Source organism: Nycticebus coucang, chromosome 18 (genome assembly GCF_027406575.1).
Source record: "Nycticebus coucang isolate mNycCou1 chromosome 18, mNycCou1.pri, whole genome shotgun sequence".
NCBI classification, from domain to species: Eukaryota; Metazoa; Chordata; class Mammalia; order Primates; family Lorisidae; genus Nycticebus; species Nycticebus coucang.
The window spans coordinates 56,635,743-56,707,495 of NC_069797.1; the positions used below are offsets into that span (position 1 = coordinate 56,635,743).

At 41.2% G+C, this 71,753-nt stretch overlaps 2 protein-coding genes and 1 pseudogene across 2 annotated transcripts; all 3 read right to left on the reverse strand.

Moving 5' to 3' along the window:
• Positions 1–3,710: 3,710 nt before the first annotated feature.
• Positions 3,711–12,765, reverse strand: KRT20 (keratin 20). The gene is made up of 8 exons (XM_053569682.1): positions 12,334–12,765; positions 9,950–10,032; positions 8,478–8,634; positions 7,975–8,136; positions 7,686–7,811; positions 6,500–6,717; positions 5,751–5,788; positions 3,711–4,894 (listed from the first exon to the last, which is right to left on the reverse strand). The coding sequence occupies exons 1-8, from the start codon at positions 12,751–12,753 to the stop codon at positions 4,782–4,784; spliced, it is 1,317 nt and encodes a 438-aa protein (XP_053425657.1). The 5' UTR covers positions 12,754–12,765; the 3' UTR covers positions 3,711–4,781.
• A 13,076-nt stretch (positions 12,766–25,841) lies between these two features.
• LOC128571113 (S-adenosylmethionine decarboxylase proenzyme-like) lies at positions 25,842–27,106 on the reverse strand (annotated as a pseudogene).
• A 17,367-nt stretch (positions 27,107–44,473) lies between these two features.
• On the reverse strand, positions 44,474–58,567 carry KRT23 (keratin 23). Its single transcript, XM_053569683.1, has 8 exons — positions 57,942–58,567; positions 52,430–52,512; positions 51,621–51,777; positions 50,179–50,340; positions 49,972–50,094; positions 46,989–47,209; positions 46,166–46,197; positions 44,474–44,861 (listed from the first exon to the last, which is right to left on the reverse strand). The coding sequence occupies exons 1-8, from the start codon at positions 58,335–58,337 to the stop codon at positions 44,767–44,769; spliced, it is 1,269 nt and encodes a 422-aa protein (XP_053425658.1). The 5' UTR covers positions 58,338–58,567; the 3' UTR covers positions 44,474–44,766.
• Between the last annotated feature and the right edge of the window lie 13,186 nt (positions 58,568–71,753).

Genomic DNA, 71,753 nt, shown 5'->3' on the forward strand with positions numbered 1-71,753 from the left:
TGAAGTTATTGCACTTGAAAGAACTTAATTCTTAAGGTGTTTAAACGTGTCACTTAAAACTCATCTCATTTGAAAATGACTATGCCCTAATTTACTGGTATGCTTTGACAAAGATTTATTCTGAATTCATTTATAAATGGAGAGCAACTTCAGAAGTTGAAAAGAAAAATATTTCTTCTTCAGTGACTTTTTTTGAAATAAATTGAAAGCAAGTGAAAATAATTTTCTTTGACAGCTGTATAAATGTATAGGCAGATGGGAATGTAAAAAACAAAAACAAACCAAAACAATCTTGGGCTTATTTGCAAAGTGATTACATAAGTCAAAGCACAAAAGGAAAATGAGTAGGGTGAGGACAAACTCTTCAAAAGAAGTCCCTCTTCCATTTTTGTAGAGTTCAGGGAATATTCAAAATGGAGAAAATTCTTTCTGTGGTCTTTGTACATCTTTAGGCTTTCATTATGTAAAGCATGCACTCAGTTTTTTCCTGTCAGGTTGGTCAGCTTCTTGGTCTGCGACTGCAGGATTTCCCACCTGGGTTCTCTCCCTTAAATATGGCCCTGGGGTTTTCTGCCATTCCCTGATGGCTCAGAGCTAGCATCTTTTGCTTTGAACAAGATTTTAAGATCCCAAGAGTGAAATAATGTTGGGTTGCCTACATTTTATATATTGTACTTTTAAGATGTGGGTTAAATAAGGATCCCCACAGAGGCAAGAGTAAGGCTGACTTCTAGACTTCAGAGCTTGATGGTTCTCGAAAGCAGGGTGGGCGATTTGAGAGGTGATAAGTGGTTGGAAGATTAAATAATACCCTGGAAAGGGGAATCTTGGAAATGTGTCTAGGGGAGAGAAAAACAGAGATGTTTGGAGGGAAATTCAAAAATAGAAATCACTAACCAATGTTTTAGGATGGATTTTTTCCCCCTACAGACAGGGTCTCACTGTGGTGGTGTCACCACAGCTCACTGTAATCTTGAACTCCTAGGCTCAAGCTTTCCTCTTTCCTCAGCCTCCTGAGTAGCTGAGCCTTAAGTTGAAATTGTTATTGGCAGTGTAATCAGGTGCCTGAGACTGACCCCGAGTGAGTGAAGCTGAGAACAGAGGGTGTCCAGGGAAGCTCACTGGCTGTTTTTCCCTACATGTCTTTTTTGATGTTCTGTACTATTTGTTTGTGCAGAAATTGTCCCTAGAGCACAGACGTAGTAGTTCTGTCAATCTCAACCTCACCTTCTCTCTGGGTTTGATACATGTAGCTCCACTTCTGTACTGATTATTTCATGTGAAGCGATGAAATACATCAGTGATAATTCTAATGTATGATAAAGACATCTGTCTGTATCTTGAGGGGAATAGGGTAGCATGAGGGGAAGGGTCTGTAAGAAGGCGAGGAGGCCAGTCCAGGGATTGGAAAGTCTTTATGTAGCAGAGAGAGAGAAAAAACAGAGTGGAGTCTGACCAGGAGCCAGTCTGCTTTCACATGGTTTTAAGAGGCTTTTATTATCCCTTATTAATCGGGTTGGAATGTGGGAGGGGGTTGCTAGAGGGAGTCACGTCTTCTGCAGAGGGGCTGATTTTTGCACTAAGGGCGAATGGTTACTCCCTTGATTGGCGGCCAGCCAGGGTGGAAAGGCACTGTTACGTTGGTCCCCAGGAACACTGGCCTCGTAGCCTTTCAGGGGGCTGGGAGGGGTTTGCTGCGATGGTGCCGTTTGGTTTCTGACCTGCTTTCTCTCACCAGGTCTTTCTCAGGATGGCTCTACTTTTGCCAGGGTCATAAGGATTTCTTTCCCCCATCTCTGAGGACTCCAAGTCTTCTCAGGGTCTGCATATACCTGTCGGAATAGGGTCGTGCTGTTCGGCTTCTTAGCTCTTGTGAGACATGCAGGTAGATAGAAGATTAATGTTTCGCTTTCTCACAGCAACTAACCACTGGCAGAACGGGAAGGAGAACCCCACCATCTGGTTCTGCTTGTATGTACGGTTTCACCTACTTTCTTTAAAAAACTACTTGGAAGAAATTACAGACATGGGAGAAGAAAAACTCCATTTTTTTTGGATATGAAACTGAGTCAAGAATAATAACCCTACTGCTTTTAACAAACCACTGTCACATGACAATGGTCATGCCTGATCAGCTCCAAACCGTCAGCTCAGTCTCTGGTAGTTGAATGTCAATGTTTCAGACCGTTCTGGAATGTGTCTTGGTAGGGGAAAAAGCATTCACTTCTAAAAGTTCTTAACATCTTTAGAAGCAATTTACCAGCTGGCATGGCACTGAAAGGAAATTAAGAAAAAAAAAAAGTGTAAAACATCTCCTCTTCTTTGAAAAGCAAAAGAAATGGGTGAAAATATCTTTTCTGGCAAAAGTGGTGCCGAATTAAGTTGCGGGTGATATTAGCTAACAACCCTGGATGTCTGCCCCAATGGGCTGGTGTGTCTGACTAATGAAAATGACAATTAGAAAATAACGGACCACCAAGGGTAGGCAAATGCCTATTTCAAGTGTGAATCACATCCATACAAGGGCCATTAGGAACATGTTGAGAAACACAAAAATCAAGAACTGTAAACTCCACGTGGACGGAAACAAATGGAGCCCCCCCAGCAACACCGGGGAGCGGGGCAAGTTGAAACTTGCACGAGTGTCAGAAAGGGCGCTTTCCACTTCGTTTCTTGAAAGTGAAATGATGGGTCAAAACAGTCTGTCTTGAAACTTTGGTAGCAACCTATGCACCGTTTTGTTGTGTAATTAGTTGTATAAGAGGGTGTTAGTTTCGGGGCATCTAACCTGTGGCTGCGGGCTGCATGCTGCTTTCCTGAGGACTTTCTTTGTTTATCTCTGATGTTGGATATGGCAGAAAGTATGCACGCGCCTTTTTTTTTTTTTTCTGATCAGCTTTCCTTAGTGTTTGTTCATTCTTTAATATGTGACCCAAGACAACTCTTACTCTTCCAATATGCAGCAGAGAGAAAAAAAAGGTTGGACCCCTGTTTTAGACGAATAGCCCCAAGTTCAGTCTCACTCTACTACTTGGTAATTATATGGCTTTGGGAGAGTACTGATCTCATTACTTTATACATAATCTTCATTTATCCTCATCTGTAAAATGGGGATAATATAATAAGGTTTGAACCACATGAAATTGCTATTTTTGAAGGTCTGAAATTATTGTATGTTGGTAAGGTCACGTGGTTCAACCTAGTAGCTTCTACCTCATAGGATTATTGTAAAAATTAAATAAGAAATATGTCAGCTGCATGGAATATTTGCTTATAGTAGGCGCTCAATAAATGGTTGATACTGTAATTCTTAAGTGAATTGTGTAATTGTTTTCTACATAATAAGCAAACTCAAAATTCTGTAACTTCTGTGTTGAATTTTAAGTCCAACTATCTATTGTATCATTGTATTTACTAGAACACCATGATAGAGGGCAAATTTGTTTTTGCCATAAACATTTGCATGCAGTTCTTGTTCATGGAGATGCAAAAAAGGTGGGGATACAGTGTGTGTTTTTCCGTATCCAGCTTCTTTCACGTAGCATAATGATTCTGAGGTTCATTTATGTGACAGCACATCTCAGTACTTCATTTCTTGTTATTGTCAAAGAATATTCTATCGTATGAATATATTACATTTTGTTTATTCATCGTCAGTTGTTGAGGATTCAGGCTGTTTCTACTTTGGGGATTATTCTAAATAACACTGCTGTGAATATTTGTGTGCAAAAGAGCACATGGTAATGACTCAATTTGTATGAAATGTCTGGAACAGGCAAATCCATACAGAGGAAGTAGATTGGGGCTTGTCAGGGACTGAGGGGAGGGAGAATGGGAGTGACTGCTGATTGTTAGGAAGTTTCTTTTTGGGGTGGTGGAACATTCTAAAATCAGATAATGGTGAGGGTTGCACAACTTTGTAAACATATTGAAGACCTCTGAATTTGTACACACTGTAAGGGTGAATTGCAGGGTGTATGAATGCTCCCTCAATAAAGTTGTTATTAAAAACTGGTAAGTGACATTTCATCAGAGAAGTTTACCACATAAAGAACGTGATGGTTTATACCAATTATCATCAAAAGGAGACACATTCTGCCTTGAGAGGGGTTTCTCGAAGTTTCTTTTTAATCTACTCCCACTTCAAGCACAGTGTACTTTCATTCTTATTCTGCTCAGCATTTGCAATTGGGATTTGACTCTCAAATTATTCAGAGCTGAGTTGAGTTTTAATCACGCAGGAGGAACAAGGAACAACAGAAAAAAGCAGATACTCAGAGACAGCAGAATCACACTAATATTGGACATTCAGTGAGATTAACCAAGATGTTGGCCCGATTAAGAATCCAGGGGCTCCCATGGAGGAGTTTTACAATTTAAAAGCAGGAAAAATGAATAGAGAGAGGTTTCTTTGCTATTTGCATTGACTCCTCTGCTATGTGAAGTTTAGTATAATTGACATGTGCTGCAATTTTCAGGAACATTACCTACAAATTGATACTAGGTAGCCTACAGCTTGTAATTAATGTGCTTCGTGATAAAGATGACAGTAATGGTGTTTTAAATAGTCTAACGCTTGGTATATTTCATTTTTGCAGGCAATTTTCATCTCCTTGAGTACAACATTTATATTCCATTGCAGAGTCTGAGAAATAGGCTTTACCCCTTCTAAACGCTGCAAAGTATTCATAGTGCTTTCTGATGGCTACTTTCTTATAGCGTTCAAAAATTATGGCCACTCTTCTTTCCTAACCTCAGCAGCATCACCTTCTGGTGAGTCTTTATATGTTTTCTTCCATCTCATTTATTTCTTTGACTGTAGATGACACAACCTTGCCATCCACGACTTCTTGTACTTGCACGACTGTCTTAATCTTCCTGGTTTTCTTTATATCTGAATTCACAATAAACAGCACATGTTAACTCAGGCCCATGACTCTCACTTTAAATTATTATTTGGGATGTATTCCCTTCTTTAAAAAGAAAAGTTGAACCAATTTCTTTCTTAAATAATCTTCAATCCATTTTATAAATAAATGTGGAAAAGGTAGCACTCTCCCCAAATGTACAAATTACCCACACTTTTCCCACCCCTAAACCGAAGTCTGCCATCTTGAGTTAAGAAAAACTCATATTTTAGTCTAATTTTTCCTTTTCAGGGTGTCAGGATGTCTCAAGACAGCAACAGTACAGGCCAAGAAAATCACCCTTTTTAAGAGAGTGTGTCAAAATTCTCTCATAGAGGTTTTTTTTTTTTATGCCATGTATTCAATTTTTAGAATCCTTGGTGGCATGTCTGCTCACGTGGGAATTGGCCTCTGCTATGGAGCCCCCAAAATTCACGTATTGGAAACTTAATCTCTGATGTGACAGTGTTGGGAGGTGAGGTCTAATAAGGGGTGACTTAGGTCATGATTGTGGACAGAACCTTCAATCCATAACATGAATTGATGTTATCATAGGAGTGTGTTAATAATTACGAGGGCAGCCTTATTATAAAAGCAGCTTCGGCCCCCTTCTGGGATGACATAGCAAGAAGGCCCTTGCCAGATGCCAGCACCATTGTGATGCTGGACTTCCCAGCCTCTAGAATCGCAAGTCAAATAAACTCCCATTGTTTGTAAACTGCCCAGTCGCAAGTATTCTGCTACAGTAGCAGAAAACAAACTAAGAAGCCTCCCCTTACTTTTCACTGGTTAGTGGAAAGCTGCTGAGTGTTAGAGAAAATGTGCAAAAATTGAGAAACTCACCTTTCTCTTCCAGGGTGTCCAACTGATATTCTATAGTACTGTTTTTTTTTAAATACAAGAAGAAAAAACAGAAAAATATGTTATTGCCATTTTGAAAATCAAATGCTTTTCTGCCTATTATGTTTCAAAGCAAAGTCTTTGAATGTTTTAATACTGTTTTCCTTTTCTTTCCCTTTTATGATGCTATGGCAAACTTGAGTGTCTTACTTTTTTAACTTGAAACATACAGAGTTTCAAAACGGGCTGTTTCACATGTGCTAGAAGTTTTTGTAATTAAAATCATGGACATTTGAATTTTATCTTGTGGACGTTCTCCGGGGTGGTATCTGAGAACAGCGGCTGATGCCACACTGCTGGTTCTTAAACTGGGCTGCCACAGAGCTCCGTGGCCTTTATTTAATTCTTTATTTATTGAACTCTCAGTGATAGTTTTCAAAAAGCTGTGCTTTCAATTACACATTAATCATAAAAATTAACACAAGCACAATCTGTATCATTTAGGTAGCCATCTTCTAACTCAGTCCTGCCACATGACCTCAAGGCTGTGCTTCATGTTTTGGGAATGTGTGTGTACTTTTTGTTGGTAGTGATGGTAGCGTGTGTGTGTGTGTGTGTGTGTGTGTGTGTGTAATTACTTTTGTGCTAGTTGCTTGTGTTGGTGCTGGGTAAGGAGTGACAGGGCAGTGATGCAGGGGAGAATCCACAGATATTGGCACATACTTAGTATCCATTAATGCTAAGAACCTTACTTTACTTCTCCTTCCAGAAGGCGGCGGTAAGTAGCAATCTCCTGCTCAAGCCTGATCTTTACGTCAAGAAGAGTAAGGTATTCAGCCTTCTGGCGTTCGGCGTCTCCCCGAACCTGCATCAGTTCATCCTCTACAGTGTTCAGCCTGGCCTGGAGGTTGGCCAGCTGGCTGCTGTAAGCAGCTTTGGTCTCCTCTAGTGTGTGTTCCATAGACGCTTTCTATGACCACAAGAAAAAGAGGGACTTTCTTATGTAAGGAATTGATTTAAGAGGTCCAATTTTAATTGCTTTAAGGAGAGTTTCTGCAGGCCGTCTCTGTGGGCATCAAATGTATTTCTAGCTCCAGCTCCCACATTTCCCATGAGGCAACCTCAGCCAGCTGGGATCACCAGGTCTGGGGGTTTTTCTTTGTTTGTCTTTAGCTCTGAACCCACTGTTCTCTCAGTGTGGCACGTTACCATTCTTGGTATTTGCCTCTCTGTCTTGTGAGGATGCCCTGCCTCCAACTCCTTCAGCAGGCCTGGCTGTGAGATTGATTTGCAGTGTCTCTGCAGCGGAGGACTAGACCTCCTCAACCCATTCACCCCAGGCTGGGGCACATGACTCTCTCTGGCTAATGAAGTGCAGGTGAACATGACAAATGCCTTTCTGAAGAGAAGCTTTGAGAGCTACCATGTAGCTCGGCTATTGTACTTTCCTGTTGCCACAACACTGACACGTCCCAGATGGGATCAGATGGGATCTACTCCTGTCGCCTCACCCCGGAGAGGAAACACGAGGGAGCACGGCAGCAGCTGACCCACGATGGATGTCGAGTTGCTTTGGCCACCGTGGCTTAAGGGTTGCTGGTCACCACAGCCTAACTTAACATGGGCTGGCTGATTAGCTTGGCCTGGAATATCTCTACTCCTGTTCTTCAGGTTAAAAACTCATCTCAACTTTTAAGATCTAGTGTAAAGACCACCTTCTCTGTGGAATCTCCCAGATCTGTCCTTCCTCTGCATTTGTGGCATGCACTGCCCTTTCCTCCATTTCTCTCTGTCCTTTCATTATAATTAGTTGTTTGAGCTGTTTCCCTGCCAGCTCTGCAAGGGGAAAGGTTATTTCTTATTGGTCTTTGCATTTGTAGAGTTCTTAACACAGACTGCACGACAGCACAGAGTGAGAAAGGGAAGGATGCACTTTACCACACTGAAGTAGGACTGGAGCTCGAGCTCTAGGCTCTGGGAGGTGTCCCTCAGCTTCTTTAGTTGAGCCCCAGCTTCTTTTAACTCTCCTGTGTTCACTGTGACTTCTTGTTGCAGAGCTTCAATCTAAAAGTTCCAAGAATGAAAACAAAAACATAAATGAGCAATTAAGGAAGGAAGAGAGGGAGGGAAGGAGGGAGGGAGGAAAGAAGGAAGGAAGAATACAAATTCTCACTTTTTCGAGGACAGCTTCTCTATATTTGCTCACACCTTAGAATCACGCCATTACCTGCATCTCATATCGTTCTCTGGCCTTCTGAATGTACTCCTGGGCCATGTCTTCATATTTCTGCCTCATTTCATTCATGACAGCACTGAGGTTCAGGCCCGGAGCAACGTCCACCTCTACGTTGACGGTGTTGCCCAGATGCCTGTGCAGGCCATCCACTTCCTACAAGAGTGAAAATCCTGATTGATTTTAATCTGAAGCACATTCTCAGATAAGGCTGGGCAGAAAGGACATCAAAAGTTTTATGGCTCCTCCCCTGGGAGTGAGTAAAAAATGAAAGAAAACAACAACCTGTGTAGGGCTTCTTGGGGTCCAAGTCCTGCTCTCAGTCATTTATTTAACCTGAAGCAACTTTATGAAAAGAAGTCAGGGCTTACAACCTTACTGCTGTCATCGTCATCCTCACTGTCACCACCGAGTCTGCCTCCTCCTGTCCTTCCTCTTTCTCGTTCTTACGAGAGCCATTCCATCAGTCCCAATACCACTTCTGAATATTTTCTCACCTCCGTGTGCTCTTTTTTGAGGACAGCCAGGTCTCTATTCAGTTCCTCAATTTGAAGTTCCAAGTCTGTCTTGTGGAGGGTTAGATCATCAAAGACCTTACTCAGGCCTTGGAGGTCGGCTTTCAGTGTCAGGTGCATGGCCCTCTCAGTCTCATACCTGCCAAGGAATTAGTATGGGGAGGTAAGTGAGTCCTTCTGAAGAGATTATATGAGAGATAATCTAATATAATGAGAAATAGTTTTATGTGGCACATGGAAAGATATTTTAATGCTTTATAATGCCTCCCTTTTGCCTTCTTGAAATACGCATAAGAACTTAGGAGTTGGATAATTTGTTTCGTAACGTAATCTCTGTGATTTGGAGCGACTGGTGAAAGGCAATCTGAAATAAGTTTAAAAGTTTCTAAATTCTAGAATATACTTAAAGAGAGATTTAACAATTGTTGTAATTACCATGTTAGTAAAAGGTTATTATTGATACTACATATTAGTTTTACTCAATGAAATGCCCATGATCAATTTATTTTTGTAAACAGGTGCATCCAAAGTGAACTATCTCAGTCATACGTTACCCTCTGTAGTCTTATACACATTCATTATTCTAAAGTAGCAAACTTCAAAAGAATGATGCAATGGGACACTTGGATGCTGACTCGGTAAAATCAGAATTCACGAACTTTCACTGCTGTAATCATCAGATCTGTTTTTCTATTTCTTTTTAATTCCTGGTAGCATTAAAATGGTGCCCTTTTAACCACAGAGGACGTCTTGGTGCTAATGCATCATATAAATTCAGGATGAGGAAGCCCTAGTGTGGAAGCGTTTATGAGTGACAGCTCTGATCACTTGGGCTGTGATGACTACAGAGAAAGTGAACATAACTTGAAGTGTATTAATCATACATTGGTCCTGGTTCTTTGATTGGTAAGACCATGCTGTAAAACACTGGTGAACTAGAAAGCATCATGAGTCATTCCTTGAACTTGGATCATATGCCTGAAGGCAGTTAAAGGAATGTGGGTGACTCCTGGGAGGATTGCTAAGGACAGACATAGCTCAGTTTAGAGAACAGAAAGGCGCTTAGGCAGAAGGGAAATTATCAATCACTTTGTTAGGACCTCAAAGGGAAGAATTGAGTTCCGTAGGTAAAAGGTAGATGCGAGGTTACTAAAAAAAGAACATTTTAGCAACTATAACTAACTAACCCGAATAATAGTGGTTACTGAAGGCATTCAGTTACACACTGGGTGATCAAATCTTAGTGGATTTGATCCATTGTAGTGGAGAGAAAGAAGTCCGTCCCTGAGTGCTGGGCTAGACCTCATGGCTTCTAACATCCATTCAGCTTTAAGAGTTCCAACATGTTTAGTGGTAGTTCCTTACCAATAATAATATGGGAAACTGAGCATCATAAAGGATTAGCATAAAGAATTCTTTTTGTAGAAAGTCTTGCCATCTAAGAGAGAACCTACTTCAGTCTGAAGTCCTCGAAAATCAGCTTAGTATTGTCAATTTGCAGGACACATCGAGCATTTTGAAGCTGAGCATCCTTAATCTGGAAAATATAAGAGAAAGAATGACATCTGTCACTGGATAGGAGTTTAAAAAGAGGGAAGGTGTCCCCAGATACAGCAGTATTATGTCAAAAAGGGTGTTCATTTCAAGAATTTCTATAAGAAAATGTGGTGAAGGCTATGTTAACCAGTTTGATGAAAATATTTCAAATTGTATATAAAACCAGCACATTGTACCCTATGATTGCATTAATGTATGCAGCTATGATTTAATAAAAAAAAAGAATTTATACATGAAAATAGAATAATGACGTGGTATTTAATGTAAGAGGGTTGTAAAATGCAACTCTAGACCCTAGGTTCGGTTGGCTTTCTGGGGATTTTACAAAAGGAGAATTTAACTAAGCTCGAATTTAATTCAGACTCTACTAAGGGCCTTGCCTTTGGTGTTATTCCTGCTTAGAATATTCCTGTTAGCCCCGATCACCTGATGAACTCCCACTGCTCCTCCCACAGCTCGAGCAACAGTGCTCCCAGGGGGCCTTTGGTGATGTCCTCAAACTGCCCTAGGTGATCTGTCTGTGCTCTCATTAGCCCTCTGTGTGGTAGTTGCTTTAGTCATGACTGTTTTCTTCTAAATCACATTGTGTCCATTATCGGATTCCCCAGGGCCCAGCATTGTACCCAGCACCAAGTTAGGGTCCCCCAAGTACTGCTGAATGAGTGAACCCTGGTTACAATGATGGGACTTGTGCTAGGCATTAGGAAAACGTGTTTCAGGATAGACGAGGCCTGGATCTTAAGACGTGGTTGACTAATGGGCGAGTTTTCCAAGACACAAATAGATAAAAAAAGTCTACTTGTAGAAGATGTTAAAAAATGACATGTCTCTTTCAATGACTCTGGTCCTGTAGAAGTCTGGATTTCAGTGGTGGATCTGCTCAGCTAAATGAAACTGGGGGCTGTTCCTGTGTATTTGAAATGATCCAAAGGAGAGTCAGAAACAGGAGACAGGGATCGGAGACAGGTTGGCTTGTTTTGAACATTTACAGTGAGAGTCTGAGGAGGGTGAGCTGCTGGCAGGAAGCACAATTCAAACACCGCTGCTTTCCATGCTTATGGTTCCTGTAATCCCAGTATAACTTCCTGTAGAGTCTCTGAATCAAATCACACAGATGTCTAATACAACTCAAGAAAAAAAGACTTGCCGATAAGTAAGTGGAATATGAAACTGAAAACAGAAATGAAAACGAAAAGGAGAGTTGTCTTGATAGATAAGAACACTGAGGCAAAGTACACGCTCTGTATCACATCTGAGTAGGGGCAAAGTCTTCTGCTCTGGCTCCATGCAGTTGATAAAGTGGAGAGCTCCACCTTTTGTGGATGACACGGCAGCAGGTTGTGACATACTGAAATAAATGTGGCTCGGGGACAGAAGAAGATTTTATGAGTGTGGAAGTAGTTTCTGAATTGCTTCTGATGATGATCATATTGTTTAAGCAGAGCTTTTAAAAACCCAGGTATTGCCAGGCGTGGTGGCTCATGACTGTAACCTCACACTCTGGGAGGTCGAGGCAGGTGGACTGCCTGAGCTCAGGAATTTAAGACCAGCCTGAGCAAGAGTGAGACCCCGTTTCTAAAAAAATAGCCAGGCATTGTAGTGGGCACCTGTCATCCCAGCTACTCAGGAGGCTGAGGCAAGAGGATCATTTGAGCCCAAGAGTTTGAGGTTGCTGTGAGCTATGAGTGCTGAGGCACTCTACCGGGGGCGATAAAGTGAGACTTTGTCTCAATAAAAATAATCATAATAATAACATAAAAACCCAGGTACTGTTAATACCCGTACCCCTGTGCCTCTTCTCCACCCTGAATCACTTAATTATTTAACCTGCAATACAGTCTTCTAATCCTTCTATTATAACATTTACATAAATGAAAGGAGAAAAATCTCTGAATTGACTGGGGTTTTGAAAGTTGATGATGACTAGGTGAAAAACCAAGAAAGATTTATCCCATAAAACATTTTTAGACATTATTTACTACCCATTTAGCCCTACTGGGTTAAGCTGTGACAAAGATACAGGTTGTAAGACTGGAGGATAAAATGTTCATATTTTGTATATAATTAGATGAAAACATTAAAAAAATAAGATGATTTAAAGTCATAGTCATTGTATTTATACAGGCAGGTACTCTGGCACTAAGGGTAGATGAAAGAATTTTTACAGCTGTAGTATTTCAGCCCAACTTGTCAGCAGTCATTTGGACTCACCCAACCCAAATACCCTCTGGATCTATTAGGCAGCTGGACAGGGGAGCAGAGATCACAGGTCATCCCTCACCTGACTTTGCAGCTCTTGGATTTGTTTGTAATACGCGCTGTAGTCCCGACCACTGCTGGGTGCCTTGGTCTCGTACCACTGCTTGATCTGCGCCTCCAGTCTGGAGTTGGACTGGTCCAGGATCCGCACCTTCTCCAGGTAGCTCGCTAGACGGTCATTGAGGTTCTGCATAGTCGTCTTCTCATTGCCATTAAGCAGGTCCCCGACGCTGGTGGGGCTGCTGCGAGAGCTCGCTGTGCTTCTGGAGGTGGAGATGCGGGTGCCGTAGCCTCCAGCTCCCCCATGGACGCTGGGTGCAGCCCGGAGGGGCGGCATGCCCCTCACGCTTGGGCTGAGTGACGGGCCCTGCGTGGAGAAACTCAGGCTTCTGTGGAAGCTTCTGTGAGTGAAGTCCTTTGGAGATTCTGGGATGGAGGACATGTTGCTTCAGGATGGCTGCAGCCGTCTGTCTAATACAGGGTGTTGGGCTGGCCTTTTATGGAGTCCACAGAAAAGAAACTCCTCCTCTGTTGATATGTCACTGCGATTGGCACCAGAGGCCACCTTGTCTTGCCTTTTTTTTTTTCCTTCCCCTTTGTACAGCAATATGTTCAATTCGGTTCCAGAAATTACCACTAGAGGCATTTGTTCGAGGCTTTTCTAAGGGGTGATTTCTTTTTTCAAATAGAGCTAACAAAAGGAAACAGGTGGATGTATTCACTTAGCCCTTGCACCTGTCTTGGCAGGCTTTTTTTCCATCCTAATGTACACACGTAGAATATTTGCAATCCTCATTTATAATTTAGGTATCTGAAAAGGCTGATGTGGGCACATAATTGACAGTCACACTGGCAATAAAGTTGGCAATAAAGGAGAACTGTTTATTTGTACTGATGAATTGGTCTTCAAACCTCTGTTTTATGGTTTTTATTTTATTTTATTTTTTTTGCTTTAAAGTTTATCCCTGTTTAGACATCTTACTTTACAAGGCTACTAAAATATTTTGTACAAACACAAAACCTTGAGTGTTTAAGGGAGGAATGAAATATTTATGTCTCTGGAGATGTCAGTTGGGAAAATGAATAAAATTAATTTAGGTAAGTGGTAGACTAGATGATTTTGGAATTTGTTTTTCTATTTCTAATGTTCTATGAATAGATAATGCATTTTAATCTTTTAGTCACTGCCTGGCTTTAGGTTCTGTTATCCAAAACTTAGAATAAATCACATAGTGGCTTTGCCCCTGGCATGGTACTTGGAGGGTCTTTCTTTCTTGAGTAAGGTCACCTTAACACTCAATGTGAGACAGCCTCCACTGTGTCTGTTCTGAAGCTATAGCTACTTGAATCCCCAATGGATTTCAGTAGCAGAAGCTTCCACAGACCCTTGATCTTTCTTGCGTGTCCCCACAATCACAGCCTGGGTGGTGCCCTGGGGCTGCACACACCTGCCAGGGTTGAGCAGGAGGCCACTACGTGCTACGGCCCTCCAGACGCACGGGGGCCATGTCACCAGTGGGAATCTGATTGTAGGCACTCAGTAAACACTCTGGTCACTTGCTTCCCTTCATTCAACCCCCACGGAAAATGCACATCTCTTTTGAAGCATTTAAATCGCTTCCTTAACCCGGTTAATTAGAAGAGATTGGAAAAGTCACCCCCCAAATCATTAATTATCATCCTGATACTTTAAGAATTAAGATTGAGATTGAGATTGGCTCAATGACAGCAAGCAAGCAAACACAAAAAACTGGAGAACGAATTTGGGACTTACTGGTCTTGTTCTAGTGGCTCATTTGTTGTGGCTGTTGGCTGTTCTGGAAATCTTTGTCTCTTAAAAATAAAAGATTTGGTTTTTTGGAAACCAGTGGCTTTCTTCTATAAACACCTTTCTTCAAAAATAAAGTTTAATGTATTATTTCTTATAAACAGTACACTTTTCAACAGTATGCTGTGCTAGATTTTATCTCAGTTCTATCGGAAAAGTTAGACATTACAATACAAAGTTAAACCTATTTCATGCATTTTATGGCATATGTGTGTGTGGATAGGTCTTATATTTTTTATCCATTCTGATGTTCATCAGCCAAGGTTGAGTGCCTACACCAAAGACTGAATGTGTAACACACAGAAACTGCTATTTATTTGAGTTTTAAATTACTTTATTAACAGATGTCACAGCTAAAATCTATAGTAAAGAACTTTTTATAAACACATGAACCATGTTCTTCTTTATATATATATATTCAAAAAATGAATGTGTATTTTTGGTGTTGGTTAAGGGGGTAGAGAAAGGAGGCTGCTTGATTAAAGTCTATGGAAAATCAGACTGTTTACAGAAGTTTTGCAGCGAGTTAGTCCCAGCTAAGAGCTTTATACGTTAACACACATGATCAAGGTGGGTAGAAGCATTATTTAAGTCAATCATTTTAGAGCTGGAAAGGAATATAAATGTAATTGTTAAACATGATAATTTTTAAAATTTTTTTATTTTTTATTTTTATTTATTTATTTATTTTTTATTGTTGGGGATTCATTGAGGGTACAGTAAGCCAGGTTACACTGATTGCATTTTTTAGGTAAAGTCCCTCTTGCAAGTGTGTCTTGCCCCCAGAAGGTGTGGCACACACCAAGGCCCCGCCCCCTCCCTCCTTCCCTCTCTCTGCTCTTCTTTTCTCACCCCTCCCTCCTTCTTTTTCTCTCTGCTCTCCCCTTCCCCCACCCCCACCATGACCTTAATTGTTGTTAATTGTTCTCATATCAAAATGGAGTACATAGGATTCATGCTTCTCCATTCTTGTGATGCTTTACTAAGAATAATGTCTTCCACTTCCATCCAGGTTAATACGAAGGATGTAAAGTCTCCATTTTTTTTAGTGGCTGAATAGTATTCCATGGTATACATATACCACAGCTTGTTAATCCATTCCTGGGTTGGTGGGCATTTAGGCTGTTTCCACATTTTGGTGATTGTAAATTGAGCTGCAATAAACAGTCTAGTACAAGTGTCCTTATGATAAAAGGATTTTTTCCCTTCTGGGTAGATGCCCAGTAATGGGACTGCAGGATCAAATGGGAGGTCTAGCTTGAGTGCTTTGAGGTTTCTCCATACTTCCTTCCAGAAAGGTTGTACTAGTTTGCAGTCCCACCAGCAGTGTAAAAGTGTTCCCTTCTCTCCACATCCACGCCAGCATCTGCAGTTTTGAGATTTTGTAATGTTGGCCATTCTCGCTGGGGTTAGATGGTATCTCAGGGTGGTTTTGATTTGCATTTCTCTAATAGATAGGGATGATGAACATTTTTTTCATATGTTTGTTAGCCATTTTTCTGTCTTCTTTAGAGAAGGTTCTATTCATGTCTCTTGCCCATTGATATATGGGATTGTTGGCTTTTTTCATGTGGATTAATTTGAGTTCTCTATTAAACATGATAATTTTTATTCTCTTTCTCTCTTTTTTTATAGCACATTTCTTCCTTATGGTTGGACCTAATTATGTTTAGATCAAAGAGTTAAAATCTCATTTCTAATTTTTTTGAGAAATAACTTTGTCTACATGTCATCCTACCAATTTCTGGCTAGTTTTTGAGGTTAAATTTAAACTAAAATATGATACAATAGGGCTATGATTATATAAATTTACCAATTTGTTGAAATAGAAAAATTCTGCTTGGAAAACCCTCTGCCTGTTTATGAAAGGGCAGGAAAAGCCCAGTTCCCCTTTGTCACTGAGTTTTATGCTTTGGTAGATGGTTCTATCTTAAAATGTAACCATGAGAAATCAAACAAGTACTTCACAGTAATTCATCTTCTTGAATTATACCTGAGGATTGACTGAACGTCCTGTTGACCCTTGTTCATATACAAAGTTATGAGTTTAGAGCCTCTGGTGTTTTAGGCTGTTGGATGATTGCATCTGTAAACAATACCTATTAGGTCCCAACCTCTTTGTAAGAGGAGGTACGTTTTGACCTCCAAGACAGACACTACTGAGGCCATTAATGACTAATATGAAGTGGGACTGATAGTTGGGGAGCTAATGTGAGCCTTGAAGTTTTCAGAGGACTTTTAAGCTTTTTTCCTTTTTATCTCCATCACAGGCAAGTTATTGCAGCTTGGATATGATAAACATAGTATCTGTAGCCTCTAGAGTGATCCTATCTGCAACCAGGGAGCAGGAGCTTGGAAATATAGATGAAGGAAGTTTGGCTGCGAGTTATTTGCTAAAAGTGGGAGATGCATACGAAGGTTAATAGAGTAAACGTACACTATTATGTTTTACATAGTTAATCTGGCATAGTTGGGTTTTGGTTTGTACATCTTTGGTAATTTTCAGGTGTGCTTCAATGAGTTAGTGGATTTTGCTATGGAATTGGAGGGAGCATAAAGTGTTTTAGAAAATAAAAGATAAACTTGAGGGGGGAGGATGTTTGGCAGAAGGAGGAAGGGCTTGAGGCGGGATCTCACCTAATGTGCACATCAGGAGGATGTATAACACGCCCCTGGGTGAGGCTCTTCTACAAAAGGAACTTTACCCTGGAAGTGAGAAAAATGTAACTTAAAAATTGTATCCTCATATTAATCTGAAAAAACAAAAAGAAAATACTAAAAACAAAAGAGATAAGCTTGAAAATTGGAGCAGGTACTAGGAAGATTTGAAAAATAAACAAAAAAATCAATAATATAATGAAAACGGAAAGTTCAGTGGATGTGTCCAATGACAGGGTAAGCAAGGCCAAACAGTGAAGTATTGAACAGAAAGATAGCTTTAAGGAAATTATTCAGAATGTAGCTTAGCGACAAAGAGAGAGTCAAGGGGTGTGAAAGCTGGAGTTACAAAAGCCAACAGCATCCCAGAAGAATACAAGAGAGAATAAGAAAAGGAAACATTCAACAATAATGTTTAAAGAAGCAAGTTCTCCATTAAAGAGACCAATGAATTCCAGGCAAAATAAATCACAGCTACACACATCAGAGTAGAAAGTCAAATAATAAAGAGAGGCTCTTACAAGCAGGTAGGGAGAAAGGAAAGATCACCAGCACAGGAAGGGTGGCTGGACTGATGGACTCTTCAGGAGCAACGGTGGGCCTTGGAAGTGAAACACCTTCCATGTGCTGGGAGGAAACACTGCCATGCGGAAATCTTCCTACTCAGCGACATCATCTTTGAAGGAGTGTAAAATAAGACATTTTCAGGATAGTAGAAACTGAGTTTGCAATCGGCTTCTAGATTTATACTAAAAGCAATCTGAGAGGATGTATTTTAAGCAGAAGGAAGGTGATTTCATTTGGAAGTTCTGAGATGCAAAATAGGATGATGAACAAATAGAGTGACAAATGACCAAGTCTAAATGAATATTGGCTATAAAATAATATCTGTATTGAGAAGAAAAAACAATAAAATAATATCTGTATTGAGAAGAAAAAACAATGTAGAATTAAAGTAGGTGACAGCTGGAAGGGGATGAATGGAGGTAAATTGTTCTCAATTCCTTGTCTTTGGAAAAGGGAAAATATACAGATTAACTTTAGACATTGACAAGTGAAGAATAATTAATATGAGGATACAATTTTTTTTTTTTGTAGTTTTTGGATGGGGCAGGGTTTGAACCCACCACTTCTGGTATATGGGACCAGTGCCCTACTCCTTTGAGCCACAGGTGCCACCCCGAGGATACAATTTTTAGGTTACGTTTTCTAATTTTGTAGTTTTTCCTTTCACCTGATAAGTAGTGGCTTCTACATTGCTCTGCAACTAGACCAGTGAATTAACACATAGATCTCAGAAACAGATTTACTGTAAATGGAAACTCAATTTTGAACTGGTTCGGCCTTAAAAATCAGTGTAAAAGGAATAAAGTATTTCCATATTTAATAAATAAAATTATATGTAATAATAGGCATATAGAATTCAAAATAAATTCTAGGTTCATCAAAGAAATAAAAGCGAAAGTTTAAAAACTATAACACATGTGGAAGAAAGCACATACTATCTCTAGGAATAAGGATAAAGGAGTACTACTTAATAAGACACAAAAAGTGGAAACTATAAGACACAAAATTGATATGAATAATTTTATTCATTAAAAGATACCATAATCATAATAGAAAAAGCCCCAAACAGGGAGCGGATATTTAGAAAACATGTAACTGATAAGAAATTGGTTTCCAGAATATGGAAAGAGTGCCTATAAATAAATAAGAAACAGAAAAACAACCCAGTGAGAAAGTGAGCAAAAGTATGATTTGTAAAACAGAGGAAAACGGAATGGCCCATTCCACATCCGCCAATTGGAAAAAGTTAAGAAGATGGACAATGCCAAGTGAGGTTGAGAGGAATTCACTTTGGCTGATGGTGGCTATATATTGATACAGAAGAACAATTCCTTTGGAAAATAGCTTGACGTTGTCTCAGAAAGTTTAACATACACTCAGTGTAGGGATATACTCCAGAGAAACTCTTGTACATACTTACCAGAAGGCATATAAAAGAATATTCACAGAAACATTGCTCATATAAGAAACACACACATGTGTGCACGTGCACACACACACACAAGAAACAAAAAACTTGAACAACTCAAATGTTTATTAAGTGTAGAATGAATAAATACATTGACATGCATGCATAGTTATACAATGGAAGGCTACGCAGCAGGTAAAAATGGACAAACTACATTATTGACAGGGATAAACCTTAAAAAAAATATAATGTTGGCCGGGCGCAGTGGCTCACGCTTGTAATTCCAGCACTCTGGGAGGCTGAGGCAGGTGGATTGCCTGAGCTCATGAGTTTGAGACCAGCTGAGCAAGAGTGAGATCCCATGTCTAAAAAGTAGTAGGGTGTTGTGGCAGGTGCCTGTTGTCCTAGCTACTCGGAAGGCTGAGGCTTGAGCCCAGGAGTTTGAGGTTGCTGTGAGCTATGATGCCATAGCACTCTACTAGGGGCAAGAAAGTGAGACTGCCTCAAAAAAAAAAAAAGAAAGTGAGTCTCTGCCTCAACAGCAACAGCAACAACAACAACAAAACAACAACCCCCCCTCCAGAAAACCCCCCAAACGTAACGTTGAATTGAAAAAACACGACAGAAAGGATGCATCCAGGATGGCCAGCCACCCCGTTCATCTCTCCTGTCGATGCCTCTTCCTTGGATACAGTGTGTGCACACAGTGTGGCCAATTCCTTTGTAGAATGAGTGAGTGTGGGGCATGAGGAAGAGAACTAAATAGGGACACCCCAAGACTCTGACCTGGGTGACTGGGTGGAGATGGGGGTGTCCCTCACGAGGGGCCCACTGAGACAGGGTTTGGGGAGGGGTCATGGCAAAGGACTGCATGACGTGTTCATTTGTGGGCACGCTGAGTTTGTGGAGCCTGCGTGGGATCCAGGTGAAGCGTGGCTTTGTGGAGCCTGCGTGGGACCCGGGTGGAGAAGGCCTGCAGAAATAAGACTGTTAAATATTCTGATCTGGACACCAGGCCATAAGTGCGTAATAAAAGTACCTAGGAAAGGTTTCCTCTAACCTTGCTGATTCTCATATTCATCCCTCATATATAAATTATTACCACCATAATTCTAGTTCATTCGGTCTTCCAAAACTCCAGCATCAAATTTCTGCACAGACAGGCCACAGGTTCCTGGAAGAAGCTGCCGCCTTGCAGCTTGGAGGTTTTCCCCAACAACACTGCCGCCTTGTCACATTACTGAGCATCTCATTCATTGTGATAACCCCAAAATGTAGTGTTTACGGGGCTTGCCCACAGCTTTAAAGGCTCCAGAAAATGTTGCTTAGCTATGGGCTAAAATATTGTTGGCTAAATACTGTCCTTTTGTTAACTAAATAATAATAACTAATTAACATTGAACTTTTTTTTGATTATATTTTCAGGGAAGAAACAATCAGCAATTTGGTTTTATGATGTCCTTTTATGTTATTTGAACAACCCAAACTTATTAGTTTTTGGAAACAAATAAGCAAGAGGCAAGTCATGCTGTGTTTTTATTTTTCACGATGTTTATCTTTAAATACAAAGAACTGCATAGGTTCTTATATCTGAAAGACCTTGAAAATCATGATTGTGGACCATCCTTATTTTTACCAGTAAGGGAGCTGAGGTGTATCTAGACTAATGGCCTCCTTATAGCAACAATACAAATACAGGAAGTTGAGATTAGGCGCCATGATATTTGCTCTCCAAATTGATTTTCAGTAGGTCCTCATGACCCAGGAAAACAGTCTTAAAAACACCACCCTGATGTATAAACAAAACTCTTGTCAATTAAATGACTGCTTAAAAAGCCAGTATAAAGTCTATGTTCAACACATTCTAGTTTCCACCCCGGGGCTAGAGACCCACTCATTCAATATGTTCCTTCCTTTGCTCCTAATAGCCCCACACTGAAATAGATGCTCTAAGATAAGGCAGTGATCATGGGCCCTAGAATACTCCTAGAGCAATGCACAGTGTATTTGTACATCAAACTAGATGAAGAGATATATTATTAATTAGTTTTTTAGAACACCAAGGGCAGATGTGTTCACATTTTAGCTCCGTAGGGTGTTATGTTATTACTTCTTAATGTGCACATATATAAGTAAAAACAAACAAACAAACAAAAAAAGCCAAACACACACCTACACACACAAGCTATACAAAATATCATACTGATTAAAAGAGCAGCTCCATATTGAAAATTTGTTGCAGGGTGCAGGATGGAGCTTACAATGAGAAGAAGGGGTGGAGAGAGAGAGAAAGAGAGAGAGAAAGAGAGAGAGAAAGAGAGAGAACCGTCACAGCTTTTGTTAACATCTAATTTTGGAAGGAAGAGTTGTGAAGAGGTTTTAAAAAAAATGGCCTATAAAGAGCAACAGCTTCTGACCTGGGAATTGACAAAAGATAAAGTTTTGGCAATTGCTTCCTCCCTCCCTCCCTCCCTCCTTCCCTCCTTCCCTCCTCTCTGCCTCCTTTCTTTTGTTCGGAGACAGGGTCCACCCAGGCTGCAGTGATGCCATGTCTCTGTCATAGCTCACTGCAGCCTTGAACTTCTGGGCTCAAGTGATCCTCCTGCCTCAGCCTCCCCAATTGCTGGGATTACAGGCATGAACCCCTGAGCCCAGCTGACAATTGGTTTTTTAAAAAGAAAAATTCTTAAATGTTTGTTCTGGCTGGAGATACTGACAGGAGGAGGAAGCGAGGTCTTTCAGCCTCCGCAGAGGGGGTGGCCTTCAGCGTGAGATGGGAAGTGTGACAGGGTTTGGAATCCTGGAGGGGTGGGGAGGGCAGGGGACAGGCTCAGCCCAGACCTTTCCTGGTGGTGTGATCTGTGCCTGAAAGGGAAGCAGTGGCACGTGAGCAGGTGTCCTGAGGTAGGACGGGGTAGGGTGGGGTGTGGGGCGGGGGGACTGGAAAGGAAACAGTGAGGAGGGAAGGGAGGAAGCGAGGCCCAAGACTTCATTCAATCTCTTTGTGTCTTCACAGCTCTGAAACAGGCAGAGTACTCAGCATAAAGACCGTCAGCGTTATGATGTGGGTGGATAAGAAAGTTGATGTGAGAGCGGAATAGTGAGACACGGACCCTGAAGATCAAGAAATGGGTGAGTGGATCCCCCTGCAGGCCCAGGGTCCGGGTTAGGTATTAATTGCACAGCAGGAACGCAGCATATGTTCATGTCATCAATCTGTAGCTCGCCCTGCTGGGGGTCAGAGGGTCAGGTGCAGCAATCCCTTTGTGAGGAGCACCCTGTCCCCCATTTTACCTGATTTTAAAAAGTGAAAGCAGAGAACCACCAGCATCCACAGGAGATTCCCCAGTGACAGTAACTGTTGCAGTAGTGCTCCTATTTGTTGTTTGGGGTTTTGTTCCTGCGATATGTTCCCTAGGTTTATCAACCAGCGGGCTTTACACCTTTCTTGGGACTTGGTATCTATGGAGACTTGGATTATTAATTTTTTTTAAGAACAAGTTGTTCCAAATTGTATATAAAATCAGCACATAGTACCCCATAAATGCAGTAATCTACACAGTTATGATCTAATAAAAAAGTGAAAAAAAAAAAAAAAGAACAAGTTGTTACTGTTCAACTCTTACAATGCAACTAATGTTTTTGATGCCTCAGATTTCCTGAAGGCCCTGTTGGGTGCTTTCAACTTTTACTTTTTTAAAGCAATGAAAAGGTAGAAAAAAGCCTGGAACAATTTCCCACATGTTTGATATATATGTTGAAGATTATTAAATAAATAATTGATATATAGGTTGAAGATTATTAAATATATTTTTGGATGTTGCCAACTGTTGTCTTGCTAACGCCTAAATGTTCTATCATCATTTTTTGGCTGCTGCTTTCCAGAAAATGTAGGAGATAATCTTTTCTTTCAATGTGAGCTCTTTGAGTTCTTTCCTTTGGGCCATCATGTCTCAATTAACTGTAAAATTTTTCAGTAATTGTAGGATGTACCTGTAATTCAGACCCATCCTTTACATTGAAAAAGTCTTCTGCAACACATTATAAACAATAGGACATTAGGCCTAATCCAACATGTGGTAATAATAAAACAAGAAAAAAGAAATTATGACAAAGAAAAACATAATATGAATAAGGGACAAAGCCCATACCTTCTACTTCTTCGTGTAGAGTGGACTCAACTGGTTGAATTATAGAAAATAAATTAATATTGTGTGTTATAGTCCAGCTGGTCAACATACAACTTACAGAGGTGGTCAATACATAGAGGCCAGCCTTCCACTGAGTACATGTAGTGCGTGTCCAGTCTGTGAAAATTAGCCAACTTATGGAGGTGATTGATGTAGGGAGGTGGTCAACTGTGGAGGTGCTACTGTGATTCAATATAACTTTCTTAATGGAATTTTTTTTTTTTCTAGATTACACCTCTGAGATTTGGTACGCATTTTATACTCACAGCACATCCTAATTTGGAAAAGCCACATTTCAAGTGCTCAGTAGGTAAATGTGGTTAGTGTCTACCTTGAATGACAGGGCAGTTTCAGAGTTCTGCTGCTCAAAGGGTGGTCCTCGTCTTGTGGCCTCACCACATAGGTGTGCGCTGTATCCCCTGCCTCCTGAATCAGGATCAGCTTTTTAACATCACCCATGGTAAGCAATCAAAGTTCAAGAAGGGCTCCCTGATGGCCTCAAAAGCTTATGTGGGGAGATTACACACTTTCTCTCTAATCACATTTGAGCAGTACATTTCCTTATTATATAATAGATTTGGTAAACCATCTTATCATTGTCAGACCAAAGCCTGAGTTCTGTTTATCCCTTGTTGGAATCTGTGGCATCTGGTTAAGTTTTCTTTTTCTTCCTCTTCTTCTTCTTCTTTTTTTTTTTTTTTGTCGTTGTCAATAGACAAACTTTTATTGAAGCTTAAATTGTAGTGCAGAAATATATCTCAACTGATTTTCAGTCCAACCACGATGAAGGGAGAAATTATGGCACCAAAACTTTCCCTCCTCTCGCGTACTAAGATTAGTGTAGTTTACTCGTCAACCTAGTTTTCGCTTTCCTAGGCTTTGTCCCACAGATGTACAGGTTTTCAGTTAGAATTCTTAAATCTATTAGAAAAAAAAAAAACAAAAAACAGACCTCAAGCCAACAATCATTAAATCTTCTGGCAACTGTTCAAGAATAAAATCACTTTGAGCATTGGTCCTGAAAACGGAGCACCTCGGCACCCTGGGTGCTGTGTCCATTACAGAGTCAAACTGATTTTGCCGGTGGAAACTTCCTCAATAAAACTGGCAGTCAACCTGCTTAAAATAAGTCAAAACTGTTCCATACCACTTGATTTCAAGCCAAGCAGATTTTACCTTTAAGAAACACTACGAAAAGGTGTTTCACTTATGAATACAGAAGGAGCAAATATCACCACATCAATCCAGTAATTATCAAAATAGCGTGAGGATGAGAAATACAAAATTTAGTCAACTTTGCTATTCACCCAGCTGCTTTTATCCCACAGTATTCACAAATATAGCTAAAAGATGCCAACTCTGGAAAGCCTCTATTTCAGTCATTTCCCACTGGGTATTTTAGAATTTTGTGTGTTTTACTTATTTATTCACGCGTTCATATGTTTTACTTCACAGTGTTTACCTGAATAACCCAGATGATTCTCCTTCTGGCAGTGGCTCATTTGATTTCCACTGTAAAAGAAAACCAGCCTTACGGGAGCAGAGGAGGTCAGAACATTCATGTGCATCAGAGTTAGAGAACTTGAAGTCACAAGATGAAAAAGACATTGATTTTGCTTTGAACCAATGTTTATAGTATATTATTAGTGGAAATGGCTGCAATATTAGTATATTATTAGTGGAAATGGCTGCAAAAGTAGAAGTCAAGGTCAATGATCCAGGCTGGTCTGACTTCCTGAATCTAGTATAAACTATGCTAAACTTTCCCGGTAATCAACTTAGTAATACGAACCCTTTTATACAACTATTTAGCACGTTAAGTCAAGGCTGATCTCATTTATCAAGAAGCACAGAATTACATGTGATTTTCACCGTTCACCCGGTACACCTAATCTCCACCTGCAGTTTTCTGTGGCCCTTTCCTGCTAATCAACACTGGAGAAGTTTATTTTTGTTACTGTCATTCCAGAAGAACTCCTACCAATAAAAAGGAGGCCAAATTCCCACGCCCTTAAAAGAAAAGGAAGCCCAGGTGCCATCTCCCCTATTCCCAACCTGGGGTGTAAGATTTGGATATAAACCCACAGTGTTAATGATGAATTGCTTCACTTGGAGGGCTTGGGGGAGACACCACAGCGAGGGAAGAAATCAGTTACAGGATTATAAATGTACAGACCAACAATGTTAAAAGAGAAATACACAAGAAACTGGGATCATTTTCTCAAGAGGACCCAACTTGTGGAAGAAAAACTTTAATTGCTATTGCAAAAAACATCTGTATGAAGTAGAAATTGTCCCAGTAACGTTAGTAAAGAATAAGTTCTAGAAAGTGGAGGTAACTGGATATAAAATTCTGACAGCGATTTAATAGAACAGTCCCAGATGGTTAGGCTGAGGCCAACATCTAGTGAGGACAAAAGCCTTGTCTGTGGGGAATTTTGGAGGCTGCCTGTGCATAAACCAAATTGCATTGTTTTCATGAGTGTCGTAAAGTTTCATATAGTAAAAGGATTTTTTCTACATGCGCTTCAATTTCACAGTAAGAGTGGCATAAAACACCCAAACACAGAAGACAGCGTCCATGCAAGATAGCTAACTCTTTGATATAATAATGCGTACAATTCAAAATGATTACCCTACATTATATCTAGGGCTTCCTGCAACTACAAAGTGGTGGTTAGGGGACGCATGAGCCCCTAGTATTAACATCTAGAAAGCAGCCACTACCTTCTACGTGTGTTCTCTGTGCTTTTCCTTCAATTTCTTTTTTTTGTTTTGAGTTTCTGGCTGGGGCTGGGTTTGAACCCACCACCTCCGGCATATGGGGCCAGCGCCCCACTCCTATGAACCACAGGTGCCGCCCTCCTTCAATTTCTCTATCAACGCTGTTGTTGTTGCTGTTTCTTAGCAAAACTGGTAAAAACAAAATTGTAATCATTGAATATAGCCCTCTGACAACTAAAACGTTTAAAGCCTTCAGTCTTCTGGGGGTGAAGAAAGTACTGGGCAACATTTAGAACTCTGATTAACCAACAAGGTGGCCACACGTTTTCCTGGCCTGAAGACTGCTAGAGATCATCACAGGAGGTCTGACTTAAGTTTGTTCACATCAGTCTAGAACATAAGAAAATTCTGGTTCTGGACTGATGTGAATAGTCCAATAGGTTCCATCTGATTCCATTCTATTCATCGAACACCCTCCAGGATTGAACAATGTGGCATCAATGACAGCACCTGGTCTTGGGTCATGACTTCCACTCTCACAAGTGACATCCTTTGCAGTCACACCATCTTTCGTGTAGAATGGTCCCTCACTGCTGGGGCAAGCTCACTTACCAGCATTTCCAGGGTTTGTTCTGGAGGACTGATTACTCGGCTCTCTGGGAAATCCAGAGTACGTAAGTGCCAACGGTCAGAATTCCTACGTCCCATATGATGCTCCATTTGGGAAAATTGCATTTAAAAACTCTTTCTTCCTGGAAATTCTGGTGTGGGCAGCCTTGGTGAGAAGGCTTCATGAAATTCTTACAAGAATAAAAGAAGCTTTGAACTGAGTCACATCCACTGTCATCTCCAACAAGCTTCAACAGCGGGACCAGCACTTTCATCAAGCGGATGGTTCCACACGTCTTAAAACGAAACATCTCTTGCAGACAAAGTGCGACTCGTACTGAGTACATAAGCTTCCTGCTTGCCAGTGTTGGTCAAACTCATGATTGAACATTGCACAGCCTTCAAAGCTATGTTCCACTCAGATCTCAGGATAGTGAGAAGGTCCCCAGATCCTTGGCTTGTGCCGGGACCTGCCTGGAGAACCAAACCTCCAGCGGCTTCTCTGTCCCTCGCGGACACCAGCAACCACAGAAAATCAACTAAATGAAACCTCTCCTGACGCCGAATTGTCCAGCCGTGTAACTAAAGTTCAGGTTCCTTTTCTTGCTATAATTTTATATTAACTTATTTTAAAAGAAAGAGGGCTAACAAAAAATTCCCAGCTTCTTTTTGTGAGTGAAAGTTGACCATGAGTCTGTTGGAAATAGAGGCGGATACAGTCCAGGCTCTTGCAGTCCGCTGTTTCCCCTGAGACACTGAACGTAAATGAATGAGCGGAGCAGAGTGAGCACTAGCTGATGTCACCAGCCATACTGGGTAAGCCTGGTTAAGTTTTTCTTAATCAGACATTGAGTTATTTAGCAAACCATGACGGAAAGGCAGGAGAGAGACGAGGTAGGAATAAGTCTTCATTCAGCCATATCATGAATGACACCACGATTCTCATCACAGTTGCTCTTTTCCTGACACATGTTTTGGAAAAAAAGAAAGAAGGGAAGAGAGTGAGGGTTTCCAAATTTGCGGGGTTTTCATTATGTCAGTCTCTCCCCCAGCATTGGCTGCATGGGCTTCATATGACCTTTGAAGGTGCCTACACTTGGATAACAAGTTTTGAATGAGGTGTCACATTCCCAGTGTGCACTGGGCACGGCAAATTATGTAGCCCTAAACATATACTTAATATTCACCTACGGGTATAAATGAGTCTGTGGATTAGGTAGGTTTGGGGAGGAGCTAATTCTCTCTCTCACTTCCCTATCACCACAATCTCTTCATAGCTTAAGAAATAAAAATAAGAGATCACACAGGCCTTTGGTAGAATTGAGCTCCATAACCATTAGCCTGTCCGGCCTGGACTGAGTGAGATGAGAGTCAATACAATCATCTTAGGTTAGACAATGACCTTGTGAAGCAGGATGTCCTGGGAGGGCTAAATGCTGTAACTAGGTAACAAAATACCATTCAGCACAGGACAGGGAGGAAGCTTCTTGATCAACATGTGTAAGCAGCTCCACCCGCCCAGCTGTCTCTCCGGGTTCATGATTTTCTGTGTTGTTTGAACAGAGCTCACGTAGCTCTGGGCGGTGCCAGTGAGTCAGCTGGGCCCATTTGTACTGGGAGTTTTGTTATGGGTGAAAGTTAAAATGTTAACTTGTTTCTATTTTGTCAAAATTTGTAACAAGGAGTTGTTGACTCATGAGGACAAAAAAAAAAAAAAAGGTATATTAGTAGTTTTAGTAGTCAGACCTGAATCAAGTGCTTTGAAGCTACTCAAAATGTTGAGAGTTAAGAAAGTCATTTGGACTTGGTGTGATGTGTGATTTCTTCAACACAGACCAGCCACGTTGGCAGCGCCTGGGAGCTAGAGATGCAGGTATCAGACCCCCTCCCACCCAGGATCTGCTGAATAAGTAGCTACAGTTAAACAAGATCCACAGGTGATATGCGCCCATATTACAGTTTGAGATGTGCCCTAATCTGTGCTGAGCAGCTGGTTGTCTTGGTGGTGCGGCGGTGGAAGGAGGGAGAGCAAAATGCTACCTGTTCACAGCTGGGTCAACTTAATGCCAGAGACCTTTTGAAGAGGTATGGGAATGCAAGACTTCTCCAAGCGTGGCCCCCAAACCAGCAGTGGCAGCAGCGCTGCTATTTTTTAGTGTGAGCCTTGTAGAGTAGTTAATGTGCCATTCATTCATTCATTTACAAATATGTGTAAATTAGCGTGTACTAGGTCCTCTCATTGAAGGCACTGGGAATACGGTAGTAAAACAAACCAGTTTCTGTCCTGGTGGAACTTAAGTTCAGGTAGAGGTGAAGAGAGAGTGTCAGAGGACATGAAGGGTGCAGGGGGTGGAGAGGCCCTTGTATACTGAGTGATGAAGATAGGCCTCCCTGTAAGAGCAATATTTGAATGGAAACAGGAAGGAAGGAGCTATATATATATATATAGCAGTCTAGGTGCAAAGGTCTGGGGGTGTGAGTATGGGTGGAGCAGCGGGGCTCGTGCTGGTGCCGAGGGACAAGGAGAACAGTCAGTAAGGTCAGAGGTGCCGAGATAAACGGCAGGGGCTGCAGACATCATCATCCTGCAAGGCTTTTGCTGTGTGTGAGGTGGGAAGCTCACTGGTCTTTGTCCATGGAGTCATTCCCTACATCTATAAAAAGAGACATATAGACCACGCGTTATAAATAACAGATTTTAAGTGAGGAGTACACAACTTTTATTTATTTTTTTTTATTAAATCATAACTGTATACATTGATATGATCATGGGGCATCATACACTCGCTTCATAGACCATTTGACACATTTTTATCACAGTGGTTAACATAGCCTTTCCGGCGTTATCTCAGTTACTGTGCCAAAACCTTTACATTCTACATCTACCAAGTTTTGCAAATACCCCTGTAAGATGCATCACAGGTGTGATCCCACCGATCCCCCTCCCTCTACCCACCCCCCCTTCCCACTTCCCCCTATTGTTAAGTTGTAACTGGGTTATAGCTTTCATGTGAGAGCCCCAAATTAGTTTCATAGTAGGGCTGAATACATTGGGTACTTTTCTTACATTCTTGAGATACTTTACTAAGAAGAATAAGTACACCACTTTTAAATGTTATCTTTTTTCTTAATCATTGAGAGAAGAAAGTAGTATCCGTGGCAAAACATGCGCATGTGCGCGCAAACATGTCCATAAAGAATGCAGAGAAATGGAAATAAAAGCTAAAGAACAGAGTAGTAATAATTCAGAGTGAGATCCCTGACTCTGCGGGTTGGAAGCTCAGGAGTCTAGTCACCCAGCCGGGGTCTGAGCAGCTCGACTTGCCTTCCATTCATGCACCCACCCGACCCAATCCTTAGGAATTTGGGGGGCCTGGTGCCATCCTGGTCCAGACGAGTAGTCTGTTGTCACCTGGAGCATGAAGAGACTGGATGGAGAGGCTAGCTGAGGGTTTGCAGCAAACATTAATGGGAACACGGCGCTGAAGTGAGCATAGGCAGAGAACAGAAGAGATAAGAGTCTTGCACAACAGACGCCATCTGGCAGATGCGGTGTTCTTGTCACCAGAGATTGTTATTTGGTACTGAAGTTAATTTTCACATTCCTTAGAGAGACACCTTTCAAGCCTTCACCCTTATTCATGATCACCAAATGATTTTCTGATATCTAATTTAATTTTTAGGCATAGTGATCCTGAGACTAAGGTGCAGTAGATAATAGTCAAACAGCAACACAACTTCTAGTGCAAATGAAGAGGGTGTCTTGTTCACTGGGTTTATAAGGCTCCATTCACTTAGCTCCTGACCAACCTTGAGTAGACCAATACAATCAAAATTTAAACCTTGAAGTTGGAGGGCTGGACCTTTGCCAACAAGTATTTAATATTCATTGAACAAGTAAGCATCTAAGGTGACTCTAAGACGACTCATCTGAAAGTATTCTGTCCATCTTACCTGTTGTATGAATATGACACTTACATCCACGTAAGGAAACAGTACAGTAGGATCCAATAGTGTGTCCCATGAAATGGGCTCAAGCTTCCAAAACTTCAATAAAGGGCTCTACGGGGAACTTAGGGAATGCAGGGTGTAACCCAGACACACAGTCGATGTTTATTAAGCGAATGAGTGAATGTGATGTGTCCAGTATCTGTTCTTTTTGCATTTTTAATTCTTCCTGTTTTTATGGTGTCCACTACCAATTAAAATGTATCTTGCTATGTTCTTTAATTTAAACAAGAAATCCGATAGCAAGTTTCTGTAGGTAAATGAACATAAAAGAATCATTCTTGTCATCTTTGTTCAGGGAAAGAACATAGGATCTAGGGTCAAGAGATGTAGGATAACGGTTACCGTGACAAGAAAGAAATCATTTGGATCTTAAAGTCTTGAGATCATTGAGGGTTAGGACTTTAATAATAATATTCATTTAGCCCTTGCTCCCTCTGCTGGAGGAGCGGCTTTCTGCTTTGCTCTTGTTTTGGAGACATTGTGTAGGGTTGGGGTTCATTTGTTGGTTCTTCCTTCCTTCCTATTCAAGAGCAACCTTTCAGCCAGTAATTCTCATCCTTCAACTGCTTTTCAGAATCTTCCGGGGGAATAATACAGTTGAAGAACGAAATTCTGGCAGTTGGAAATTGTCTACGGCGTCTCCAGATCTGAAAAACCAGAAGCCGTGATCGATTCTTTGTATTTTTAACCTAAATGCTTTTGCCTTTAATCACCGTGGGGGTTTTAAGGAATGTATCCAATATTGGATTAGCTCAGGGAATGAGCACCTGTATTTGTTCCTCACTTGACCTTTTTTTCTTTCTTTCCTTTTTCTTTTGAGACAGTGTCTCACTCTGTTGCCCTGGGTCGAGTGCCATGGCATCATATCTCACAGCAACCTCAAATTCTTGGGCTCAAGTGATCCTCTTGCCTCAGCTTCCCAAGTAGCTGGGGTTACAGGTGCCCACCTGGCTAGTTTTTTCTATTTTAAGTACAGACAGGGTCTCGCTCTTGCTCAGACTGGTCTCAACTCCTGACCTCAGATGTTAGGCGATCTAGCCACCTCAGCCTCCCAGAGTGCTAGGAGTACCAGTGTGAGCCACCATGCCCAGCTCACTAGACATTTCAGAACAGTCCACTTAGAATTTTCCTTCAAAGTCCTGGCTGATTTTTAAAAGCCAATTGTGTGGCTGGTGTGCTGTCCTATCCTTCTTTCCTTGTTGTTTTACTTCAAACTCTTTCTATGGCTCTTATATTTGTGACCCCTGTAGCTGACACTTCACTGAAAAACAGGCCACTGTAGCCACGAAACCCAGTTCCACATGATTTTATTGCAAAACTCAGATGTGTGAGTGAGTCCACATATTCTTTTGCTTAGCATTCCTGCCTTTTATTTGTTTTTGCATCCCAGACCCTCCCACTTTCAAATCAGAAGTCCCTGTCCTCTTAACAATTGGTTCTTGACACTCTCTGTGTCTATCCTGGCTCCAAGCCTTAGTCGCTTCCGGTCTGCACAGCAGAGTCACCATGCCGTGACAGTCTATGGGGGTTTCATTCCACCAGTTAGCAAACATTTCTGTTCTGAAGAACTGGAAGGAGACAACAATGAGACCATGATTTTAAAAATACTTTCTTGAAGCTTCTTTATTAGGATACTGGTGCTAAAAATTTTTTAAAAAGTTTGTTCATCAAATGTATCAGAATTGCCTAAATGACAAAAATATACTTTAAAATTCTACCTCTACTTTCAGCAGGCAGAAGAATTCAGAGAAGACTGGGAAAATTGTGAGGCAAGAGACGTTGTGTCCTATATTCCAGCCTCCAATCATGTGTCCACCAGTCAAGAAGGGCAGCCTGTCCCCAGCCTCACACCTTGGGCCTCTCCTGTGTATCTTTGCCAGTTGTTGAAGGGCTAATGAGATGCAGGTCGAACCATATGAAATTGCCATTTTTGTGAGTCAAAACAGTAGAATGTCGGCAATTTCATAGGGTGCAAAATCTATTTTGAGCAACATTCTTGGCCAGCATTCTATTTCAAATGAGGAATAAAGTTGGTTGTTCATTGTTACAGGAATTTATGTTCACTGAAGTGTTGTAGAAGGGTGTAGTCTTAAAAAATGTGTTAGTGGGGAAGGAGATCTAAGGTAGATAAGTGAAAACCTGGGGATCCCGTTTGGTGGTTGTTCTTTGCTCCTGTGCATATAATACAAGCCGCTTAAATTTCAAATTTGGGTATGAATTATGAATGTTTGATACTCCTTCGCAAGACTATGTACCCTGTTTTCCCAAAAATAAGACAGTGTTTTATTTTAAGGTGTGCTCCCAAAGATGCGCTAGGTCTTATTTTCAGGGGACGTCTTACCTTTCCTGTAAGTAGGTCTTATTTTCGGAGGATGTCTTATTTTCGGGAAAACGGTAGTTATTGATCTTTGTCTAACCCGAGCCTCTGTCAGGAAAAAGGATATTGAGTTCAGGTTTTTGTTGCCTCTGCAGCCGGCAGGGGGAGCTCTTGCTCTTTATATCTAGAGAAGCTTAAGCAACCCGGTCCCAGGTTCCCAGGAAACTGCTTTGTGAATCACCTCCCTATTTCCTTCAAAGAACAGCATTACTGTTTGGTGAGCAACAGTTGACAATCATCTTGAAAAACATTTCGGAAACTGTACAGTTTAAATGAAAAAACATATCCTTTATCTTATTTTTAATTTTGGCCGCAAGTGTGAAGTAGGGGGAAGCAGATACTTTTCAGCCTTTAAAGTGTTGCAACAACCTAAATGCCCATCAACCCAAGAATGGGCTAACTGTGATATATGTATACCATAGAATACTATTCAGCCATAAAAAAGATGGAGACTTCATATCTTTTCTATGAACGTGGGTGAAGTCGAAACACATTCTTCTTAGTAAAGTATCACAGGAACGGAAAAGCAAGCATCCAATGTACTCAATATGAAGCTAGCAGATGATCTAATAGACACCCACATAAGAGAAAAACTCAATCCAATTCAAGTTGGGAGGAGGGTCACAGAAAGAGGGGGGAGAGAGGAGGAGGGAGGGGGCTTGTGTGCTCCCACTTAATGAACACAGTGTAAGGGTATATGACACGCCTCTTGGGGGCAGGACACAACTACATGAGGGACTCTACCTAACAAATGCAAATTGTAACCTAGTTGTTTGTACCCTCACATTACCCTGAAATTAAAAAAAAGAAGTATTAGACTAACCCTCAACTCTATAGGTGTTTTTCCTATGTTTGCGTTCAGTAGTGTCTCACAGAGATTTAATAGCCGGTTCCCTTTCGTTGGCGGAGATATTGATCAAGATAGACCTAACTGTTTCTGCTGTAATTTCAATTTATTTTCTTTTGCTCTGATATCTATAGTAGGGGTTGGATTTTTTTTTTTTTCTATAGGGACCTCATGGTAAGTATTTTTGGCTGTGTGAGCCAGAGAGACTTCTGTTGCAACTACTCAACTCTGCTGTCCTTGAACAAGAGCAACTCTAGAGAATAGGCAAACAGATATCTTCTTGTTACAGGTTACATTGATTGCTTGTGTTAGATAAAGACCCTCTTACGTGTGACGGTGTCTTAAACGTTGTAACCCTGACATAAAGACGTCTATGGAGAGTCAGGAAACAGTTAATACCTTCCATGTATCTGTTATTTTATATTCTTTTTAAACTCAAACTCTTTTCCATTTAAGAAGAAAGTGATCAAATCTGCAAGTCCCTCTGGTCCAGCTCCTTTCTGGATGCCTGGCCCTCCTTACAGCTTTCTCCACGAGCGTCACTGTCCTCTGCTTGGAAAGCTCCCGCTTTCTTGTCTTCCCTGTAACAAAAGCTGTGGCCCCACAGAGCAGAAAGGATGATGAAAGTCCATACACGTTTTGAAGTAGCCATCACAGCAATCTAGAAATCAAGTTGGCTGAAATAGTGACCTTTTAATCTTTTCATTCATCACGCTGCTTAATCCATATTTTAGAAGAAAGATACCACGGTTTATAAAATAACAGGCACTGACTGGCCTGAAATAGCCCAGGAAAATCTGGTTGAAGATTTTTCTAGGAGTTGATCCAAGAACATTTTTCTTTTGCCTTTTGATCTATTGAAAGATCCTGGATGCCTAAGGACAGAAATGCCAGCGTGGAAATAAACTCTGACAAGTCTCTTGTGAGGGGAGCCAGCACTTCAAGAAGGGGTAACTGTAAGGGGAGGAACTGTAAGGCCTTTGTCCACTGCCTGCCCCTTTCAAAGGCTTCTTTCTGCTGGGCTTTTTCTCTGAGAGGATTTGGTTTCTTCCAAGTTTGAGTGGCTTTGGAGGAGACAGATAAGATTGCTGCCTGCACGCTTGGTCTCTCTTTAGCCTATTTTTTTTTTTTGATGGTGTCACTTTTTCCTTTCCATATATATTTATTTCTTTATTAAATCATAACTGTGTACATTAATGCATTTATGGGGTACCATATGATGATTTGCTATACAATGTAGAATGCTTACATCTAACTGATTAACGTAACAGTCTCCTTGCTTACTTGTTGTGGCAAAAACATTCATACTCTATTCTTAATAGTGTAAAAATGTATCATTGCATGACTTCACCTTCTTCTCTTCACTTTTGGTATCAGGAGGTTTCTTTCTCTTTTTCCTCCCCCAGAAGAACCATTTAGCGGGGCTGACTATGGAGGAGAGGAAGTGAGAAGGGACTGGGTGGAGGAGGAGCTCTAGAGGTAGAAGACCCGACCTTTGTCCCTCCTATAGTGAAATGATTTTATATAAGTGTCAGACTTTCTGGCATTTGGCACCTTCAAGTATAGCAGAGACCACTTAACGAGTTTTATTCTAGAGGATTATTGGAGTTGTGTATGAATTCTCCTTTTTGCACATTTTCAGTGGGGCAAAGTAGGGAGGATCAGATTCAAGGACTCTGGAATTGGCTCAAAGCCTTGAACTCCCAGCCCTGGACCCCACCCCTTCGTTTCCCCACCACAGGAGTCAGGATCCTGTGGGTCCCTCTTGTCCAGCCTTCCCAGCATCACACCCCTGGGATGGGTCTCTGGCTTGCCCAGGCCTGAGCTCCCAGCTTCCCTTGGCCACTTGCCTAAAGCGTCAGGGGTGTCTTTCTGGGGGATGTGGTTTTAACCCTGTTTCCGCCATAAAACATGTAGCAGGCAGATGCTTGTCACAGAGGACTTATTTCCACCTTCTGTTTCAGGTGATGGGGCAGAGGACTGACCTGGAAATTGGTTATTCTGAGGCAGCCCTAGTGTGGTCTGAGACACAACTGGGATCTTGGTCACCTTGACCTCCAGATGGCTGAGAAGCAGTGTAGGTCGGGTGCAAGAGACAAGACTTGAGTACTGTCATCTCCTTCCTTAGGCCCAGTTGACCTTTGGTGCGTCCACACGTGGGGTGGGGAGACAGGAGAGAGGCAGAGGTAATGTCTTGCCTCCTATAGAGAGATCCCTCCAGCCGCGTACCTTGTAGCGAGGAGAGTGAGTGAGAAATGTAAAAAGCCTAGTTCCCACAATAAGACCTCTTCCCATTGGCTCAGCCTCCTACTCACGGATACTACCACCATCCCCGGGGCTGCCAACTACAAGTATGTACCCCAACCCCAACTCTTAGCACTGTAGCCAAGGGTAGTTTATAAACTTTGGGGTGGCTGTTATGTTCATGTAGTAGGTATAAGTTTGTCCTTTCTTTGACTAACTGAAAAGTAAATGCATTATATTTTCTATGGCTCCCCCACACATTTATACTAATGAATTTTTTTGAATTCTCCCTTTTTCCATCTACTAGCTGATTATTATTTTCGGGGACACTAATAACAGCCCAGATGTGATGTTTACAAAGCCACACATTAAGGCAGCTTGCATTGCAAACCTGCCATTCAGGTAATGACTGCCACCCTCTGGGAAAACAAACTGAGGCCTCCCTGGGAAGGCCATGGATACTTAAGGAGGGTGTGAGGCCAGTCACAGGCGTTGACTGGGTGGAACTGGGCAAAAGAGTCGTGGTGGCTTTATGAAGTTTTTGTTGAGTGTGAGAGAAAATTTGAAGGGGGCGGGAAGAGTTTTACCAAAGAGACAAGTTTTCTTTTTGTCTGCCTCAAATCAATTTCCACATCATAATACAAGCAAAGGGAGTAATCACTAGGATTACTTACTGTGATTATGGGCGACAGGAATGGCAGCTGGGCAAAGGGACTCTTGTATATTTTAATTTCCTTCTCTGAAGTTCTAACTTCCTTATTTCATCTTCTTCATCATGACTGGCACCATGGCAGGCATGAAGTAGGTGCTCAATATTGATTTCTGTGTCAGTTCTTTATTCCAATTCCATCCATTCCACGGTGAATTCATTCCAATATGAGTTTTAAAAATTGTTTCAGGTTCGTTGAGGGTACAAAGAATTAGGTTACACTGTTTGCATTTCTTAGGTAAAGTCCCTCTTATAATTGTGTCCCACTCCAAGGGGTGTGTCATACCCTGTAACCCCAGCCCCTGCCTCCTCTCCTCTCCCCTACCTCGTTCCCCTGTACCTCACCTTGGATTGATTTGAGTTTTTCTCTTACGTGGGGGTATATTAGATTGTCTGCTGGCTTCATATTAGAATTGAGAACATTGGATTTATGCTTCTCCATTCTTGTAATATTTTACTAAGAAAAATGTGTTCCAACTCTATCCAGGTTAATACAAAAGATATAAAGTCTCCATCTTTTTTAGTGGCTGAATAGTATTCCATGGTGTACATATACCACAATTTGTTAATCCATTCCAGGGTTGGTGGGCATTTAGGTTGTTTCCACATTTTGGTGATTATAAATTGAGCTGCGATAAACAGTCTGGTGCAAATGTCCTTATGGTAGAAAGATTTTTTTTCTTCTGCATAAATGTCTAGTAACGGGATTGCAGGATCAAATGGGAGGTTTAATTTGAGTTTTTTGAGGATTCTCCATATTTCCCTCCAAAAAGGCTATATTAGTTTGTAGTCCCACTAATATGAATTTTTTGAAAACAAAGAATAACGACATCAAAAGCCACAGAGCAGGACTCTTCTCAGTCAGAGTTATTGTCTTTTTTCTTAAAGCTTCAGCCATTGTTTGGTTCACCAAATTAAAAAAACTGTCCCTGAAGAGAATTTAGGAAGATTTTTACCAGTGAATACTCATATGTAAACAGAGGTGTACTTTTCAGTGCTGTGTTAACCAACACCATAGATGACCTTGGATAGGGGTTTTCATCCTATCCAATGGATCTGATTTGCTGTGAACTTCTCAAGTTATGAGAAGTTCAGGAATAATTTGGGACGAGAAGACTTAATTTCCGGAGTTCATTTGTGTCTTCTGCTTTTGGTGGAACCTCAGAAACACCTTCCTTCAAGGCCTACCTTAATTAGTGGTCTTTTAGGCTTAGCTTGCCTCGAGCATGACTGTGCAAAGGGGGTTTTAATTAATGATGTCATCTTTCCTGCTGTGTTGTTTGTCTGGGTCGATCCATACTGAATCTGTCGAGACTGGCTTATTGGTGTGACATTCATTGTGGGGGTCGAAGCAAGTGGCTGATGGATTGAAGTCATCTATGGTCTTACTACTCAGTGTGGTCCACAGATCTGCAGACTCCACATAGACTGGGAGCTTGTCAGAGACTCAGAATCTTGGGCCCCAATCCACAGCAACTAGAGCAGAATCTGCATGTTAACAGGATCCCCAGGTTATGTGTTTACCCGCAAACATTATGCAATGCTTTACGCAATGCTTCAGACTGGGTGGTGACCAGAAACTATTGCTTCCTACGATGTTGGGGATGATATGTGAAAATCTTCTTCATGAGTTTTTGTGTTAAGACTTGAGAGAAAATATTTCCAGCTGATGACTTCCATATTACTTGGTATAATTGTGGCCAGTCCATTATGACTACCCTCTCTTAGACCTTTTTTTCATTCATGTTTTCTGAGTGTGTGGGGAGAAATGATATTTGACAGAAACTAGGACTATAGGATCTAACTGGACAGACATTTCAGGTGTGAGATTCCCCGGGTTTGGAACTCACTGAGCTCTCAGGGAAGCAATCAGCTTCCCTGTTGCTGATCGGTATAGTTTTGGGCGAAGGTAGTTGCAAATTAAGAGAACACCTCTGTGTACAGAGGACGGAATACTTCAAGGTTTGGGTAATGAAAAGGTAGCTCTTGGTCATGAACACCTGTCCTCTGGTCCTGAGTGTCATGTATATTGTTTTAGTACCACGTAAGTGATGTCAAACCACTAATTGCCCCTGAAAAATATGAGTTCTGATTTCAAAATAGAAAATTCAGATTATTCTATCACCTTAGATAAAAACCATCAGTAAGTGCTCATCAAACTGTGTTGCCCATGTTCACATTTAGGTGACTTTAGCAACCATTCGTGACTTGTGTGACATGAAGAGTGAGTACATTGGGTACAAATTTTGGTTCCACCCCGTCAGCGTACTCCATCTGAGCCTCGGTTTCCTCCTGTGTAAAGTGAGGATCATAACACCCTGTAGGGTGGTGACAAATGTTAAGTGAGATCATGACTGTAAAGCTCAGTCAAGGATAGTTGTTATTTAAGAAATATTTTCTGGTATGTCCCATGTGTAAGTGTTCTGTTGTGTATGTGTGCCTTGGAATTAGCATTGCAGCTTTTATTAGATGACTCATAGTTTTATTAAATGAGTTCTCATTTAAAATTCAAAGAGAAGTTTTGGTTGTGTAGGCCAATCCAGAAACTGGAATGATTTGTTCTCTCTCTCTCTCACACACACACACACACAAACACATGCGCGTGCACCGTTCTCAAGTAAAACTTCTAAGTATCATTCAGTAATCAGAGTGTTAAATATGTCAGAGGCACCATCTTTTCCTTTTTTGCATGACCTCACTGAAAATACATTTTAGAAACTCTCTAATCCTCTTCAGAGGTGACATGTAGATGTCGTAACAGATTAAATGAGATGGGGGATGAGTCATAGGTATGCAGTAAGTTGGAAAATCAATATTGTTACGATTCACAAACAACCCGCAGAACACTTCAGAGGATATGTCAACACCAAAAATCTTCAACGTACGATGGATGAAAGGCTATGTAAGGGCGTAGTATTTGAAGTACAGCATTGTGAAGAATCGTGCCTAGTTGAGTGAATTATATTCAAGGGTCTTACAACTTATGAACTCAAACATGATTCACTGGGGGCTATGTCATAATCATGAACATCTTAATCCTTAAATGCCTCATACTTTCTTGGTGAAGGAGAACATTGCTGACCTACGTTGAAAACAGGTCACCTTTCAGTGAAATTCTGGATCTGTGTGATACTGGAAGCATAAATATTTATAGAGAAATTGTTAATGTCCCTGGAATGAGGAACTAAAAGATGGATCAAAAGGAATCGAAACTCGGAGATAAGAAGGAGAAGAATTTATTGGGCCATCCTGCCACACTCCAGTGAGGAGCAGGGACTGTTCCCCTCTCTGGGCTAGAGCTGCGCTACTTGATCCCCATTTGTACTGGGTCAGAGAGGACAGCTGGTGCTTTGGGGAAGACACTCCTCCTCAAACTGTGCTTTCCATTAAACTCCACACCAATCAACGATTAACAACGCAGAAGGAGACTTCTGGCTTTTCTGTAGTTCATGTACTTAGAATTATTATTTTCAATTTGGTATGAATTTTTAAAAGGATATGGTGCTTTCTTTAATTTCACATGTCAGAGATGTTGGAATGAACAGGATAAGACCTGAGTCCCCGGAGGGCTTGGCTGACTTTTCATGTCTCAAACAAGAAGGTTCAATCAATTGATTTCTATGTTTTCATCTAATGCTAATATCTTTTGATTTGAACTTACATGTAACGCCTTGATTTAACTATCAAAGAAATATAAAATTTGCATTTGGGAAATATTAAAGCAGTTCAATATTTTTTAAGGAAAAAAATCGCTTGTGTGCTTCCTTAATTAATTTTTTAGGCTGGGTGCGTTGGCTCATGCCTATAATCCTAGCATTCTGGGAGATAGAGGCAGGAGAATTGCTTGAGTTCAGGGGTTCAAGATCAGCTTGAGCCAGAGTGAGACTCCATCCTTACTAAAAATAGAAAAAATTAGCTGGGTGTGTTGGTGCACGCCTGTAGTCCCAGCTACTTGGGAGGCTGAGGCAAGAGGATCACTTCAGCCCAGGAATTTGAGGTTGCAGTGAACTATGATGATGCCACTGCACTCTAGCCTGGGTGACACAGAGAGATACTACCTCTCTCTCTCTCTCTCTTTTAGTTACTTGGATTAGAGATGTTTTCCTGATGAGTCTATTATTTGCATATGTTACTATTTTACTTGGCTGAGAAAAAAAATCTAAGAGGTAAAGGAAATGAGGAGGCTAAAATTAATGCCGCAAGCTTTCATCACAGACACTTATTACAGGAGCCTAACCCTTTGGCAAAAGAGCACAGGAAGAGATTGAGGTGGAAGTATGTTTGCAGAGGTTTGTGAAATACTTTTCAAAGTGAAGTAGTCATCTTACTTCCGAGTTTTTATTCAGCTGGATTTCCTGAAAGCAGTTCTCTACAATTCTATGAAATGAAACTCTAATCGCAAGCACTTGGGAGTGACATGAAGGAGGTTCTTATTTTTCTACTAGTTGGCATTAATTCCTATGGCAAGTATTAAAATGTTAGTAACATGGGGAAACGAAACCGCTCAAACAGTAGGTTCTCCAACTTGGCTGAATTTCGTAGTTACTTGGAAATCTTTAAAATATAGCACTGCCTGGGTCCCAGCCTTCAAAACTCTCGATTCAATTGGTCCAGAATGTGGCCAGGGCTTTAGAACTTTCCTATCTCCCCAGATGATCCCGAGGGGAGCCAAGTTTAAGAACCCTCCACACTAAAAAAACTTGCTTGGATCCCTTCCTCTTACCCCCCCTTTGCTGCTATAGTTCAAGTCCTTGATCCCTTCTTGGCTTTAAGACTCCCCAGTTCACTCCCCATCCACCATATAGTTGCTACATTCCTTAATAATGAATTTTTATAGTTTAGATCCAATTTCATACATCATCAACAGGGTGTATGTAAAAATAGTAGCAGAAAAATGAACCTATAAAGGTTGCATTGAGTGATTTATATTTATCTACCCAACTATTTTATATTTATTTATTTATTTATTTATTTATTTTATTGTTGGGGATTCATTGAGGGTACAATAAGCCAGGTTACACTGATTACCCAACTATTTTATGAGACTGTAGGCAAGTATGCTGACATAAATATTAAATACCAAAGTATTACTTTATTTATCCTTCTCTAGATTAGCCAACTATTCGTTTAGTTGGATTTTGGGCAATAGAAGGATAATTGCTATTTATTCAAGGTGTTTCTGGAATGAAAACAATAGAATTTATTACCACCTCCTTTATGTGGGTGGGGTGTGTGCTGGTCAAAACCAAAAATAAACAAAAACTTCTTCGGTTGGTAATTCTCTTGAACTCACAGGCACTAATGGATTTGTAATTCTGAAAGGTTTTGGGACTGATTCAAGTGTGAGAGATGATCTATGTTACCTAGAGCCCCAAACCATGGAATCGTCTCTTTATGCAGGTGAGTGGTTTAATTTCTCTCTGTTTGCCTCTTCTTAGTGAAACAGAGGCAATTCTTTATTTATAGGGAAGCCAACCCCTCTAATTGGCCTGGGACTGAGGAGTTTCCTGGGAAAACTGGGATGAGTTGGTCACTTTAATTGATGCTGTGAAAATTCATAAAACTTTAAGGAGACTTTAGGTTCTTGGATGAAAGATTATTCATATGCTATGACTTGCTGTTACCAAATCACATATAAACTATGATTGTAGATGAAAGGTTAGTGATTATTTTCTGGGTCTGGTATTATAAATTTCTCTACAGTTTGTCACATTCTTTTTGAATATTGTTCAAATGATTTTCCTAGCAGTGCTCAAATTTCACCTTGAGAACAATATGTGTAGCATATGTACATTTTCTAGATTTCAAGAAAGAGATGATAATGTCCAAAATAGCAGAATGAATTGGGGCTACAATAGAGAAAAATTCATTTTGACATATACTTTGATACTATTGTACCCTATGAACATAAGGAAATTCTCTTAGTAAAATGAAATAGAAAAACAGGCTCACCGCTTGTAGCTCAGCGGCTAGGGCACCAGCCACAGACACCGGAGCTGGTGGGTTCAAATCTAGCCTGGGCCTGCCAAACAACAGTGACAACTGCAACCAAAAAATAGCCGGGCGTTGTGGCGGGCGCCTGTAGTCCTAGCTGCTTGGGAAGCTGAGGCAAGAGAATCACTTAAGCCCAAGAGTTTGCGGTTGCTGTGACCTGTAAGGCCACGGCACTCTACCCAGAGCGACACCTCGAAACTCTGTCTCAAAAAAAAAAAAAAAAGAAATGAAATAGAAAAATAGAACTAATGAAGTCTCATATGGATCCATTCTTGCCCCAAATAACACCAAAGCCACCACATAAAATATCACACAAAGAAAATCATCAAAGATGTTGTGTACTGATTCTTTTTGAGCCCTTTGAAATAATCACAAAGTAAAGACAAATTTATAATTTTACACCAGGGAATTCATGTATTTCAGTTAAATCAATAACACATTTTTGCCGTGATGTTTTTATCCTGGGTTCTTTTTGCTGGATTTCAGATTGTTAGGGGCTGATTTTCTATTCTATGGGCATTAAGGATCAGAAATACCAGTTGTTGCCTTAAGAGAAGATTCAGTTTTAACAGATTCTCAGTTCAGAAAATATCAAAGTCATTCTTTCCAATTGAGTATTGAAACATAGAGGGTCAAAACCTACTGGGCATTGCCAATGTGTTAGATGACAAAGGAGCTAAGTTACACCCATGTTTAGCTGAACACTGTTACAGGACCCAGCAGGCCTCGATATCAGTGAGGGTTTGAGCAAATGCCTTCACTGCTCTGCTCCTCCGTCTGTGTGTGAGATGGGAGATTTGGACAGTCTTGTGCCTGTGGTCTCTTAGGTTGCTAATGTCTCATAATTCAGTGTGCAACATTCTAATGATGTCTCGGCGGATACGTGGATTTCTACCTTCCTTTTCTCCAGTGTTGCTCTGAGTCCAGCCTCAGAACAGTGACCCACACCCCTAGGACTTGAGAAACTGGCATCTTCTTCAGAGGACAGAGGTACCTGGTCTCAGTGGTTTGGCTGCCTACTACAGCTCAACGTAACACTTTGGATCTTAATGTTAGCGATTTGGATCTTAGATGAATTACTTCCTCCTTTAAAGTGTTAACAGGGATTGTTTTTGCCTGAATCTAGCTTTAACTCTTTTATGCTCTTCAGTGCTTTATCTTTAAAAGTGAGATATAGGCCAGGAGCAGTGGCTCATGTCTGTAATCCTTGCACTCTGGGAGCCAGAGGTAGGAAGATCCCTTGAGCTCAGGAGTTCGAGACCAGCCTGAGCAAGAGTGAGAACCCCATCTCTACATAGAAAACTAGCTGGGCATTGTGGCGGGCTCCGATAGTCCCAGCTACTCGTGAGGCTGAGACAAGAGAGTCCCTTTGAGCCCAAGAGTTTGAGGTTGCTGTGAGCTGTGATGCCACAGCACTCAACCCCAGGGCATCTGAGTGAGATCTGTCTCAAAAAAAAAAAAAAAAAGTGTAGGGTGGCGCCTGTGGCTCAGTGAATAGGGTGCTGGCCCCATATACTGAGGGTGGCGGGTTCGAATCCAGCCTTGGCCAAACTGCAACAAAACAACAAAACCTGTTGTGGCAGGCACCTGTAGTCTCAGCTACTCGGGAGGCTGAGGCAAGAGACTCGCCTAAGCCCAAGAGCTGGAGGTTGCTGTGAGCTGTGACGCCATGGCACTCTACCGAGGGCAACAAAGTAAGACTCTCTCTCTAAAAAAAAAAAAAAAAGTGAGATGGAATAATTTTTGGTCATCTCATCCTCCCAGGAAGGCTTTCTTTTTTCCTGTTTATTTCCCTCCCTTCCTTCTGGCAGAACCCTGAAGAGCCTCATGGTTGTGTGGGCTTGGGGTGACAGTTCTGCCGCCCAGTGATTGCCTGCTGTGGGCATGTTTGAGGCATCAAGATCCCTCTGGAGCTACCACAGGCAATGCCCTGAGGAGCTCTTGTGAGGATGAGACATCGGTGTTGTCTTGCCTAAGATACAAAGAAAAGACATGCTGCAGCCCAGTGTGGAGTTTTATTGGCTACAAAACAGATGTGCAATGGTGGGAATCTGAAGACTGTAGTAGCAAAGTGGAGCTTGAAACTCATGAAATCATACTTTGATTCAAAAAGCGCAACGTATGAAGAGCATGATGGGAAGTCTGGTGAGATGTTTAAAGAGAAGAAAATAAAAATTTCTGAGTTTGATAACTCCAAGGATACCTTTTCGAACTTACTCATCAGTATCGGGTCAAGGACTTTCTATCGGGGGAAACCATTTTTACAACAGGCAGAAACCCTTGTTGGTCTCATGCATTCTTCTGGATCTCATTCACTTGAGAAAGAATTACTCTTCCGTTGACTGTCTCTCGTGTGATGGCCTTGATCTTTGGAGGTGCAGATGCTGAGGGAAAGAGCACCAAAGAGGTCACTGCCAAGCTCCCTCCACCATACAAACTATCCTACCTTCATCCTCTGCGCCTCCCCAAATGAGCACTAAGCAAGATGGTGAGCTGGGCTGCAGTGAAAAGGGAGCTCTTCAAGAGGGTTTTCCCCTCCCACTCTTTGGGAAAGGAGGACTTCTGAAGAGTGTCACCTTCTGGAGGTCATGACCTTCATCTTAGGTGTGCCTGACCACAGCACACAAGGAGTGTAACACTTACACCTCAGAGCCCCTAGATGTCATTTGGGGCACCTCCTTTTAAAATCTTGAAAGCATGCCATGGGAGGGACAGGTGAGAAGCAGGGATGTTTATGATGGCTGTTTTCAAAGATGTGACTTACTTGACTAACTGCCTTGTTGACGCATCAATAAACCGATTCTAGACCATAGGGAAGGCATGAAACCATTCACAGAGATACAAGGGAGAACTCTATTAAAAATCAAACCTCTCCAACAGAAGCTTGGGCTGTGCCATCAAGTAATGGGTCCCCATCTTAGACATGTGTAAGGAGAGGCTCAAAGGCCATGTGCCATATCTTGCAGAGGGATAGAATTAGACCAGCTGTGATGATCACTCCAACTCTGATTACTCGACTCAAATGCCTTAGAACAGGTTTACCACAGACTAATCAGAAAGCACCATTTGTCCCAGACTCTGTTCTGCTGGAATTTTCTGGGGCGATATGAAGAGTAATCTGAGAAAATAAGTTTCCCAGGTCAAAGAGGCTTGGGAATCCTTGGTTAAACAAAATAAAATGATTGTCATTATTACATTCTCTGTCTTGTTCCTTTTCGTCCTTAAAGCAGTATCTGTTCCATCTTTAACATGCTGAAATGCAACACATCTCTTCCAGGGGAGGATAAAGGCATTTCCAACTCTATCTGGATGCAAAGCTCAGCTTTCACGAAACGCTATTCAAATCTCATGGAACACTTGTGTTCAACAGAATAGAGTTTGGAAAATGATGTGAAATTATTTCCACTTAACCTCGTAGGGGATTTAGTTAACAGAGATATAATACTATTCATTATCATTTGAATCTTCTTTTCTGCTTGCAAAGAGCTTTCATATATATTGAGGACAAATGAGAGCTCGCTTCATTCTGCTTTACCTAATTTGTTAATTGAAAATTCCTGACCATTTGGAAGGAAAATAAGTTTTGAATACTGCATAGTTGGGAGTACACTAAGGATTATGACTAGTACAGAACAGATAAACATGCCGATTCATTAAAAAAAATCAAAAATAAAAGAAAGTTTTTTACCTTTCATGCTCGACTTAGATTCCTCCATTGTCCTATACAAGTGACAAAGGTTAAAGGTCACATAGTGTTAGCAACAATTATACAAACTCAGATTGAACTAACTTCCTTCGTTTGCTTGTAAATTCTCAGCTCTCTAATGAGGATAATTATCTGAGCTCAGTAGTCTCAAGGTCATGAGTTAATGGGAGAACCTTCTGGGTCCAGAAGGGAGGGAGTACTGCCTCCCACTAATCCTGGAATCTGGGGAGGTTTACAATAGCACCCCATTCTTTCAGGCAGCTGCAGGCTTTGCCTCCATTGGGACCTTGTCTAGGGTCTAGATCTCAAACTGGAGAACCCTGAGCTTCTCAGATTGCTGAAAGTTTGTTCTGATGACATTTACTTATGTAGTTTTCTTTTCTTTTTTTTTTTTTTACTAACCCATTCCCTTGGGTTATGGAATGTCTGGTCTTTATTGGCCGAGTAGTCATTTCCTCAGGGTGTCAGACACATTAGACATCTCAATCTCTTATGAACCTTTCCCACTGTCATCTTCTTTTCATGAAGCCAAAATCATGTACCTTCCCACCAGGAAACATAATGGCCAAAAACTTCTCAGTTGTTTCCTTCTAGAAGTTTTAATATACTAATTTTAACTGTTCTAACTGCAAATCTTAGTGTCCTAGGAGTATTAGCTGGTTAATTCACCCTAGCTGCTTAATCAAATACAACCTGAAGGAGGTATACTCCAGAGAAACTCAGCTAAACCTTTCTTTCTTTAGCGTGGCTATTGCTGACAGAACCCACCAGGTGCACAAACACGCCTCTCTCAGACCAGACTTACCCTCCACTCTCTCCTTCCAGCAGCTGGCGGTAGGTGGCGATTTCCTTCTCCAGGTGGGTTTTGATGCCCAGGAGCACCTTGTATTCGCTGTTCTGACGCTCCAGGTCATGGCGTAGCTGCATCAATTCCTCCTCATAATGTGAGATGATCTGTTGCACGTCCTGCAGCTGGCAGGCACACCGAGACTGGGTCTCTGATAACATGTTTTCCAAAGCAGATTTCTGGAAGAGGAAGTGATATTTCTTTCAAGCCATTGGTTGGTTAACGAAAGATGGATTCAGTAGCGCTTAGCATGTGCTGATTCTTCTTCTTATCCTGGGGTTTGCTGGGCATCTCTAGGTGACAAGGAGGTTGACTTATAGATTTGGGGCTGGGGCAGTCAGGAGTTAAGCAGTGTTGGGAATTTTGAAGCCCATTTGCTGAGCATAAAACCATTGTATCAGGGAGCTCTGGGTGACTCTGTGGCACGCCACAGCCTTTGTATATTGTCTGCTCTGCTTATCGGGCATGAGGCACCTGCTGCCTTGCTCTGAGCCATTCTTCATCTCCTCTGCTTACATTTCATCTCTGGCCAGATCGAAAACTCCCAGAAGGAGAGAGCAACTGGGACTATTGTCTTTGTGTTTTCAGAGAAGGGTCTCAAGTAGGGTTGCCAGATAAAACAGAGGGCATTTAGTTAACTTGGAATATCACATGAGCAATGAATAATTCTCTGGTGTTAAGTATGTCCCACATATTGTTCCATGGGGACATATTTATGCTGAAAAAAAGGTCATTTTTGTTCATTTGAAATCCAAACTAAATGGAGTGTCCTATACTGTAATTCAGAAAATTTGGCGATCCTAGTCTCTAGCACATTGACCTTTTGCTTATGATGATGACCACACATTGTTATTTTGGAAGAAATTGTAAAAACTGCTAAATGAAGTTTCTGGGCTAGGACACACAGGACTGAGTTCACGTCCCTGTTCTGTTTGGATTTAACATGTGCTTTTCTGGAGCAAATAACTTTAATCTTAAAGAGGAACTCTTAACTGTGCTGGATACTCTTACTTCATCATAGTAAGGGGCTGCTAGTCCAGGGGCCCTTAAAGCTGCCTGGAGGTTAAAGCACATCACCCTAGTCTAGTCGCTTTTCTGTTGTCCCAGAGGGCTATTTTATTCCTTCTTCTCTGTCCTCAAAATGCCTCATCTTTCCTCTCAGCCCATGGCCTTGCTTCCTAATGAAAGCAATTAGGAGAAAACTCCTGCTGGCTCCCCCATTCCTTCCACCCACATACTCGGATCTGTGTCCAGGCGCTCACTTCCCTCCTCTTACTATGCAGGAGTCATCTGTGCTCTGGTCTCTTAGTGACTGTCACTCTTCTTGCATCATCAATGTTCTCCTCTCGACTAGATCGTTCCCACCAGATTTCAAATAGAATAAGTTCTCCCATCTTAACATTTTTTCCCTCCCAAAGCCATAACTACCTTCAGCTATGGTTCTGTTTCTCAGCTCTCTTTCACCTGCAGCAAAGCTCCTCAAAGAGTCGTCTACACCTGCTGTTTTCGAGTTCCTCTTGACCTGCCTTCAAGATAGCCTGGGAGGCACCACCCAGTCTGTCTCCACTGGGATCCCCCAGCCTCGCCCATCCTCCCTCTCCTTCCTCTCCTCTCCTCTCCTCTTCCCCTGTTTACTCACTGCAGCCCCTCTGGCTTCCTGGAAGTCCCTCCAACACTTTGGACACACTTGTGCCTTGCAGAGTTTGCATTTGCGGTTCCGTGCCCCTGGAACACGTCCCATAGCCGAAGAGCACCTTCTGTCTCTCTTAGGTCTTTGCTCGCTGTCACGCTACGGTAAAGCCTTTCCTGACCACCTGGCAGCTCTCCACTTTGGCTGTTTTGGTCACCATTTTCTCCGCCTATATATTTTGATCATTTGCATATTGACTGTCTGTCACTCCCACTAGAATATAAACTCCTTCGTTACTAAATCCTCAGGGCTAAGAATACTATCTGATAGCACAATGCATGAGAACGGGTGTATAAATGCCTTGCCCACCTCACAGGGTCATTGTGAAACAGTGTGTGTTCAAGTATTTTGAAAGCTGCAAAACACTACAATTATTTCTGTGTTCATTATTGTCATCTATATAGAACACATTTTAAAAATAGATAGACTCACAGCCAAGGTACAATGCACATTTTTAACGTCTCTTTACCATTACGGATTTGTAAAACACAACACTTGCCATAGGCATCTGCAAAACAAATAAACACATGGTTTCCTTGCAAGACTGAGGGTGGAGAAACACCCAGGAATTATATTGGTGAATGATTAGAACATTCAATAGGCTGTAAAGGGAATTGAATGATAGACCTTCCTTAAAGAATTCTGAATGCTTATGATACTCATACAGAGCATTTTCATAAACCATGAGGGTAATGATTCACTTGGACAGAACTTTCAATTTGCTGGGGGATAGGACACACACGTAAAAATAGAACAGTTCTTTGGCGTTAGATAGGCCTGGATTTGTCATCTGCCATGTTGGCACCAGAATTTTTTTATATAGGAGTGGGGGAGTGAAGCCTGATTGTAAGTGGAGAGGGCGCTGATAGAAATTATGGGGGTCTAGAATACACACAACATCACTGGTTTCACCACTGATCACTTACTAGCTGTGTGACCTTGGCCAGTTAACCATTGAGGCTTTGGTTTCCTCATCTCTAAAATGAGGACACTAGGAGCTACTTGGAAAGGTCAATGTCAGGATTAATGACATTGAATAGAATGAACTACTTAGCACATCTGGCACCGTCTGGACTCTAAGTCCATGATACTTCTTATGATCATTTTCATCATGAACAATTCGGATGCAAAGTGGAAAGTGAGAGATTGCCCCAAGGGAGTTTTTGGAATGGAGGGGCCTGGGAGAGAAGTCATGGAAGGCTTCATGGAGGAGGTGGTGTGGGACCCGGGATTCTCCCAGCCCAGACTCACCCTGCTGTACTGTGCCTGCAGGTCAATCTCTAGGGCCTGGAACGTGCGCTTCAGCTCATGGATGTCACTTCGGTTGCTCTGAACGGCAGCTGGACTGGCTATCTCCTGGGATATGGCCGCTGACTACGGGACAAGAGAGACAGAGGCATCAGCATTGGCACCATGTGGACACGGAAACTTTGGGAAGTTTGAGCAACTGTCTTTTACCTGCTCTTTATACCAAGTGTCCAAGTCTTGATGCTTCTTCTTTATTATAAGTTCATATTCCTGCCTCATATCCTCTAGGACCTTAATCAGATCTTCACCTGGAGTTGTATCCACCTTCACATTGACCTGGACGTCATTTGGCACGTGATGCTCCTTCATTTCCTGTTCAATAACAGAGACAGAAAATGAATCCGCTGTGACAATCACGGGGCTGGATTGTTGCATTGATTGGCAGCAGTAAATGGAGCTTTTAACATTCAGCTTACGTTGTTGCTACGCTTTGGTCTGGTTGGGTTCCTTAGTTCTTTGTGATGGCAAAAGATTATAAGCTTTTTAATCTAATAATTTTATAAGGAGGAATAGCACAAGAGAGGTAATCGATTGGTTTCTGTGATGACTGAAAGAATTGTGCTTATACAGTAGGCAAAATACTCTTTAGCAAATGTTCACTGGTGAAGCGGCTACACAATTAAGCAGTTGAACGTTTCAGGTTAGAGGCCAAAGCTTTTGGGAAACAGTTCAGTGAATAAAAGTCTGAAAGCATAATGGCTTTTAAAATCTTGTCAATGCCTTATGACTGTATAGCTGACGCCCATAGGATTTCATGGAAACCAAGCAGCCACAGGGAAGGTTTAATTAACAATCATTGTCTAACCAGCTATTCAGAAACCGGGCTCTTTGATGTTCAGAAGCAATTTTGTTTGCCTAAAATGGGAATTGTTTTTCTATCATTTTATCAGAGTCTCAGGAACTTCAGATGGATGGAAACTTTTTAGAAGTCAGTTAAGCCTGGGTGCCATGGCTCACTTTCACACCTGTAATCCTAGCATTCCAGGAGGCCTAGGTGGGAGGATCATTTGAGGTCAGAAGTTCAAAATCAACCTGAGCAAGAGTGAGACCTCATCTCTATAAAAAATAGAAAAATTAGCTGGGCGTGGTGGTGGGCACTATAGTCCCAGGAGTTTAAGGTTGCAGTGAGTTAGGCTAATGCCATGGTACTCTAGCCAGGGCAATAGAGTGAGATCTGTCTCAAAAAAAAAAAAAAAAGCCATTTAAATGTTTCTGGAAAAATTTTAATTAAGAATCATATTTAGCTTGGTCTGTAGCAGATTCTCTTTATTTTATTGTTCCCCATTTGGCTGCACATTGGGTCAATGAAAGAAGTTCTGTCTCACACATTTATTCTTATAGTATCATGTTAACAAAACGTTGTGTTGCAAAACTCTTGACCAATTCATCCTTAATTATAATTGCATTTTGGTTGTTATGTTGGACATGTAAGTAAACCTGAAATTGGAAAAAAATTAAACATTTTTAGTGATTGTTTAGGTTGAAAGACATGCGGACTGGGACCCAGGTGGTGATTTCTCACGCAGCTGAACTGTGCAGGTGAAGAGCTGTGCCCGTTACCAGGCACTGTGGAGGGGAGTCTTGAGTCCCACCTGTTCATGGTGCTTCTTCATGAGGATGAGTTCCTTCCTCATCCCCTCCACCTCCTGTTCCAGGTCTGTCGTGACAATGGTCAGATTGTCCAAGGTCTTTCGGAGGCCCTCAACTTCAATTTCCAAGTCTTTCTTAAGAGAGTGTTCATTTTCATACCTTTGGTTAGAAGGAAGAGAAGAGTGGGCCTCTTGTTGGAAGACTATGGTCTTTGAAAGGATTCATTTCAATTTAGAGATGAGTCTCTTACTTTTTGTAAGAGACTTTTGTAAGGTTTAATGAGAGAAGATGAGTAAATATAGGATGTCCTTTGTATGTCTGTTTCATGCTATGCTTTTCTGTGATGATGACTCAATGTCAACTTTCACAGTAAGTGAGAAGAATAGAATAATAGACATACACCTAACACCTAGATTTAGCAACTTTTTAGTATTTTACCATATTTGCTTCATCTATATCAACTGGGGAAGTGTTTCAAGGCAAATTATAGATGTGTGTTTAAGTAAGGGATATTCTTCAAACTTCAGCATGTGTGTTTAAGTAAGGGATATTCTTCTAAATAAGTATAACATTTATCCCACCTGAAATTCATACCACTCTTTAACATCATCTAATTCCTGATTCATATTCAAATATCCCCAAGCTGTATGTTTCATATCTGGTTCATTTAAGGTAGGGGCCATTTGCGTACCACACACTGGATCTGTTGTTTTAACTGTAAGACTTTGGATGAGGGTAGTGGCAAGATGAGTTTTCTTTTTGTAAGGCCAGAAAACAAAACCCCACACAACACTGTGAAGAGGAAACTTACTTGAGGCTGAAGTCATCCGCTGCCATCTTGGCATTGTCAATGAGCAGAATCATCTGAGCGTTGCTCATCTTCCCGTCCACTATCTATAAAACACACACCCACACGTGGGAACTGCATTTGTGTTCTCTAATTTCCTGGGTATTTGACTTATCAGACAGACAACTGCTTTTTCTGTTGGTCAAGCAATGAATAACCAATACATATTTACTGAGCACAAATTAGGTGCAAAGCTGAGAATGATTGTACAGTAAGAAGGCAATCTGCAATCAGTTTCCCTGTCTTTTCTTACATTGAGTTGTGACAGTCTGGGATGGACACTGAAAGAATGACATAGGAAGGGGAAGGATTTGTAATTCTTCAAAATGACTTCTAACGTTTTAGGGTTATGAACGTGTGATAGCACGTTGCTTAAGCTCATCCATGTCTGATGATGTTAAAAGGACTTAAGGTCCTGACTCTTCCTTTTTTTCTTTTTTGCCTTTTAAAATATTTATTGCCAATTTCTATTTTAAATATTTTTCTTCTTTCTAAAATGAATTTTTTTAATCAAGTCATTTGTACATAGATCATAAATACATTTATGCCATTATGGGATTCAATGCGTTGATTATTTGTGCAAATTGGAGTGCTTACATCCTACTAATCAACATAACCTTCACCTCATTTACCCAATTACAGCATTAAGACATTTGTGTTCTACACCTGATCGATCCAACTTGTACTTGTGATGTGCTCCATAGGTGTGGTCCCCCTACTAACCCTCCATCAACCCACCCCCATCCCTTCCCCTCTCCCTCCCTTTCCCTCCTTCATCCTAGTTGTGTTTCATTTCTCATATGCAAGTGTGAGTGATTATAAATTGATTTCACAGTAGTACTGAGTAAATTGGATGACTCTTTATTATTGTGACTATTATTTCACTTTTCTGAAAGCACAATAATGACTATTTTAGATGAAAACAATTCTTACTTGTGCTAATATTCACATTTCGGATCAGTGTCACTAACTGAAGTTGACAAACTAATTTTAAATTAGTAAATTACATTTTGTAATAGTCATCCCATAAGACAATTCTTTTTTTTTTTTTTTCAGTTTTTTTTTTTGGCCAGGGCTGGGTTTGAACCCGCCACCTCCAGCATATAGGGCCGGTGCCCTACTTCTTTGAGCCACAGGCGCCTCCAGACAATTTATTTTTTATGCCCGAAGTTACCATAGCCATATAAGAAGCTTGTAAACATGTGTATGTATTTGTAATTTAGTCTATGATGAGAAGGCTCTAATTGTAGACATTAAAATATTAACTAAAATAATTCTTTACCATCTAATGAAGCTGCAGCCTCCAGTTAAAGACTTTCACTAGATGTTTATATAATTTTTACCCTAAAAAGAATAGTATTATTGAAAATGTTTACCTAAGCAAATGTGTGCATATATATACAAGAAATACATACAAGGAAAATATATAAGGAAAAATATACAAGGAAAAACTATATTAAAGTTGTAATACTCATTATATACTGATAATATTTGTTATCTCGTATACTGTATCTTGTATCTCTTGTAATTGCAGAAATCAAATGTGACTTGAGTTTTATAATTTTAATACTCTTTTCCTTTCTTAAAACATGTATACCTCTTTTGGCCCTGTGTATGTGTGCATGTATATTTGTAAACACTTCCAGGTCTGTTAGAGTCAGAGAGCTAGTGCACATCATATGTCTTTAAGAAAATGTCTTTTAGAAGTTGCCTCATTGTCAAAAGCATAATGATGCTTTTGTACCAGGTACTGTGCTGAACTAGGGTTTTCCTTTGTCCTGGTCTGTTTCTGGCCATCTGCATGGATTTGGGCCAGTCAGTCCACTCCCCGGGCTTCAGTTTCACCGCTTGTTAAATAAGGAATTTTTGTAATGGAAACGGGTGGCCTCGGTGTCCCGCTCTAAACTTCTGTGATTTAGTTGGAGTCAGAGACTCCTGGGACATTCCCATTTATATGGTTAATTCTTTTATTTAGAAAGGATTTTCTTAGCACAGAGCTCTACCTCAATACAAAGGCACCTTTTAAAAATCTGGTCCTATTTAAAGCTCCACTGATTACATGGAATTTGGTATCATGAATGCACAATGGCAGGATTCAGAGATGGTGGGAACATGGGTCTGGAATCGCGGAGCAGGGCCTGGGGTGCTGCGCAGCGTTCACCAGCCAAGTGGGCTTGACTGAGGTGCAGTTTCTTCCTCCATAAAATGGCAATAGCATTAGCCACTTCATCAGAGTTAGGACAATTAGAAGAGATGAAATGAAATGATGCTATGAAATACTATGTTCTTGGCATATGATGCTGTCAAAAATTAGTTGAAATTAAATTAGTTAAGGAAAACGTGTTTTATGCAATTTTCTTTTTAAAAAAAATCTAGTGCTTTAGTAATTAGAGCCAATAGCTGCCTTGGATACATCCCTAGGTTTTATATGTTGAGTTGCAGCCTCCAACTTTCACTATGTGTGGTGGGAAATTGCCAGGCTGGGTGCCCCTGCCCGGATTCCTTCTTCCCTTTATGGGATTCCAAATGGTGCTGTGACTTCTTCCTTTATTCTCAAAAAGGATACCATTGGCACTCCCTCGTCTTTCTCCAGTGCTGCTCAGGGTCGTTCTTACCAATCCCTTTCCCTCCAGACCCCTAACTATTTGCATTATCTAAGTCTTTCTGCTGTGTGCACTGAGTTGCTCTATTTGACACATACTATGACGTATGGATTGATCTCTAGAGAAGCCTTACCCTATACACTTAGCCAAATCATAATATCAAAAATATGATCTGTGGTCTTATTTGGCTTTTCTCAGTTAAATTGAATTAAATTCATGGCAAAGCCCACATCAAGCCAACCATCTCATACAGCACATTTAAAACTGTCTCCCACTGTTCAGGCTTACTTGATAACAGTACACATACTGTGATACAACCACTGTATTTGAGACAACTTTCATGGCCATAAATGGATAAAGATGGATGGAGATATAATATGTAAGGCATAGGTTTTGCATTGAATGTTGCGGTTAATCACCTGAATTCTCCCAAGGCCCCGAGTTCTTTCTTTTAAAATCTAGTTGATCTATTAGCTCGGTATTGCTGCTCCAGAGTGTGTGATCGCCTACCACCGAGAGGAAAATAGAATTTTTGACTATAAGTCCCAAATTCCAAAGCAGTACCATTGAAACTCATTCAAGGAGTTTTATTTGTGATAGCTCTATGGCTAGGTATGCAACTGGATTTCAAAAGGATTTGATCGATTTTTGAACTCACTTTCTCGCTGACTTTTGGAGTAACATTTACTATTCTTAGAGTGACAGTGCAGGAGAGCTGTCTCTACTCCGAGCATTTCATCAAGACCAGGAAGGGGCAGCCCCAGGCAACTGTAGGATCTCTGTGGGCCTCTGTTTTCTCATCCGCAAACGGGGCGGTTGGCATAGATGGATGACCTGCACTTCAAGGAGTTGTAGTCTTCAAATGTAGAGAAAACATAGCATCTGAACTCAAAATCCAGAAGAGTGGAATCTGAAGCTTCCTATTTAATCTCAGATCCCAGAATCTCTGGCCATCTGGACAGTGGGCAAGCTGCCCCACCCTCAGAATCACATCCACTCACTTTTCTCAATTTTGCTCACGAGAATTTGGACAACCCCTCTGCTTCAGTCTCTTTATGTATCAATTGGGATAAAAACACCTGCTTTACAAGAGTTTGGAGGATTAAATGAAATGATGTGTATGATTAACAATGCAGATGTAATGCATTATCTTCATTAATAAATAAGTATCTTTTTGTATGAGCTGGGCTAGTGGGCACCACACTGTGTGGAATTTACAAGGCCTTTGGAAACAGACATGGGTTAGAATCTCTCCTCTGCTTCTTGCTGGTGGCTTTGAATGGCTATTTCATATTTCTGAGCTTCACTTTCCTAACAATGTTGTTGTGGGAATTAAATTAGGTGATCTAGAACATTTCTGTCTTTGCAGAAAGCTCTTGAACAGTATTGATGTGTGTACTGAACACCCAACATGAGGCCCTGGCATATCATAAGTGCTCAATTGCTCAATAAATGTTTCCCTCCCTTTTCTCCCTTTCTTTTCTTTTTTTTTTCCCCCCTTCTGCTAGCTTGTAAATTATTTGACCAGGTCTAACCTTACATTTCTTTTGTGAATCATGTTTTCAGCTCTCCACTTGTAAAAATATTCTATTCCCCCCATTCTAAAACCAAAGCAACTTTATTAAACAAAAAACATCATGAGGACTGTTGAGTCACCTTGTTTTTTTCATAAAGACAACTGTGCACTCTATAGTTAAGGTAATTACACGGTCAGTTATTAGGTTGATTATTCAATAATTAGGGTTCATTACAAGGACAGATTTATATTATCTTGATTGGTCCTTCCTACATTCAAGCAAGGATGGTTGAGTGTTGTGAAATAATATGGTAGAAACATTGGAAACCTGCCGTGTCCTTTCCAGGGGAGGTTAAATCACGATTTTACACAGAATTTTCTGGGACTGCTTCATATCAAAGGGAAGTTAGGTAGTTAAAAAAAAATAACCTGTGAGATAACTGGATTCCCTCTAATTCTCACTCATGTTAGGAGCTGTTTCAGAGGGATTGAACTTAGCATTTTTGATATTTAGTTAAAAAATTATTTATTTCATGAAGATGGTCTCCATAACTCTCAAATTTTATCAATTATGCTCATTATATTATTTTTTTCTAGCAGTATGCCATTCCTAGAATTTTAAGCAACTCTGTCTTCTAGCAGCCCTCCTAAAAGAAATTTCCAGAGATGTCACAATGATGTACCTGCCAGTAGAGTGAAAACTTTTAGGTGTAACCTTCAGAATGGTATCACTCAGCCTTTTGTTGATGGATAAACCACACCATGGCCGGGACTTTGAGGTGGAGCAGAACTGATGTAATGAGAAAGTAAACACTCTCTGGTGCCTTGTGCACTGAGCAGGCAACCCGAATACCAGCCCTTATCATGCCCGTGACATTGCTGGCTCTTAAGGGATACCAAACAGCAGCTGGTTGCCTCATCTGTTTTAGATTTTTTTCGGTGTGTGAAAAATCAGGCAGCCTGATTTTATGATTATTAAACAATAATCTATAGGGCGGCGCCTGTGGCTCAAAGGAGTAGGGTGCCGGCCCCATATGCCGGAGGTGGTGGGTTCAAACCCAGCCCCAGCCAAAAATTGCAAAAAATAAAAAATAATAATCTATAGTACTTCTATAATTTCTGCTGCCTTCTTTTTCTATATACTTCATGTATAGGAGACTGATTATAAGAAAAAGATTTTCTTGAGTCCAAATTTAAGGTTTCATAAGAAAATATCCTTAAACACCTTTGTGCACAGTTTCTTGAAGCTCTTTTGCCATTTCCCTGGAAATTGTCTTTTGTACTGAATTTTCCTCCTGAGCGTCCGTCTTTTGGCAACGCAGCCCCGTCTCATCTCTAGGGCCCCCCAGTGTCTTACCTGTTCCTGCAGGTGGCTGATGTTTTCCTCGTACTGAGAGTAATCCTTTTTACTGCCGGGATCTCTCTGTTGGTGCCACTTCAGGATGCGGCTTTCAAGCTTCACATTGGCCTCCTCTAGGGCACGTACCTTGTCCAGGTAGGAGGCCAGGCGGTCATTGAGGTTCTGCATGGTGGCCTTCTCATTGCCACCCAGGAGGGAGCTGCCTCTTCCAGGACCCCAAGACCCACCAGGAGGCAGGCAGCTTGGCGTGGGGAAGGAAAGGGAGATGCGGACACCCCCTGCGCCGCCATGGACACTGGGCGCCCGGGGAAAGCTTCTGGGGTGGCCCCAGCCACTGCGGGTGCCAGGGAGGGAGCCCAGCGGGGTTTGTCTGAAGCTGTGGCTGGAGTTCATGGTCCCATTTGCGTTTGGGCAGGGCCGGGCTCTGCTCCACTCCCTGGCACCACAGAACTGAGCTGCCTCAGACTGCCCTGGATGGTTTTATGCCCTTTACTGTGGGAGTTCCCTTCTCTGACAATTGTACCAACAAGATCATATCATTGTGCAACAAGTGTTTCCTCTTGGTCAATCTCGAAGTGCCCTTGGGCCTTTACACACATTGTTGTTGTTTAGAACCACAGCAATATGACAGTCTGCTTCCTGCCTTTCATTGTAACCTGGAGGTGTGGCCCATGACATCAGGTGGGTATTAGTCTCAGGTGTTTCCGTGGAGTTTTTCCATTGTACATTCATGTGAAAGGGTCAGATTAAAGTCCACAAGAAGATTTTTGGTGTAGCAAAGATTGTTCTTTCAGAAAACAGCTGTTAGACACACAGATACACACATGCTCCCCTCACCCCAAATAAACCAGCCCCAGGTCTACAGGGAAGGGTGAGAGAGACTCGTAAGGGAAGAGCCAGCTCAGAACAGGATCCCAGGTCTCCAGAAGAAACTTCTTGTGTTGAGGAAATAACAGAAGATTCCAAGTATCTGATGGCTTTGTGGCAGTTGCTGTTAATGGAAAGTAATTTCAAAGGACTGGCTCTTAAGAACAAACCCTCAATCATAATTATAATTAATTAATGAATGGCCGAGCCTTCTGCTTCCAGGGTGCCTTTCATCCCAGCACCCCTCAAAGCCAAACGCCCCTGGCCTGTGCTCAGGGAACTTCCCTCAGCACCCAGGAAGGAAAGCAGCTTGGGTCAGCAGCCCCGTCCCCTGCTGAGCCCTGCAGTGTCTGTCCTCCCGCAGAGGAGCAGTGGAAAACAGGAAACATGCCAGAGGTTGTCAGACGTGCTTGATGAATCTTCTGCTCTGTCTGCCAAGGTAAAGGTTACAAGGAATAAAGAAGTCATCTGGGGGTGGGGGCCACGTGCTGGTTCCTGGCAGCTAGATTTAAAGGGGACTTGGAAATAAAGTATCAGCATAGGAAGGGCCTTTAGCTTTCCTGATTCTAAGCCATTAACTTGACAGATGAGGAAACCGAGGCCTGTGAGGGGTGGGTATGATGAGGACAAACGGCGGGTTAGAGGCAGAGCCAGGGTGGGATTCTTTCTGCTACAAAGTGCTGTTGTCTTGAGTTGAATCTTGACGACGGGGTCCTGTGTGACACTTCCCTTTCCTGAGGAGTTGACGTAGCTCTTTGATTTCTTTATTTAATCCCACAAGGATTCGGTGCAGGTGGGCAATGGTTGCCTCCATTCTGTAGATAAAGGATCAGGAGCTCCTAGGGGTGAGTGTTTCAGAGCTGATTTGCATGCACGGTGTAACTGAGCATATGAATTTGTAGCTGTCACTGCCTGAGTCTGTATTGTCCCTTCTACCTGCAAAGCCACTCACACCTGGTTCTCTTGTAGTTCAAGAGTTACCTCCATCAACCTTCATTTCCTAAATGCTTCTGCATGCATTGGATGCCCCTTCTAGGCAGAAGCTGCCTCTCTGGATTCCAAACCCTCACAGAGGTCCTCAAACTTTTTAAACAGGAGGCCAGTTCACTGTCCCTCAGACCATTGGCGGGCTGGACTATAGTTTAAAAAAAAAAAAAAACTATGAGCAAATTCCTATGCATACTGCACATATCTTATTTTGAAGTAAAAAAACAAAATGGGAACAAATACAATCACACCGCCTCATGTGGCCCGCAGGCCAGAGTTTGAGGGACCCCCTACTCCAGAGGACAGACAGCTTGGTGTCCCCACGCCATGGGGGATGCTGGGAGCTGCCAGCCAGGCCAAGCCACGTTCTGTGATTGCGATGAAGCCCACCCTGTTCTCTCACCCATCACTTCACACTGCATTTGTCACACTCCTTTGAGACTGTGGGCTTCTTGAAAGCAGTGACCATGTCTTCCATCTTTCAGGCACCGAAGTCTGGTATCTTGAAGGCCTTTTGTAGATGTGTGTTAAGTCAGTAATGAACGTTTTAGAGTCAGGATTTTAACCTAGGTCCTCTGATATCATCGCCTCTACTCCTCTTTAGGACTATGAATTATAGAAACTGGAGAGTAGAAAAAAGCCTCTTCTGGGCATGGGCCAGCCATCCACGGAGGTGGCCAGCCATCTACAAAGACCAATCTACTTCCAATTATAAATAACCCCCCCACCCTGAGCACACCAGCCCTGCTTCTCTTGCCCTCACACCAAAACCTTATCAAGGAGAATCTTCTGGATTTTTTTCATCTCTCCATACACAAGCTGGAAAAATTTAGCCAAGACTCAAGGAAGCCTGGGGCCATGCTTAAAAGGAGTGCCTATGGTCACATACACCTCTGAAGGAGAAAAATACAAAAGAGACTTGATAAAAAGACAGTAAGTGAGTAAACATGGAGACTGTTTAGACATGACGTGGCAAGCAGTGTTCTGATGGATGTGGACAGTTCCTGGACATCAAGGTCATGGTCGCCTCTGGTTCCTGTTCACTCAGGCCAGCCTCATGAAGGAAGGCAGCATCCAGTGGAGTATGCACAAGGGTGTGGCTGCACGCCTTTTTCTTACATTCTCCCATGAGTATCTACAATGGAATTGATGCCCCCTGCTCATTTGAGGCGTGTCTGAGTGGCAGTGACTTATTAACCCTATACATTTGGCCCATGTCTCATTTTATGACAGGGTATGGGAGTTTGATTTATAGGAGTTACCCCTGAGCAAAATATTTCTTATAGCAGGACTAGGGTAGGGAAAAACTGGTAGTGAGAGTTGAGAGGGCTAGGGAGGAGAAAAAAGTCACTCCTAATACTGTCACACAATGATTTTCCTTATAACTGCTAATGCATGGAGTTCCACTGGATTTTAAAAGAATAAGAAAGTATAAGAGAAAAGATTTAAAAACAATTCTACCACATAGATGTCAAGCCCTGGTCACATTTGGTGAACATTTCAGATACTGTCTGTGTATAGAATGGAAAACATCAAGACGGCTATAGAATAATTTTAGAAAAAGGAGCTTACCCAATTTATTCCATTTTTTTTTTTTTTATTGTTGGGGATTCATTGAGGGTACAATAAGCCAGTTACACTGATTGCAATTGTTAGGTAAAGTCCCTCTTGCAATCATGTCTTGCCCCCATAAAATGTGACACACACTAAGGCCCCACCCTCCTCCCTCCATCCCTCTTTCTGCTTCCCCCCCCATAACCTTAATTGTCATTAATTGTCCTCATATCAAGATTGAGTACATAGGATTCATGCTTCTCCATTTTTGTGATGCTTTACTAAGAATAATGTCTTCCACTTCCATCCAGGTTAATACGAAGGATGTAAAGTCTCCATTTTTTTTAATGGCTGAATAGTATTCCATGGTATACATATACCACAGCTTGTTAATCCATTCCTGGGTTGGTGGGCATTTAGGCTGTTTCCACATTTTGGCAACGGTAAATTGAGCTGCAATAAACAGTCTAGTACAAGTGTCCTTATGATAAAAGGATTTTTTTCCTTCTGGGTAGATGCCCAGTAATGGGATTGCAGGATCGAATGGGAGGTCTAGGTTGAGTGCTTTGAGGTTTCTCCATACTTCCTTCCAGAAAGGTTGTACTAGTTTGCAGTCCCACCAGCAGTGTAAAAGTGTTCCCTTCTCTCCACATCCACGCCAGCATCTGCAGTTTTGAGATTTTGTGATGTGGGCCATTCTCACTGGGGTTAGATGATATCTCAGGGTTGTTTTGATTTGCATTTCTCTAATATATAGAGATGATGAACATTTTTTCATGTGTTTGTTAGCCATTCGTCTGTCGTCTTTAGAGAAAGTTCTATTCATGTCTCTTGCCCATTGATATAAGGGATTGTTGGCTTTTTTCATGTGGATTAATTTGAGTTCTCTATAGATCCTGGTTATCAAGCTTTTGTCTGATTGAAAATATGCAAATATCCTTTCCCATTGTGTAGGTTGTCTCTTTGCTTTGGTTATTGTGTCCTTAGCTGTACAGAAGCTTTTCAGTTTAATGAAGTCCCATTTGTTTATTTTTGTTGTTGTTGCCATTGTCATGGCAGTCTTCTTCATGAAGTCTTCCCCCAGGCCAATATCTTCCAGTGTTTTTCCTATGCTTTCTTTGAGGATTTTTATTGTTTCATGCCTTAAATTTAAGTCCTTTATCCATCTTGAATCAATTTTTGTGAGTGGGGAAAGGTGTGGGTCCAGTTTCAGTCTTTTACATGTAGAAATCCAGTTCTCCCAACACCATTTATTGAATAGGGAGTCTTTCCCCCAAGGTAAGTTCTTGTTTGGTTTATCAAAGATTAGGTAGTTGTAAGATGTTAGTTTCATTTCTTGGTGTTCAATTCGATTCCAAGTGTCTATGTCTCTGTTTTTGTGCCAGTACCATGCTGTCTTGAGCACTATGGCTTTGTAGTACAGACTAAAATCTGGTATGCTGATGCCCCCAGCTTTATTTTTGTTACTAAGAACTGCCTTAGCTATACGGGGTTTTTTCCGGTTCCATACAAAACGCAGAATCATTTTTTCCAAATCTTGAAAGTACGATGTAGGTACTTTGATAGGAATGGCATTGAATAGGTAGATTGCTATGGGAAGTATAGACATTTTAACAATGTTAATTCTTCCCATCCATGAGCATGGTATGTTCTTCCATTTGTTAATATCCTCTGCTATTTCCTTTCTGAGGAGTTCATAGTTTTCTTTATAGAGGTCCTTCACCTCCTTCGTTAGGTATATTCCTAGGTATTTCATTTTCTTTGACACTATGGTGAAGGGAGTTGTGTCCTTAATTAGCTTCTCATCTTGACTGTTATTGGTGTATACAAAGGCTACTGACTTGTGGACATTGATTTTATATCCTGAAACATTACTGTATTTTTTGATGACTTCTAGGAGTCTTGTGGTTGAGTCTTTGGGGTTCTCTAAGTATAAGATCATGTCGTCAGCAAAGAGGGAGAGTTTGACCTCCTCTGCTCCCATTTGGATTCCCTTTATTTCCTTGTCTTACCTAATTGTATTGGCTAGAACTTCCAGCACTATGTTGAATAGTAAAGGTGACAGAGGACAACCTTGTCTGGTTCCAGTTCTAAGAGGAAAAGCTTTCAGTTTTACTCCATTCAGTAAAATATTGGCTGTGGGTTTGTCATAGATAGCTTCAATCAGTTTTAGAAATGTGCCACCTATGCCTATACTCTTCAGTGTTCTCTTTAGAAAAGGATGCTGGATTTTATCAAATGCTTTTTCTGCATCTATTGAGAGGATCATATGATCTTTATTTTTGCCTCTGTTAATATGGTGGATAACGTTTATGGACTTGCGTATGTTAAACCAGCCTTGCATCCCTGGGATGAAGCCTACTTGATCATGATGAATGACTTTTTTGATGATAAGCTGTAATCTATTGGCTAGGATTTTGTTGAGAATTTTTCCATCTATATTCATGAGTGAGATTGGTCTGAAATTCTCCTTTTTGTTTGGGTCTTTTCCTGGTTTTGGTATCAGGGTGATGTTTGCGTCATAGAATGTGTTGGGGAAGATTCCTTCTTCCTCAGTTTTTCGGAATAATTTCTGCAGTACAGGAATAAGCTCTTCCTTGAAGGTTTGATAGAATTCTGGAGTGAAGCCATCTGGACCAGGGAATTTTTTAGTTGGAAGCTTTTTTATTGTTTCTTTGATCTCAGTGCTTGAAATTGGTCTGTTCAGGAGGTCTATTTCTTCCTGGCTAAGTCTAGGGAGAGGGTGTGATTCCAAATATTGATCCATTTCCTTCACATTGTCAAATTTCTGGGCATAGAGTTTCTGGTAGTATTCAGAGATGATCTCTTGTATCTCTGTGGGATCAGTTGTTATTTCCCCTTTATTGTTTCTGATTGAGGTTATTAGAGATTTTACTTTTCTATTTCTAGTTAGTCTGGCCAATGGTTTATCTATTTTATTTATTTTTTCAAAAAACCAACTCCTTGTTTCATTAATTTTCTGAATGATTCTTTTGTTTTCAATTTCATTGATCTCTGATTTGATTTTGGATATTTCTTTTCTTCTACTGGGTTTAGGCTTAGATTGTTCTTCTTTTTCCAATTCCATAAGATCTCTTGTGAGATTGTTGATGTGCTCTCTTTCTGTTTTTCGAATGTAGGCATCTAAAGAGATGAATTTCCCTCTCAAAACTGCTTTTGCAGTATCCCACAGGTTTTGGTAGCTTGTGTCTTCATTGTTGTTATGCTCAAGGAAGTTAATGATTTCCTGTTTTATTTCTTCCTTCACCCATCTGTTATTCAACAGAAGATTGTTTAATTTCCATGCCTTTGTGTGGGGTTGAGCATTTTTGTTAGAGTTGAATTCCATCTTTAGTGCCTTATGGTCTGAAAAGATACAAGGTAAAATTTCAATTCTTTTGATTCTGTTGATATTTGTTTTGTGTCCCAGTATATGATCAATTTTGGAGAATGTTCCATGGGGTGATGAGAAGAATGTATATTCTTTATCTTTGGGGTGGAGTGTTCTATATACGTCTATCAAGCATAGTTGTTCTAGGGTCTCATTTGAATCTCTTATATCTTTGTTTAATTTCTGTTTAGAGGATCTGTCCAGCTCTGTAAGAGGTGTGTTAAAGTCCCCTGTTATGATGGTATTATCAGATATCATATTGCTCAGACTGAGTAAGGTCTGTTTCAAGAATCTGGGAGCATTTAAATTGGGTGCATAGATATTTAGAATTGAAATGTCTTCTTGTTGTAGTTTTCCCTTGACCAATATAAAGTGACCATCTTTGTCTTTTTTGACTTTAGTTGCTTTAAATCCACATGTATCTGAAAATAAGATTGCAACTCCTCTTTTCTTCTGTATTCCATTTGCCTGAAAAATTGTCTTCCAACCCTTGACTCGGAGCTTTAATTTGTCTTTTGAAGCCAGGTGTGTTTCTTGCAGACAGCAAATGGATGGCTTGTGTTTTTTAATCCAGTCAGCCAATCTATGTCTCTTCAGTGGGGAATTCAAGCCATTAACATTTATTGAGATAATTGATAAGTGTGGTAGTATTCTATTCGTCTTATTTGGTGAGAGTCCATTGCTTAGTTTTATCTTTTGCATCAGTGTGGAGGTTAGGTTCTGTCCTTTGATTTCTGAGTTCTTACTTTGCTGCTGATCCATTGTGGTGGTCAGTGTGCAGAACAGGTTGAATTATTTCCTGTAGAGCTGGTCTTGTTGTGGCGAATTTCCTCAATGTTTGTATATCTGTAAATGATTTGATTTCTCCGTCAATTTTGAAGCTTAGCTTAGCAGGGTACAGAATTCTGGGCTGGAAATTGTTCTGTTCAAGTAGATTAAAGGTAGATGACCATTGTCTTCTTGCTTGGAAAGTTTCATTAGAGAAGTCTGTGGTAACTCTGATGGATTTGCCCCTGTAGGTCAACTGGCGCTTACTCCTGGCAGCTTGCAGAATCTTTTCTTTTGTCTTGACTTTGGACAGGTTCATCACAATGTGTCTTGGAGAAGCTCGGTTAGAGTTTAGGCGACCCGGGGTCCGATATCCCTCTGAAAGCAGTGTGTCAGAATCTTTGGTGATGTTTGGGAAATTTTCTTTTATAATATTCTCTAGTATGGCTTCCATTCCTCTGGGGCATTCTTCTTCCCTTTCTGGAATTCCTATAACTCGTATGTTTGAACGCTTCATAGAGTCCCATAATTCTGACAGTGAACGTTCTGCTTTCTCTCTCTTCTTTTCTGCCTCTTTTACTGTCTGAGTTATCTCAAGAACTTTGTCTTCTACCTCTGAAATTCTTTCTTCTGCATGGTCTAACCTGTTGCTGATACTTTCCATTGCATCTTTAAGTTCCCTAATTGACTGTTTCAGTTCCTTCAGGTCTGCTATATCCTTTTTATATTCTTCATATCGTTCATCTCTTATTTGATTCTGTTTTTGTATTTCCTTTTGGTTATTTTCCACTTTATTAGCAATTTCCTTCATTGTTTCCATCATTTCTTTCATTGTTTTTAACATGTGTATTCTAAATTCCCTTTCTGTCATTCCTAACATTTCTATACTGGTGGAATCATCTGCAGTAGCTACCTCATGGTCCCTTGGTGGGGTTGTTCTAGACTGGTTCTTCATGTTGCCTGGAGTTTTCTGCTGATTCTTCCTCATGAGTGATTTCTTTTATCTGTTTCCTTGCCCTAATTTTCCTTTCACTTCCTCTTGCTCTTTAAGTTCTTGTGCCTGTGGACTAAGGGTTACAGGACCAGAAGGGTGAGAAGGTTGAAGAGCAAAAAAAAAGGGGATGAAAGAAAGGAGGACCGAGTGATAAGAAAAAAAGAAAGATAGAGAAAGGAGAGGGGGTAGGTATAAGGAATATTGACAAAAAGAAGAGAGGCACAGAAAGAGGGAGACAGGGCAATATAGGTGTACAGTAGGGTACTTTGACACAACCTTAAAAAAACCCCACCTTCTGGGGGTACCCAGTTGCATGGTTCCCTTGAGGTCAGCAGCTCTTTACTAACCTGATCAGACACAGTACCCCACGTCCACCAAGTAGAGAGGAAAGACAAAAATGCTATAAATCAAACCAAAACAAGCAAACAGAAAACTTTACAGGGATAAAATTGGGTGAAAAACCAAATTATATCGGTAGAAACACTAGCAAAAATGAAGTTGAAGTTATTAAAAAAGGCAGCAATGGGAAATTATAATTAAACTAGGAAAATTGAGAAAGAAAAAGGGATCTGTGTGGAAAAGATTGAAATTAAAAAAACAAAAGAACATCAGCAACGTCAAAATAAACAAACAAAAAAAACAACCAAACAAAAAAAAAAAGACAAAAATACACAACCAAAAACAAAGCAGTTTGTATATGTTATTGAATATTGTCTGGGCAACACGTGGTCTTCTGGGGTATGAGATGTTAGTCACAGTTCTGATACGACTGGAGGCTGCTGATTTCTCAAACCCCAGCAGGTAGACACCCTAAATCTCTCTTCAGCCTACTTAAAAGGCACTTTGAACTTGTAAACTTGCTGAGCAGAAGCTTTCCCAGCTTTCTCACTGGAATCGCTGCTGAAGTGGCTATCCACTTACTCAGTGTGCCAAAACCGGTCTCACTCTGCCCCTGAGGGTTAGGGCTGCAAGGCAGCTCAGACCCCACCCTTAGGCTACTTGGTTGCTGGGTTACCAGCTCCCACCCGTTTCTAGCTCTGCGACCCTGAGGGCGGAGCTTGCCGGGGCAGATCACTGACAATGGATCCGTGTGACCCACCGTCAAACACTATTAGCTCCGTCTGGCTCAGCGGCTCAGACTGGGGCCCTAGACAACGGCCAAAGTTCTCCGCACTCCCGCTCAGGCCTTCCCCAAGGCAGTTCAACTCAGTGCCAAGTCCAAGGACATCAAAACAGTTCACAGGTAAGGCCTTTCTGGTTTGCAGTCTCGCTGCTACTGAACTTACAGTTGTGGGCGGGTTTAGACGGATTGAACACACGTGACCACTTGCCGGTTTTCCACGGTTTTAGTCCTCCTCTTGGGGTCCAGAAGTCTCTCGCTGACTCCCTGTATCCTCATAGGAGTGATGATAGGCAGTTCCCACCAGCCAGAGATGCCTGGAGTCCTATCTCCCCAGACTCACGGTGCCCAGATGCAAGGAAGCTGTTACTCGGCTGCCATCTTGCTCCGCCCAATTTATTCCATTTTTGAAAGAATGAAGTTAATTAAAACTTTTTAATTAGTGAATAAGAAACAAAAATGAATTCACATTCTTTTGAATTTTATAATTTTAAGGAAAGCAAAGACAACCTGCAAATGCCAATATTTGTGGAATTGCAGAACTGAAAAGAGGGTCAACACAAGGCATTCGTTGAAGCCTTCTCCTGTGTTTGGTAGGTCAATGGCAGATAACAGAGCTTAATTTCAAATGATTGTTAAAGAACTCGAGGGATAAAAGCTTGGGTTGCTTTCTCAGTAGATGTCCAACTTTTCTCTCTTTATTTTCCTTCCTCCTTTCTTCCCTTCCTTGTTAATGAGCATTTCACCTGCAATCTGGTTTTATGATTTTTTTTTTTTATTTCTGCTGAATTGTTCAGAATCAAAATTGTTCTCCTGTGCGTGACTTCCTGGCTAAAATGTTTTTTAATTGAAAGATTTTCTCATTTGGCTCATCTTTCTGACGAACCGAGATGTCATTAAAAGGGCCTGGGTATTCTGTAGCAACGGTTGGGTGGTGAGTGAATGAATGGGGTTGCCTGCAGGCACATCAGAGGTCAGAAGGGAACCGTCAACAGTTATTGTCATTAGCAAGGAGCACAGTCTGTGCCTTTTAGAGACAATCACTCCATCCCTGGAGTGTTTTATAAGCACCTCTTCTTTATACAGAGGGAAGAAGGGCCAAAATGACTCCCAATTATATTTTTACTATGCATGACAGTTCAAATTGGATGAGCAGTAGGTCTTCGGGCAAAATTGCTATGTCATTATCCTATGATTTTGAGGGTTGCAAAAAAGATTAGACACTCATAGAAATAACACACTGTACCACCAGGTCAGACATTTTATAAGGGCCTCAGTTTATCAATTGTGGCCAAATAAAACAGAGAGAAAACTATTTTCTCATATTTCTATTTGTTTAGGGAAAAGTGGCCAACAGATAGAAGATTTGGCTAGAAAGGATTCAATATAGTATTTAGAATTAGGAGGAAAACAAGAGTCAACTTAAAGTTGCTTCTAAATAGTGTTTGTGTATAGGGTCTGATATACAAGGAAAAATAATTTAAAAAGCCACGTATAGACAAAAAAGGTTTTAAGATCACAGAAGGAAGTTTCTCAAATGGTAAGTAGGTAATGAGGCAACTCTAGTGAGTACCCGTCTTAATTTGATTTTTTTTAGAAGCCAGAAAGAATTAGGAAAGGAGGCAGAGGTGTACACGGTCTCATAAGTGACCACCAGCAAAGAGCACATGGGACCTTAGGGAAGAGTTAGGAAATTTGAAGGGGCAAAATCAGAATTAAGAAAAGAAAAGCAAGCATAATTAGGATGGATGTGTTACTAAGTTCAATGTAAGCATTTCACATTGTATATCGAAGCAGTACCCCGAACCCTATAAATGCATCAATGTACAAAGTTATGGTTTAATAAAAAATAATTTAAAAAAAGAAAAGAAAAGCAGATTTCAATGAAATGAGATTTGTGTTTATAGAATCCAGACCAGCAAGTATTTTTAAGGCCCTAATCTGTATTAATATAGTTCTAAGTGATTTGTATTTGCACACACATTCACACACACACGCACGCACACACTCACAAATAAAAGATGTTTGCCGCCTGAAAACAGCTGCCTAGTTATCCTGCTCCTTAGCTGTAAGAAAGCAGAAAGGCCAGGCCTCTGGCTGACTCACCTTTCACTTCCCAGTTTTTCTAAGTAACTGAAGGCAGGGCCTCTATAAATGTTTGTCAAGCTTGGTCTTGGGAGGAATGTAAAGCAGTAGTGGATTGTGTGGAATAGACTTAGTAAGACGGAAGTGAGAAGAAAAGAAAGATGCCTGTGGGAAGATACGGTTCAAGGCGACAAGCTCCTCAAAGGTGTGGCTATGGAAGGCCAGAGACTGGCACTAGCAAGACTAGTTATCTGGAAAGAGCAGGAGGTCCCAGGTAGTGGAGTCAGAAAGAATAAAAGGAAAGGGAAGACAGGTCATGTACAGTCCCCCAGGCTGGAGTGCAGTGGCTTGATCATAGCTCACTGCAGCCTCAAACTCCTACACTCAAGTGATCCTCCTGCCTCAGCCTCCTGAATAGCTGGCCCTACAGGTATATGCCATCACACCTGGATGATTTTTAATTTATTTTTTGTAGCGATGGATGTCTCACTATGTTGCCTAGATGGGCCTCTGTCTCCTGGCCTCCAGCCATCCTCCTGCCTCGGCCTCTCAAAGTACAGGGATTCCAGATGTGAGCCACTATGCTGGGTCCCCATGTGATTTTTAAAAACATGTTCCTCTGATTCCTGCATTTCTTGTAAGCTAGTAATTAGGTGTAAAGGCTTTCTTAGGCTCAAGTTTGACTTTTTTGGGCAGGAATAGTCATAGACGGCATATTCTGTATTTCCTGTGTTCATGTTGTAATGCTGCACCTGACAAGCAGCGTACTCACCCTTGATACTTAAGCTTGTGTAGCATCTTACCCATCAGGAAATGTTTCCTAACCGAAAAATAAATATAGTGCCTCAATTGAAGCTGAGATTTTAAACTTGGAATTCAGCAGGTAGACTTCAGGAAGTTAGTAAATTTTCCAAAACAGTATGCAAAATTTTCTCTGTGTGTTGACTTGCTAGCTTTTCCCAAGAAGATGGCGTTCTCATTAACTTTTCAAGAGTGTATAAGTTGTAAAAATTAGGAGCCAACGGTATATAACTTTCCAGGTTCCTTCCCTCTGTTGACCTCTAGTTACCAGTAAACCTTTTAGGATTTTCATATTTCATAAGGACATAATATTGGACTTTCAAATGAACCATTTTTATCACCTGTTTAATACCCTTCATTTTAAGGGGGAAAGAAACAACAGTAACCGGAAGAGAGGATGTGCTGGCGGCCACAGCAGCCCCTGGTGCGTCAATAGCAGAATCGGAAGCAGCGGCGGGAACCTTGCTGTTAGGTGGCTATTGAATGCCTTAGGTGCTCTGCCTTCTTTTGTTAAAAAAGCCGTAGATACTTTACTAAGAAGAATGTGTTCCAGCTCCATCCATGTAAACATGAAAGAGGTAAAGTCTCCACCTTTCTTTAAGGCTGCATAATATTCCATGGTGTACATATACCACAATTTATTACTCCATTCGTGGGTCGATGGGCACTTGGGCTTCTTCTATGACTTAGCAATTATGAATTGGGCTGCAACAAACATTCTGGTACAAATATCTTTGTTATAATGTGATTTTTGGTCTTCTGGATTTATACTTAGTAGAGGAATTATAGGATTGAATGGCAGATCTATTTTTAGATCTCTAAGTGTTCTCCAAACATCTTTTCAAAAGGAATGTATTAATTTGCATTCCCACAGGGAGGGTGATTGGTGGGATTACACCTATGGTGCATCTTACAAGGGTACATGTGAAACTTAGTAAACGTAGAATATAAATATCTTAACATAATAAGTAAGAAAATGCCAGGAAGGCTATGTTAACCAGTGTGATGAAAATATGTCAAATGGTCTATAAAACCAGTGTATGGTGCCCCATGATCGCATTAATGTGCATAGCTAAGATGTAATAATAATAATAATAAAAAAGCCATAGAGGCAATGCTTTAGGTTCCCTAAAATGTGTGCAGCTGTGGGATGTGGATTAAAGGCCTTGCTCATTTACCATGCCCAGCTGGGTTTAAAGTGTTTCTTTGGTTGTGCCTCAGTTACAGGTGGAATTCCTTGTT

Bases quoted from the DNA above. Each gene is read 5' to 3' on its own strand.
- KRT20 (XM_053569682.1), bottom strand. From the start codon at position 12,753: ATGTCCTCCATCCCAGAATCTCCAAAGGACTTCACTCACAGAAGCTTC. The intron at 7,812-7,974 runs GTAATGGCGTGA...TGGAACTTTTAG, and splicing joins GAGAACGATATGAGATGCAG to ATTGAAGCTCTGCAACAAGA. The intron at 4,895-5,750 runs GTGAGTTTCTCA...TTGTGAATTCAG, and splicing joins GGACACCCTGGAAGAGAAAG to ATATAAAGAAAACCAGGAAG.
- KRT23 (XM_053569683.1), bottom strand. From the start codon at position 58,337: ATGAACTCCAGCCACAGCTTCAGACAAACCCCGCTGGGCTCCCTCCCT. The intron at 52,513-57,941 runs GTAAGACACTGG...TGTGTTTTATAG, and splicing joins TCAGCCACCTGCAGGAACAG to ATAGTGGACGGGAAGATGAG. The intron at 44,862-46,165 runs GTAAAAAACTTT...TCTTTCCCTCAG, and splicing joins ATCTAAGTCGAGCATGAAAG to CATCTGCACCTCCAAAGATC.